The sequence below is a fragment of the Equus caballus genome, chromosome 7 (genome assembly GCF_041296265.1).
Source record: "Equus caballus isolate H_3958 breed thoroughbred chromosome 7, TB-T2T, whole genome shotgun sequence".
Lineage (NCBI taxonomy): Eukaryota > Metazoa > Chordata > Mammalia > Perissodactyla > Equidae > Equus > Equus caballus.
Window position 1 is genome coordinate 23,350,424 of NC_091690.1, and position 60,948 is coordinate 23,411,371.

The 60,948-nt window shown below is 37.4% G+C and overlaps 1 protein-coding gene across 10 annotated transcripts; it reads right to left on the reverse strand.

Annotated features, from left to right (window-relative positions):
* Positions 1 to 24,511: 24,511 nt before the first annotated feature.
* Positions 24,512 to 59,355, reverse strand: NXPE1 (neurexophilin and PC-esterase domain family member 1). 10 transcript variants are annotated; one of them, XM_070273620.1, is made up of 8 exons: positions 59,217 to 59,355; positions 55,030 to 55,100; positions 43,302 to 43,341; positions 41,519 to 41,627; positions 32,703 to 33,436; positions 30,243 to 30,304; positions 25,671 to 25,883; positions 24,512 to 25,295 (listed from the first exon to the last, which is right to left on the reverse strand). In XM_070273620.1, exons 4-8 carry the CDS (start codon positions 41,615 to 41,617, stop codon positions 24,760 to 24,762), a joined length of 1,644 nt encoding a protein of 547 aa, XP_070129721.1. In that variant the 5' UTR covers positions 41,618 to 41,627; positions 43,302 to 43,341; positions 55,030 to 55,100; positions 59,217 to 59,355; the 3' UTR covers positions 24,512 to 24,759. The 10 variants fall into 10 exon arrangements, with proteins under 10 accessions (XP_070129721.1, XP_070129728.1, XP_070129724.1 ...); XM_070273627.1 differs by lacking the exon at positions 41,519 to 41,627; XM_070273623.1 differs by lacking the exons at positions 43,302 to 43,341; positions 55,030 to 55,100; positions 59,217 to 59,355 and adding exons at positions 45,554 to 45,723; positions 53,248 to 53,496.
* Positions 59,356 to 60,948: the final 1,593 nt, after the last annotated feature.

A 60,948-nucleotide genomic window follows, 5' to 3' on the forward strand; every position in this document is an offset into this window, starting at 1 on the left:
TGGTGATTAGTGATGTTGAACATCTTTTCATGTGTTGATTGGCCATCTGTATATCTTCTTTGGAAAAAGGTCTGTTCATGTCTTCTGCCCATTTTTTGATCGGGCTGTTTGTTTTTTTGTTGTTCAGTTGTGTGAGTTCATTATATATTGTGGAGATTAACCCCTTATTGGATATATGATTTACAAAAATTTTCTCCCAGTTGATGGGTTGTGTTTTGGTTTTGATCCTAGTTTCTTTTGCTTTGCAGAAGCTCTTTAGTCTGGTGAAGTCCCACTTGTTTATTTTTTCTTTTGTTTCCCTTGTCTGAAAAGACATGATATTTGAAAAGATCCTTTTAAGTTCCATGTCAAAGAGTGTACTGCCTATATTATCTTCCAGGAATTTTAAGTTTCAGGACTTGTCTTCAAGTCTGATCCATTTTGAGTTTATTATTGTATATGACATGAGATAATGGTCTACTTTCCTTCTTTTGCATGTGGCTGTCCAGTTTTCCTAACACCATTTATTGAAGAAACTGTCTTTTGTCCACTGTATGTTCTTGGACTTTTGTTGAAGATTAGCTGTCTGTGTATGTGTGGTTTTATTTCTGGGCTTTCAGTTCTGTTCCATTGATCTGTGTGGCTGTTTTTGTACCAGTACCATGCTGTTTTGATCACTATAGCTTTGTAGTACATTTTTAAGTCAGGGGTTGTGATGCCTCCAGCTTTGTTCTTTTTTCCCAGTATTGCTTTAGCTATTCTGTGTCTTTGGTTGCTCCATATGAATTTTAGGATTCTGTGCTCTATTTCCATGAAGAATGTCATTGGGATTCTGATTGGGATTGCATTGAATTTGTAGATTGCTTTGGGTAGCATGGACATTTTAACTATGTTTATTCTTCCAATCCATGTACATGGAATCTGTTTATGTCGTTATCTATTTCCTTCAATAATGTCTTATAGTTTTCATTTTATAAGTCCTTCGTCTCCTTAGTTAAATTTATTCCTAGGTACTTTATTCTTTTTTTTTTTTTTGCAGTTGTAAATGGAATTGTATTCTTGAGTTCTCTTTCTGTAAGTTTGTTTTTAGAGTACAGAAATGCAACTGATTTTTGTAAGTTGATTTTGTACCCTGCAACTTTACTGTAGTTGTTAATTATTTCTAATAGTTTTCCAATGGATTCTTTAGGGTTTTCTATATATAAGATCATGTCTTCTGCAAACAGTGAGACTTTCACTTCTTCACTCCCTATTTGGATTCCTTTTATTCCTTTCTCTTGCCTAATTACTCTGGCCAAAACCTCCAGTACTATGTTGAATAAGAGTGGTGATAGTGGGCATCCTTCTCTTGTTCTTGTTCTCAGGGGGATGGCATTCAGTTTTTTCCCATTGAACATGATGTTGGCTGTGGGTTTGTCATATATGGCCTTTATTATATTGAGGTAATTTCCTTCTATCCCCATTTTGTTAAGAGTTTTTATCATAAATGGCTGTTGGATCTTGTCCAATGCTTTCTCTGCATCTGATGATCATGTGGTTTTAATTCCTCATTTTGTTAATGCGGTGTATCACGTTGATTGATTTATGGATGTTGAACCATCTCTGTGTCCCTGGAATAAATCCCACTTGATCATGATGTATGATCTTTTTGATGTATTGCTGTATTTGAGTTGCCAATATTTTGCTGAGGATTTTTGCATCTATGTTCATCAGCGATATTGGCTGCAGTTTTCCTTTTTTGTGTTGTCCTTGTCAGACTTTGGTATCAGAGTGATGTTGGCCTTGTAAAATATGTTAGGTAGCATTCCATCTTCCCTAATTTTTTGGAATAGCTTGAGAAGAATAGGTATTAAATCCGCTCTGGAAGTTTGGTAGAATTCCCCAGGGAAGCTGTCTGGTCCTGGGCTTTTATTCTTTGCGATGCTTTTGATCACTGTATCAATCTCTTTACTTGGGATTGGTCTATTCAGATTCTCCAGTTTCTTCTTGATTCAGCTTTGGAAGATTGTAAGAATCTAAGAGTTTATCCATATCCTCTAGATTGTCCATTTTGTTGGCATATAGTTTTTCATAGTATTCTCTTATAATCTGTGTATTTATGTGGTATCCATCATTATTTTTCCTCTTTCATTTCTAATTTTATTTATCTGAGGTTTGTCTCTTTTTTTCTTTGTAAGTCAGCTAGGGGTTTGTCAATTTTGTTTATCTTTTCAAAGAACCAGCTCTTTGTTTCATTGATCCTTTCTACTGCCATTTTGGTTTCAAGAGGATTTATTTCTGCTCTGATTTTTATTATTTCTCTCCTTCTGCTGACTTTGGGCTTTCTTGGTTCTTTTTCTAATTCAGTTAGGTGTAGTTTGAGTTTGCTTATTTGGGTTTTTTCTTGTTTGTTAAGGTGAGCCTCCCTTGTGATGAATTCCCCTCTTAATACGGCTTTTGCTGTATCCCATATGAGTTGGTATGATATGTTTTCATTTTTGTTTGTCTCTGGATATTTTTTTATTTCTCCTTTAATTTCTTCAATGATCCATTCGTTGTTCAATAGCATGTTGTTTAGTTTCCACATCTTTGTCTTTTTCTCAGCTTTTTCTTGTAATTAATTTCTAGCTTTATAGCATTGTGATAGGAAAAGAACCTTGTTATTATTTCAATCTTCTTAAATTTATTGAGGCTTGCCTTTTTTCCCAACATATGGTCTATCCTTGAGAATGTTACATGTGCACTTGAGAAGAATGTGTATTCTGTTGTTTTTGGATGGAGTGTTCTGTATAATATGTCTATTAAGTGCATCTGGTCTAGCTTTTCGTTTAATTCCACTGTTTCCTTGTTGATTTTCTGTCTGGATGATCTGTCCATTGATGTGAGTGGAGTGTTGAGGCCCCCTACTATTATTGTGTTATTATTCCTATCTTCTTTTAGGTTTGTTAATAGTTGCCTTATGTACTTTGGTGCTCCTGTGTTGGGTGCATAGATATTTATAAGTGTTATTTCTTCTTGATGGAATGTCACTTTGATCATTATATACTGCCTCTCTTTGTCTCTCTTTACCTGTCTTATCTTGAAGTCTACTTTGTCTGATATGAGTATTGCAACACCAGCTTTCTTTTGTTTGCCATTAGCTTGGAGTATCATTTTCCATCCCTTCACTCTGAGCCTGTGTTTGTCATTGGAGCTGAGATGTGTTTCCTGGAGGCAGCGTATTCTTGGGTCTTGTTCTTTAATTCATCTCGCCAATCTGTGTCTTTTTATTGGAGAATTCAATCCACTTACATTTAGTGTGATTATTGATATATGAGGACTTAATGCTGCCATTTTATCACTCGTTTTTCGGTTCTCCAGCATTTCCTTTGTTTCTCTTCCTATTATTTTGGTCTACTAATCAAGTTATGTAGTTTTTTATGTTGTGGTTATTTATTTTATCCTTATTTATTATTTGTGTCTCTGTTCTTTTTTTTTGTTTGTTTAGTGGTTACCCTGAGATTTATATTCAAGATCTCGTGGAAAAGGCAGTCCTTTTTCTGATGGCCTCTAATTTCCTTAGACTAAACCAGTTCTGTCCCTTTTCTCTTCCCCTCCTAAGTGGTTTTTCTCACATCTTATTCCATCTTGTGTTATGGGTTTGTGGTTAAAATGACAAGATTATCTTTGTTTTTGGTGTTTCCCTTCCCTTTGTCTTTAATGCTATACTTGAGCATTTGCTGTCCTGCTCTGATTCTGTCTACCTGTTTAACTCCTTACTCCGTGCTTTGTAACCCCTTTCTCTTTTTTTTCAGGTATGAGGGCCTTCTTGAGGATTTCTTGTGGGGGTGGGGGTCTCGTGGCTATGAACTACCTTAGCTTATGTTTGTCTGGGAAAGTTTTTATTTCTCCCTCATATCTGAAGGATGTTTTCTCTGGATAGAGTATTCTTGGCTGAAAGTCTTTGTCCTTCAATGATTTGAATATGTCATTCCAGTCTCTCCTAGCCTGTAAGGTTTCTGCAGAGAAATCCACTGAAAGCCTGATTCCTTTGTAGGTTCCTTTGTAGGTTATTTTCTTCTGCCTTGTTGCCCTTAGTATTCTTTCTTTTTCATCCAGGTTTGCCAGTTCCACTGCTATATGCCTTGCAGTAGGTCTTTTTACACTCACATATTTGGGAGATCTGGCAGCCTCTTCCACATGGATTTCCTTCCTTAGGTTTGGGAAGTTCTCTACTATTATTTCTTTGAACAAGCTTTCTACTCCATTCTGTTCTCTTCTCCTTCTTGAATACCTATAATTCTTATGTTGCATTTCCTAATTGAGTCAGATATTTTTCGGAGACTTTCTTCATTTCTTTTAGTCTTAGTTCTCTCTCTTCCTCTATCTGGAGCATTTCAACATGTCTGTCTTCGATTATGCTGATACGCTCCTCTATGGTGTCCCCTTGAGCATTCAGGGAATCTATATTTTGTTTTGTTTCTTCCATTGTGTCTTTCATCTCTAATGTTTCTGATTGATTCATCTTTATAGTTTCAATCTCTTTTGTGAAGTAGCTCCTGAACTTGTTGAATTGTTTCTCTACATTCTCTTTTAATTCATTGAGTTTTTTGATGATAGCTGTTTTGAATTCTTTGTCATTTAGATTACATATTTCTGCATCCTCAGGACTGATTTCTGGCTACTTTTCATTTTCTCTCTGGTCTGGAGATCTGACATAGAGTTTGATATTACTAGAGGGAATTCTGTTCTTTTACATCCTGGTGTCATTTGGTTGCAGTTACTGCCTATTGCCACCGTGTGGAGGTCAAGAGCCACATATTCTGAGCTCTCTGCCTTCAGCTGAAATCCCAGGGGCTGTAGCCATGCTGAGCGGGTGCGAGGAGGGGCACTTTCTCCTGCATGCTCTCAAGGTTTTCTCCTGCTCTCTTGGGGTGTTGGCTTGATAACATCACCCCCCATGAAAGCTTTTGCCACAGTGGAGGGATCTCAGTCTTTAAGGGAAGGGAGTGAAGATTTCTCTTACTCCATTCCACCTTCTCCAAGTGGGGGCTCCAGTCTCTCCACTCTCCAACGTATGGCTGCATGGGTCTCTCTGATGTTTTTTGTGTTGTGTTTGGATGTCCTTTGTTGGATTATGGATTTTTGTTGTTGTTGTATATTGGAGGGGAAAGATTTCTGAGAGACCTCACTCTGCCATGATGCTCTAAATACCCTTTTGAAGGTATTGTCCCTTTTAAAAACAAAGAACCAAACCAAGCTTTCAAGTCTTTTCTGTTTCCATGTGCTAGAATTCTGGTTTGAAGATCAAAACTGAGCAATACTTCTTTCTTCCCCCTAAATGATGAATATTGTTAATCAGTCAGGATAACACAACATATGATAAATGAAATTCACATCAGTTTAATATTTCAAAAATATTATCCGTATTATTTCTATTTGTTATAGACGGGGTCATCACAAAGTAGAAAAAAATAATAATTTGTAATCCCATCTCCAAGTAATGATCACCATTAATAACATTTTCTAGCTGGGTGGTAACTGGGTGACTTAGAGCAAGTTACTTTACTGTCTGATCCTCAGTTTCCTCTTCTGTTAAATGGGAATAACTCCTCACCCTCCTCCCTCAGAGAGTTGTTTTGATTCAAGATGGCATTTTTATTATAGAGGGAATGATTATATGTAATTGGTTCTGATTCTATCTATTCCTGTTGCAGTACTCTATCGTCTAATTTATGTCTCTATTATGCATTTTAATATTTTATAAAACAATTATTATATATCTTTTATTATTATCTTATTACACACTTTAAAATAATTTCTGCTAATTCTAACATTTATTCTTTCAAATGAACATTGGAATTATTGTATTAACTTCTTAAACATTTCATTGGTATTTTCATTAAGATTGCCGTAATGTTTATGGTATTAAACATTCTAATAAACAGGTTTTCTTTTCTAGACCTCAGTAAAGTTTGGTAGTTTTCACCATATAAATTGTTTCACCTTTGTTATTAAGATGTTTTGTAGGCATTTTGTATTTCTGGTTGTTGTTTAAAATGGGGATTTTCTTCTGTTAAATTTCTTAACTGATTACTGGTGGTATATAGAAAAATAAATATGTTGACTTTTGTCTCCTGACTGACTTCTACTAGTGAATTTTCGTTTGATTTACTTAGGTTTGCCATTTAGAGAAACATCATCAGAAAACAGAGATTAATTTGTCCCAGCGGTTCTAAAATTTATCAATTAAAAAAATTCTTCTGTCTTTTATTGTGCTAAATAATAAATAATGAAAAAGTGCAAAATAATAATCAGCACACAGCTCTCGTTCCTGAATTTAATAGTTGTGGTCTCTAGTATTTCATCATTAACTATAATATTGGCTATCTATATGCAATAAGTATTCTCTAATGGATTAAGAAGATTTTCTTCTATTATCAGGGAGCTTTTGTATTTATTTTAATTATTTTTTTAATCTTTGCATTTATTAAAATAATTATTTTTTAATCTTCTGAGGTATTGAAGTGACTAATTGACTGGTATATTAAACATGCTACTGTATTAGCGTATTATTTATATTAATAGGGAGATTAGTTTGTGATTTCCTTTTTTGTGCTCTATTTATTGGACTTTGGAATTAGGTATTGCTGGTTTGGGAAAATGAGTTGGGAAGGATGCCAACTTTTTCTGTGCTCTGGAACAGTTTAAATTATATGTGAATTACCTTTCCTTGAAGCTGTGCTAGAACTCACTAGCAAAATTGTCTACACATGGTGTACAGCATTTAGATTTATTCCCCAGGCAAAAATTTCTGTTTTGGACTGGCCCGGTAGTGCAGCAGTTAAGTGCATGGTGCACATTCTGCTTTCGTGGCTGGGGTTCTCTGGTTTGGATCCTGGGTGTGGACATGGCACCGCTTGGCAAACCATGCTGTGGTAGGCGTCCCACATATAAAAAGTAGAGGAAGATGGGCATGGATGTTAGCTCAGGGCCAGTCTTCCTCAGCAAAAAGAGGAGGATTGGTGGCAGATGTTAGCTCAGGGCTAATCTTCCTCAAAAAAAAGAGAAAATTTCTGTTTCTTCCACAGTTATTGGTATCCAGATAGATTGCTTTCTCAAGTCATTTCTGGAAGTTTTTGTGTTTCTAGGAAATCATGTGTTTCATCCTTATTTGAAAATTTGAATTTTTAGTTTACAGTACTGCATTTGAATTTTTTTATACCATTATAAAGTACTTCTATATCTGTGAATAAAGCCTAATTTTCACTTTTAATGATTTGAATGTTTTCTGTTGTTTAAATCTGCAAGAAGTTTGTCCATTTTATTGATATTTTGAAAGAATTAGCTTGATGATTTATTAAATCTTTTTATATTTTCTAATAATTTTACTTTTACATTATGATTAATTTATTTCTCTTTATCTCTTAGGCTCTCTCCTTTTTTGACATTTTTCTCAAGTTTACTTTCACTTTCTAGTTTTAAAAATAAATATATTTAAGGCTTGAGATTTCTTCTGAATATAGTTGTCCTCATATCAATTTATTTTTATTTTTGATTGATTTGTTTTTTATTGTGGTAACGTTAGTTAATAACATTATATAAATTTCAGGTGCACATCATTATATTTTGATTCTTGTGTAGATTATATCATGTTTGCCACCAAAGACTAATTAGAATCCATCACCATGCCCATGTGCCTAATCAGCCCCTTTGCCCTTCTCCCTAACCCCTTCCCTTCTGGTAACCACCAATCCAGTCTCTGTCTCTATGTGTTTGTTTGTCATTGTTTATATCTTCTACTTATGTGTGAGATCATATGGTATTTGACTTTCTCCCTCTGACTTATTTCGCTTAGCATAATACCTTCAAGGTCCATCCAAATTGTCACAAATGGTCGGATTTCATCGTTTCTTATGGCTGAGTAGTATTCCATTGTGTATCTATACCACATCTTCTTTATCTGTTCATCCCTTGATGGGCACCTAGGTCGCTTCCAAGTCTTGGCTATTGTGAATAATGCTGCAATGAACAGGGGTGCATGTAGCTTTACACATTTGTGTTTTCATGTTCTTTGGATAAATACCTAGCACTGGAATAGCTGGATGGTATGGTAGTTCTATTATTAATTTTCTGAGGAATCTCCATACTGTTTTCCATAGTGGCTGCACCAGTTTGCACTCCCACCAGCAGTGTATGGGAGTTCCCTTCTCTCCACATCCTCTCCAACACTTGTTGTTTCCTGTCTTGTTAATTATAGCCATTCTGACAGGGAGTGAGGTATCTCATTGTAGCTTTGATTTGCATTTCCCTGATAGTTAGTGACGTTGAACCTCCATTCATGTGCCTTTTGGCCATCTGTATTTCTTGTTTGGAGAAATGTCTATTCAGATCTTTTGCCTATTTTTTAATTGGGTTGTTAGTTTTTCTGTTGTTGAGATGTGTAAGTTCTTTATATATTTTGGATATTAACCCCTTATCAGATATATGATCGGCAAATATCTTCTACCAATCATTAGTTTGTCTTTTTGTTTTGTTGATGGTTTCCTTTGCTATGTAGAAGCTTTTCAGTTTGATGTAGTCCCATTTGTTTATTTTTTCTATTTTTTCCCTTGCCCAGGCAGACATAGTACTTGAAAATATGCTGCTAAGACTGATGTTGAAGAGCATACTGCCTATGTTTTCTTCTAGAATTTTAATGATTTCAGGTCTTACATTCAAGTCTTTAATCCATTTTGAGTTAATTTTTGTGTACGGTGGTGGAAGATGATTCTTTCATTCTTTGGCATATTGCTGTCTAGTTTTCCCAACACCATTTATTGAAGAGACTTTCCTTTCTCCATTGTGTCTTCTTGGCTCCCTCATCGAAAATTAGCTGTCCATGTATGTATGGGTTTATTTCTGGGCTCTCGATTCTGTTCCATTGATTTGTGTCTGTTTTTGTGCCAGTACCATGCTGTTTTGGTGACTATAGCTTTGTTGTATATTTTAAAATCAGGAAGTGTGATCCCTCTATCTTTGTTCTTTTTTCTCAAGATTCCTTTGGCTATTTGGAGTCTTTTGTCGTTCCATATAAATTTTAGGATTCTTTGCTCTATTTTTGTGAAAACTGTTGTTGGAACTTTGATGGGGATTGCATTGAATCTGTAGATTGCTTTAGGAAGTATGGGCATTTTAGCTATGTTAATTCTTCCAGTCCAAGAGCATGGAGTATCTTTCCATTTGTTTGTATCTTCTTCAATTTCTTTCAACAATGTTGTATAGTTTTCAGTGTTCAGATCTTTCACTCTTTGGTTAAGTTTATTCCCAGGCATTTTATTCTTTTTGTTGCAATTGTAAATGTGATTGTATTCTTGAGTTCTCTTTCTGTTACTTTGTTGTTAGTGTATATAAATGCAGCTGATTTTTGTATGTTGATTTTCTATCCTGCAAGTTTACCATATTCATTTATTATTTCTCAAAGCATTTTAGAGGATTCTTTAGGGTTTTCTATATTTAAAATTATGCCATCTGCTAATAGTAACAGTTTCACTTCTTCCTTTCCAATTTGGATCCTTATTTCTTTTTCTTGACTGATTGCTCTGGTTAAGAATTTCAATACTATGTTAAATAAGAATGGTGAAATGGCATCCATATCTGGTTCCTGTTCTTAGAGGGATAGCTTTCATTTTTCTCCATTGAGAATGATATTAGCTGTGGGTTTGTCATATACGACCTTTGTTATGTTGAGATATTTTCCTTCTATACCCATTTTATTGAGAGTTTTTATGATAAATGGATGCTGTATCTTGTCAAATGCTTTCTCTGCATCTATTGAGATGATCATGTGATTTTTCTTCTTCATTTTGTTAATGTGGTGTATCACGTTGATAGATTTGCGGATGTTGATCCATCCCTGTATCCCTGGAATAAATCTCACTTGATCACGGGTATAATCTTTTTAATGTATTGTGTATTCAATTTGCTAGTATTTTCTTGAAGAGTTTCGCGTCCATGTTCATCAGTGATATTGGCCTGTAATTTTCTTTTTTTGTGTTGTCCTTGTCTGGTTTTGGTATCAGGGTAATGTTGGCTTCGTAGAATGGGTTAGGAAGCCTCCCCTCCTCTTCAATTTTTTGGAAGAGTTTGAGAAGGATAGGTATTAAGTCTTTTTTGAATGTTTGGTAGAATTCACCAGGGAAGTATCTGGTCCTGGACTTTTATTTTTGGGGAGGTTTTCGATACCTGTTTGGATCTCCTTACTGGTGATTGGTCTATTCAAATTCTCCATTTCTTCTTGATTTAGTTTTGGAAGGTTTTATGATTCTAAGAATTTATCCATTTCTTCTAGATTATCCAAGTTGTTGGCATACAGCTTTTTATAGTTTTCTCTTATAGTCTTTTGTATTTCTGAGGCATCCATTGTAATTTCTCCTCTTTCATTTATGATATTATTTATTTGAGCCTTCTCTCTTTTTTTCTTGGTGAGTCTAGCTAAAGGCTTGTTGACTTTGTTTATATTTTCAAATATACAACATGCCTAAGCTTATGGAATACAGCAAAAGTGGTTCTAAGAGGCAAGTTTATAGCAATACAGGCCTACCTCAACAAACAAGAAAAATCTCGAATAAACAATCTAACAGTGCACCTAAAGGAACTGGAAAAAGAAGCACATCCAAAGCCCAAAATCAGTAGAAGGAAGGAAATAATAAAAATCAGAGCAGAAATAAATGAAATAGAGACCATCATATCAATTTTTATATGTGGATTTTGTTGTTTTTATAGATTTAATAGTCTATAACTGCACTTCTTTAGCTTTTATAAAAATTGAGTATAATTTACAAACAGTAAAATGCACTTATCTGAAGTGTACAACTTGATAAGTTTTTTATTGAAGTAAAATTTAGATTTGGTGAAATGCACATATCTTAATTGTACAATTGGATAAGTTTTGACAAATCTGTGTAACCAACACACCAAGCAAGCAACAGAACTTTTCAATTCCCCTGAATGTTCCCTCATGTCCCGTTCCAGTCAACCTCCCCCCACCACCCAGCAACCACTGTCATGATTTCTGTCAGCACAGTTGTTGTGTTGATTCTTGAACTTCATGTAGATGAAATCAAATGGCATGTGCTCTTTTATTTCTGACTTCTTTCCCTCAGATAATGGTTTTTAGATTAATCTACTTTGTTGCTTGTATCAGCAGTTCATCTTTTTTTTTTTTAGATTGCGGAACTTTTAAAATTTCTTTGTATGACCATACCACAATTGTTTATCCTTTCTATGCTGGATGGACTTTTAGGGTATTTCCAGTTTTTGGCTATTATTAATAAAACTACTCTGATATTCCTATAAAAGTCCTTTTGTGGACATATTTTGATTTCTTTTGGGTAAATACTTAGTGGAATTTCTGGTTAAGGGATAGATGTATGCTTAATTTAATAAGAAATTGCCAAATTGTTTTTCCAGTGGTTGTACCATTATATACTCCATCGAGAAATGCACGAGACCCCAGTTGTTCCACATCCTTGCTAGCAATTGGTATTGTCAGTCTTTTTAATTTTAGCTATTTTATTGGGTATAAAATAAGATCTCGTTGTGTTTTTTTTTTTTTTAATTTTTTCCTTTTTCTCCCCAAAGCCCCTCGGTACATAGTTGTGTATTCTTCGTTGTGGGTTCTTCTAGCTGTGGCATGTGGGATGCTGCCTCAGTGTGGTCTGATGAGCAGTGCCATGTCCGCGCCCAGGATTCGAACCAACGAAACACTGGGCCGCCTCCAGCGGAGCGCGTGAACTTAACCACTTGGCCACGGGGCCAGCCCCTCGTTGTGTTTTAATTGGTATTTCTCTGATGACTAATGATATTGAACATCTTTTTGTGTGTTTATCGAAGATTCATATAACTTTTTTGTGAAGTGTGTGTTCAAGCCTTTTGCCTATTTTTTAATTGGGTTGTCTTTCTGTTATTAGAGTTGTTGGAGTTCTTTATATATTCTGGATACTGTGGTCTATCTTTTTTTTACAGTGTCTTCTGAATAATAGATGATTTTAATTTTAATGAAGCCCATTTTTTATAATTTTTTTATTGCTTTTTGTGTTTCATTCAAGAAATCTTTACCTACCTGAATATTGTAAATATAGTCTGTTTTCTTCTAGAAGCTTTACAGTTTTGGCTTTTTGTTTGATCCTATCATCTATCCCGGATTGACTTTTGGGGATTTGAGGGATAAATACTTTTGGGAAGTAGAGGTCAGGGTTCGTTATTTTTCTCCCACTGGATATCCAGTTGTTCCAACACCATTTGTAGAAAAAAGACTATCATTGAGTTGCCTTGGTGCCTTTGTTGGAAATCAGTTGAGTGAATTTTCTAGGTCTATGTCTAGACTTTCTATTCTGTTTCTATAATTACAGTTTTGGTGTTTTCTTTGAGCCATGGATTATTTATGAATACACTGCCATCTTTAACAACAACTCTAACATTTGACCATAAAATCATTTTATTAGGGCCATATCAGGACTGAGGCTGAATGGTTAGAACCCTGAGTAAGAATGTCCATACTCTAAAGTGGTAGTTCTCAAACCTAGCAGTATACATGAGGTGTTAAAAACAAGAACAGGGGCCGGCCCAGTGGCGCAGTGGTTAAGTGCGCACGTTCACTTCTCTGCAGCCTGGGTTTGCCGGTTCCCATACCGGTTGCAGACATGGCACCGCTTGGCACACCATGCTGTGGTAGGCATCCCACATATAAAGTAGAGGAAGATGGGCACGGATGTTAGCTCAGGGCCAGTCTTCCTCAGCAAAAAAGAGGAGGACTGGCAGTAGTTAGCTCAGCTAATCTTCCTCAAAAAAAAAAAAAAAAACCCACAAAAAACAACAACAGATTTTGGAACTCCTTCCAAGAACTAATTTTTAGTGTAAAAACTTGGAAATTTCTGCTTTTTAAAAAGCTCTCCAGGTGATTCTGAGACATCCAGTCAATTTGGGAACCATTGTCCTAAGTACTACCTCTTACAGCAAAGAGCAGACTTATAGTCATGCAGTGGGTTCAATGTGTTTCATTATTTCAATGTACACGCTAGACCTTCAAAAAAGGGAAACAGAAAATTAGCCTATTTTTTCAGGTATTGAAGTGAACATGAATCTCGAGTCATCTTTTGGTGACCTTCTTTTTAATTTGGGAGAATATGCTGCTTATTGTTGTTGTGGTATAGTTAAGATATTTTCACGTTGCAAAACTACTGGAATCTGGATGACTGTTCTGCTGTTCAAATACGGCAACTTAAAATTTCAAGGAGGAATCTTTGGGGCCATGGAGGCAAGCGCCTTATTTATTCCAGGGCTAATGGATCAGGAAAGCTCCAAGCAAGCCAAGAGGGCTGTCAAATAAAGTGCACTGCTGTTCAGGACCCCAGAGGGAAGAACCTAGAGATAATGGCTTTCAGAGGGACTTATGATCTTAATGTATTGGTGATAACATTAAAAAATTTTAGTTTCTCAGTAGATTTTATGTTTAAAAAATTACAGTCTTCTCTTAGGTGAGTGGTTCTCAACTGGGGATGACTTTGTGTTCTGGGAGACATTTGGCAATATCTAGAGATGTTTTTGGTTGTTAAGCTGGGAGGAGTGCTACTGGCATCTAGTGGGTAGAGGCCAGGGATGCTGCTGAACACTCTACAATGCACAGGACAGCCCCACAACAAAGAATTATCCTTCCCAAAATGTCAATTGTGCTGTGATTGGAAAAATGTGTCTTAGCCAATGGAAAAGAAGAATTTTTCTACAAGTGACTATTTGGCAACTACTTTTGATGGCACAAAGAGTTCTCAAATCCATATATCCAAAATCAAATTCATGCCCTTTCTTGCCAAATCTTGGACTTCTTTCAGTGTTCCCTTTCTTGGGAAATGGTACCAGTATTCTTCCTATTGTGCAAACCAGAAATCTAAGACTCACACTTTATATCTCTTTGGTGTTCTATACTAGGTGTGGATTTAGTTTTATTTATGCTGCTTAGGATTCACTGGGCATCTTAATCTGAGGATACGTATCTTTCATTTCTTCTAGAAAATTCTTAGACATTATTTTCAAATTCTTTCCCCCAAAAAACCCCTCATCATGCACTTTCTTATTATATATTTAATCTCTCTCGCTTTCTGTTTCATATTTCCCTTTCCTGTCTTCCATTTCACTAATTCTGTCTTCATCTTTGTCTAATCTGCCACTTAACTCATCCATGGGGTTTTTGGTTTTAATGACTATATTTATATTTTTCATATCTGGAAGTATCATTTAGTTCTTTTTCAAATCTGTGTGATATTTTTGTTAGTATCTTCCTTTTTCATATATTTGATTTTATTTTATGTGCCTTTAATAATTTTAAATGCTTATAGTTTTTAATGGTAACTCATCTGAAATTCTTTTTCTTTTTAGATATTTGTAGCATTCTTTTAAAGATTTTATTTTTCCTTTCTTCTCCCCCAAATCCTCTGGTACATAGTTGTGTATTTTTAGTTGTGGGTCCTTCTAGTTGTGGCATGTGGGACGCCACCTCAGCATGGCTTGATGAGCAGTGCCATGTCCATGCCCAGGATCTGAACCAGCAAAACCCTGAGCCACTGAAGCAGAGCATGCAAACTTAACCACTTGGCCACGGGGCCAGTCTCTCATCTGAAATTCTTAGAGGTCTAATTTCATCATACCTTCTGATTCTTGCTTATGTTACATGGTTTCCTTGTGTTGTTTTGTAATTCTGGATTGTGATTTTATGATTGGTGGGATTTATCTATGGCAATCCTGTGTGGTTTGTTTTGAGTGTGCCAATTCAGAAAGAGTTTTCACTTGTTTCTGTTAAGTTCTCTTAGGGAATTATCCCCAGATTCCTTGCTTATTTATTTAATTAGTTATTGGATTGGTGTTTCCTGAACTGCACAGGTGGTATACATTAGAATTTCAGATCTTTATCAAGGCAGGTTTGTGCTTACTAACTCTCAGGGGGAGAGTTTTGCTTCTTTATCAGAATCTAGGACAAAACAGACAAGCTTCTTTGTCAACTTTCATTATCAATGGGTATATTTTTTTTTACCAGTCCAGCCTTTCTTTGAGAATAGCCCTTTGAAGGTTTAGGCTTATGTAGGGGTTTCAGGCCAAAACCTTGTCTCCTGTTTGATTTAAAGCAAGAAAGCCAGTGAGGCTGGAGGGTAATGAATGAGGGGCAATAGTAGTAGGATAAGAAGCCAGGGAGGTAATGAGAGGCAAGAACACGTAGGGCCTTGTGAGTCATGATGAGATGTTTCACTCATACTCTGGGTGGGGTGAAAAATTATTGGAGGGTTTTGAGCAAAGGTGTGACATGCAAGAATGTGACCTGATTTTTATTTTAAATAAATTTCTCTGGTTCCAGTTGGAAAATAGACTACAGGACCTGAGGATGGAATCAGGGAGAAAAAAAATTGAATACTATTGCAGAATTGTGGATAAGAAATGATGATGACATACACTTGGATGGTTACAATGGAGGTGGTGAGAAGTGGTAAAATTCTGAATATAGTTTGAAGGTGAAGAAAACAGGATTTGATGATGGAATGAATATGTAGTATATGTAACAGTCTTCAAGATTTTTAGGCATGGGCAACTGGTAAGAAATATATTGCTATTTACTGAGATGAGGAAGACTGGATAGAGTGGGTTTGTGGAGGAAAATCAAGAGTTTGGTTTTGGACATTTAGTTTAGTTTTTTTTTTTTTTTGGAGGAAGATTAGCCCTGAGCTAACATCTGCCACCAATCCTCCTCTTTTTGCTGAGGAAGACTGGCCCTGAGCTAACATCCGTGCCCATCTTCCTCCACTTTTTTATATGTGAGACACCTACCACAGCATGGCTTAACAAGCAGTGCATGGGTGCTCACCCGGGATCCGAACTGGCGAACCCCGGGCCGCCAAAGTGGAACGTGTGCACTTAACCACTGTGCCACCAGGCTGGCCCCTACATTGTGATCTTAAGCTTGAGATGCCTGATAAGCCATATAAGTGAAGATGTTGAATGGCAGTTAAATATATGAGTCTGGAAAAGTTCAGAGGAAATGTCCACATTATACCTAACAATTTAGAAATTGTCAGGTTGTATATGGCATGAAATTCCATGGGACTTTATAAGACTACCTATGCATTTAAAAAAGGTGTTTGTTATAAATTATGTAGAATTTCTAGGTATTGTGTAGCAGATATGTTTTTAGATTATATTGGCTACCATATTAGGAGAAATAGAAGTATCTTCTCTTTTTTTCATTGTGGTAAAATACATATAACATGAAATTTACCATCTTAACCATTTTTTTTTATTTTTTAATTTTTTTTAAGATTTTATTTTTTTTTCCTTTTTCTCCCCAAAGCCCCCCAGTACATAGTTGTATATTTCTCGTTGTGGGTTCTTCTAGTTGTGGTATGTGGGACGCTGCCTCAGCGTGGTCTGACGAGCAGTGCCATGTCCGCGCCCAGGATTCGAACCAACGAAACACTGGGCCGCCTGCAGCGGAGTGCGCGAACTTAACCACTCGGCCACGGGGCCAGCCCCACCATTTTAACCATTTTTAAGTGTACAGTTCAGTAGTGGTTAAGTATATTCACATTGTGCAACCAATCTCTAGAACTTTTTCATCTTGTAAAACTAAAATTCTGTATGCATTAAATAACAATGCCCTATTCCTCTGTTCCTCCCAGCCCCTGGCAACCACCATTACACTTTCTTTTTATTGAGTTTGACAACTCCAGATGCCTGATATAAGCGAAATCATACAGTGTTTGTGTTTTTGTGACTGACTTATTTTACTTGGCATAATGTCCTCAATGTTCATCCATGTTGTAGCATGTGCTGGAATTTCTTTCCTTTGAGACTGAATAACATTTCATTGTACATATATTACTACATTTTATCTTTTCATCTGTTGATTGACATTTGGGTTGCTTCCACCTCTTGGCTATTGTGAATAATGCTATTATGACAGGGGGTGTGCAGTTATCTCTTTGAGACCCTGGTTTCAATTCTTTTGGATACATACCTAGAAGTGGTATTGCTAGATCATATGGTATTTCTATTTGTAATTTTTTGAGGAAATGCTATACTGTTTTCCATAGTGGCTACATCATTTTACAGTGCTACCAACAATACATAAAGATTTCATTTTCTACATGTCCTCATGAACACTTATTTTCTGTTTTGCTTTTTTTTATGATAGCAACCAACCTAATGGGTGTGAGATGATATCTTATTGTGGTTTTGATTTACATTTCTCTAGTGATTAAAGACATTGAGCATCTTTTCTATGCTTGTTGGCCATTTGTACATCTTCTTTGGAGAAATGTCGTTTCAAGTCCTTTTCCTGTTTTTTTTCTTAATTTTTTTTGCTTTATTGAGGTCATAATTGTTTATAACATTGTGAAGTTTCAGTTGCACATTACTATTTGTCAGTCACCATATAAACGTGCCCCTTTACCCCTCTGCCCACCCCCAAACTCCCCTCTCCTCTGGTAACCACTACTCTGTTCTCTTTGTCCATGTGTTAGTTTATCTTCTACATATCAGTGAAATCATGTCATGTTTGTCTTTCTCTATCTGGCTTATTTCACTTAACATAATACCCTCAAGGTCCATCCATGTTGTAGCGAGTGGGATGATTTTGTCTTTATTTATGGCTGAGTAGTATTCCTTTGTATATGTAGACCACATCTTCTTTATCCACTCATCAGTCAGTGGGCACTTGGGTTGCTCCCACATCTTGGCTATTGTGAATAATGCTGCAATGAACATAGGGGTGCATAAGTCTCTTTGAATTGTTATTTCAAGTTCTTTGGATAAATACCCAGTAGTGGAATAGCTGGGTCTTATGGTATTTCTATTTTTAATTTTTTGAGAAATCTCCTTACTGTTTTCCATAGTGGCTGCACCAGTTTGCATTTCCACCAGCAGTTTATGGGAGTTCCCTTCTCTCCACATCCTCTCCAACATTTGCTATTTTTTGTCTTGGTGATTCTTGCAATTCTAATGGGTGTAAGGTGATATCTCATTATAGTTTTGATTTGCATTTCCCTGATGATTAATGATGTTGAGCATCTTTGCATGTGCCTATTGGCCATCTGTATATCTTCTTTGGAGAAATCTGTTCAGATCCTCTGCCCATTTTTGGATTGGGTTGTTTGGTTTTTTGTTCTTGAATTGCATAAGTTCTTTACATGTTTTGGAGAATAACTGCTTGTCGGATATATGATTTGCAAATATTTTCTCCCAGTTGGTGGGTTGTCTTTTCATTTTGTTCCTGGCTTCTTTTGCATCGCAGAAGCTCTTTAGTCTGATATAATCCTATTTCTTTGTTTGTTCTTTTGTTTCCCATGCCTGAATAGACATGGTATTTGAAAAGATCCTTCTAAGGCCAGTGTCAAAGAGTGTACTGCCTATATTCTCTTCTAGGAGTTTTACGGTTTCACATCTTTCCTTCAAGTCTTCAATCCATTTTGAGTTAATTTTTGTGTATGGTGTGAGACAATGGTCTACTTTCATTCTTTTGCATGTGGCTGTCCAGTTTTCCCAACACCGTTTATTGAAGAAACTTTCCTTTCTCCATTGTATATTCTTCACTCCTTTGTTGAAGATTAGCTGTCTGTAGATGTGTGGTTTTATTTCTGGGCTTTCAGTTCTGTTCCATTGATCTGTGTGTCTGTTTTTGTGCCAGCACCATGCTGTTTTGATTCCTATAGCTTTGTAGTATATTTTGAAGTCAGGGATTTTGATGCTTCCAGCTTTGTTCTTTTTTCTCAGGATTGCTTTGGCTATTTGGGGTCTTTTGTTGTTCCATATACATTTTAGGATTCTTTGTTCAATTTCCATGAAGAATGTCATTGGGATTCTGATTGGGATTGCACTGAATCTGTAGGTTGCTTTAGGTAATATGGACATTTTAGCTATGTTTATTCTTCCAATCCATGTGCATGGAATATCTTTCCATTTCTTTATGTCATCTTCGATTTCTTTCAGTAATGTCTTACAGTTTTCATTGTATAGGTCTTTCACCTCCTTAGTTAAATTTATTCCTAGATATTTTATTATTTTTGTTGAAATTGTAAATAGAATTGTATTCTTGAGTTCTCTTTCTACTAGTTTGTTATTGCAATATAGAAATGCCACTGATTTTTGTAAGTTGATTTTGTACCCTGTAACTTTGCTGTAGTTGCTATTTCTAAAAGTTTTCTGATGGATTCTGTAGGGTTTTCATATTTGTAGAATCATGTCGTCTGCAAACAGCAAAGAGTTTCACTTCTTTCCAATTTGGATGCCTTTTATTTCTTTTTCTTGCCTAATTGCTCTGGCCAGAACCTCCAATACTATGTTGAATAGGAGTGGTGAGAGTGGGCACCCTTGTCTTGTTCCTGTTCTCACAGGGATGGCTTTCAGTTTTTCCCCATTGAGAATGATGCTGGATGTGGGTTTGTCATATATGGCCTTTTTCATGTTGAGGTACTTTCCTTCTATACCCATTTTATTGAGGGTTTTGATCATAAATGGATGTTGGCTCTTGTCAAATGCCTTTTCTGCATCTGTTGAGATGATCATGTGTTTTTTATTCCTCATTTTATTAATGTGGTATATCACATCGATTGATTTGCAGATGTTGAACCATTCCTGCATCCCTGGTATAAATCCCACTTGGTCATGGTGTATGATCCTTTTAGTGTATTGCTGTATTCTGTTTGCCAATATTTTGTTGAGGATTTTTGTGTCTATGTTCATCAGCAATATTGGCCTTGATTTTCCTTCTTTGTGTTGTCCTTGTCTGGTCTTTGTATCAGGGTGATGTTGGCCTCATAGAATGAGTTAGGAAGCATTCTGTCTTCAATTTTTTGTAATCATTTGAGAAGCATAGATATTAAATCTTTGAATGTTTGGTAGAGTTTTCCAGAGAAGCCATCTGGTCCTACACTTTTATTTTTGGGAGGTTTTTGATTACTGTTTCAATCTCTTTACTTGCGATTGGTCTATTCAAATTCTCTATTTCTTGTTGATTCAGTTTTGGGATGTTGTACAAGTCTAAGAATTTATCCGTTTCTTCTAGGCTGTCCAATTTGTTGTGTGCCTTGCTTTTTTAAGAAGGATATCTTTTGAATATGTTTTCATTTCAGTATATATTGAGCTGTCTCAGTCATCCATTAGGATGGACACACATTATTGCATAGTATGGATGTCATTCTTTAACCTCCCTGTCAGTGGACATACAGATTTTTCTAGTCTTCTGCTAATACAGGGTTGAATTTAGTAATCTTGTACAGATACCCTGGAAATGGAGTTAGTGGGTTGAAATTTAACAGCATTTGATTGTCTGTGTTCTAAAAAGTGAAAACGTTTGTGTTTTTGTTCTAGCAATTGTCTTCATGTAACGTATAAGTTTATATCTACAATAAATTTATATAAAATATTTCATCTTCTCTTTCTTCAGCAATATCTATTGACTCTCTACTATAAGCAGAGACCAAAATTATGTATCTTTGTGTTTACCCTTATTTCCTTAAATATGTGTTTTAATAAACAAGTTATATATGTCATATATAGTCGTATATATCACTATATATAGTATATATAGTATATTATATGTTGTATATACTGCATATATGTTATTATACGTACTATATATAATGTAGTATATGCTAAATATTATAGCACATAGTATATACTATATTATATAAATATATACAATAAATATAATATAAATAATAAATATATATAATATATAATAGTATATATTGTTATATATAACTTGTTTATTAAAAGATGTATTTTTAATATATGTGTATATATTCATGCATATGTATATTACTTATTAGCTTTAAAAAGTATCTTTTAATACCAGGCTAAAAATGATAAGGAATTTCTCCACCTGTCCTCCTCCAACTTTTCTTATTTACAACATTTCTACATTGTCACAGTTTATAATATTTACATTCTGTTTTCCAACCCTAATCTCGGTAGTTTTATCATGTTTTTGGCTAGTACCATGGTTAAGTGGATTCAGTAATTGTCATCATTCTGTTTGTAGGAGGTTTTACCATTTATCTCTTGTTTAGCTGAAGTTGGTCTTCTACATTTTTTTAAAAAAAGAGGTTTATAGGGACCATATCCCCTGAGTTTGTTGTAACAGTTGGATTTTTAAAAAAAGGCTGAATCTATAAATAATCTGAGATTTATTTGATATGAGGTTTGATGTGAGAATACAAATTAACTTGTATCCTACAGTAATGTCTGATAACTAGTGAAACTATTTTGCTTATTGCTTCCTTAACCTTCAGAAAGATGAAACTGTCCAAGGACAAATTTAGAATTAATAGATGCTTTCCTTCAAGGAAACGGAGACCCAAACAGAAAAACATGTGTTCAGTGAATTTGAGGGTTTAGGGGAGAAAATAGTTCAAGTAATGAATACAGAACCTACTTTGAGAAGAAAAGGAAATTGGACTAGAAGAGGTCTTATAAGGTGAAAGAAAATGGAAGAATCATGGAAACATGCCTGGGACAGAAGAGGCATTCAGTATATTTTTGTTTACTGAATCAGTGAGTGAATTCAACATTTCTGGGAGGTGTAATGAGAGTGAGAGTATAAGAAATATAGAAGATTAGGAGTTGGTGGTTAGAAAGTGTGAGATGTTAGTTGGGTGATAGCAAGGTTCAAGGTGTGGCCCTCAAAATGGGTTGTCAAAATACGTTAGATGTGAAGGTTACTGGTACTTGGAATGAAAACTCACCAGGAGGCTCGAGGCTTGAATTGGTTTGGATGTGGGATCTAAATTCTTTCAGGGCAGTGGAAGGAGTTTCGGGAGAGGATGAAGACTTAGCCAGCTACCTACTTATTCAGTGAATATGGGGAAACAATTAACTCTGTGAGGTAGGTCCTATCTTATATTCATTTTATAGATTAGAAAATGAAGCAGGAAGATGTTAAGTAATTTGCATATGGCCATAAAATTAATAACTGCCAGTGTCAAGATTCATATCCAGGCAATCTGACTCTCAAGTCTATGATCTAACTTTTCCATACCCACCTTCAAATTTGTGTGAATGTATGTGTGTCTGTGTGGTGGTGGTGGTGGGGCAGGTGTTGTTACTGTATGTGAGTACGACCCTAGGGGATGGTGCAGAGGCTGAGCACCATGAAACTCCTAGATTTTGTCCCATCAGCCAGAGTTGTCCTATGGGGCAGCTCAGGGAGCTCTTGAGTCTACTTTGTGTATACAGTGGTCCCCCCTTATCCACAGTTTCACTTTCCGAGGTTTCAGTTGTTCACAGTCAACCAATTGCAGCCATCCTCTGCTGCTGACATCCAACCATCAACATCCTAATGGCTCGATGATCCTCCTTCTGAAGGTCAATAGTAACCTAATGCTATGTCACAATGGCTACGTCATTCACTCACTTCATCTCATCACATAGGCATTGTATCATCTCACATCATCACAAGGAAGGGTGAGTACAGTACAGTAAGATATTTTGAGAGAGAGAGACACCATATTCATGTAACTTTTTTATAGTATATTGTTATAATTGTTCCATTTTATTATTTTGCTGTGAATAATTTGTAAATTAAACTTTATCATAGGTATGTACGTATAGGAAAAACATAGTATCTATAGAGTTCAGGACTATCTGTGGTTTCAGGCATCCTCTGGGGGTCTTGGACCATATCCCCCATGGATGAGGGGAGACTACTGTATAGTTTGGAAGGAGACTTTTCCATTCCATAGTCACCCTATCCTCCAAGACCCAGCTGGTCACAAGGGATGGAGACTGACATTTAAAAAAAAAAAAACCCTTAAGCATTTAAGAAACCATGATATTTCTTCAAAATGTACTGAACAATGTATCCACTTGTTTGACAAACATTTTAGGACCTGTCTTGCGCTGGGCATAGTAAGAGGCATTCAAGGCAAGATCCCTACTCAAGAGTAATTTAAAATTTAGTTGGAGACACAAATTAAGACAAAATAGGTTTAACTCTATCTCATTTACTTTGCTCTCTCAGGTTATAAAGTTATGGGTAAACTGAGGGAATATTAAATCTTTCCCAATTAAAAAACTACTTGGGGGCTGGCCCCGTGGCATATTAGTTAAGTTTGTGCTCTGCTTTGGTGGTCTGGATTCGTGGGTTTGGATCCTGGGCGTGGACCTACCCCACTCATCAGCCATGCTGTGAAGGCAACCCACACACAAAATAGAGGAAGACCGACACAGATGTTAGCTCAGGGATAATATTCCTCAAGCAAAAAAAAAAAAAAAAAGAGGACGTTTGCCAATGGATGTTAGCTCAGGGCAAACCTTCCTCACTAAAAAAAAATTAATAATAGTAAAAAAATAAAAAGTGGCTCTTTACCACAGATAGTGTGAGATGTACTGTTTGAGAAGCTTTATCGCCTTGCTTTTCACATTTAAGTCTATGATCTCCCTGAACAGTTTGTGTGTGTGTGAATAGTGTAATGTAGAGGTCCAATTTTATTTTTTTCCACATGGATATCCTGTTTTCCCAGAGGGGAAACTATTAATTTTTGTATGTTGAACTTGTTGTAGGTCATCTTCTAAATTCTTATATTTAGCCTCAGCTTGTTTTTTTTTCCTGAGGAACATTTGCCCTGAGCTAACATCTGTTGCCAATCTATCTTCCTCTTTTTTTGCTTAAGGAAGATTGGCCTTGAGCTAACATCTGTGCCGGTCTTCCTCTATTTTGTATGTGGGCTGCTGCCACAGCATGGCTAATGAGTGATGTAGGTCCACACCTGGGATCTGAACCTGTGAACCTTAGCCACCAAAATGGAGAGCACTGAACTTACCCAGTACACCATATGGGGCTGACTCCTAGCCTCTTAGTTTTTTCCTAGAAGAATGATGAAATAAGCATGGACAGTCAACTTCTGTTCCTTTCTCACATGTACTGCCAGTACATTATTGAATAGAAGTAGTGATAGGCATTCATGTTTTCTTCCTGAAATGTTTATGTTTCATTCATTAAGTGATATTTGTTGTAGTTTTCTGGTAGATAACCTTTCTCAAGTTACGGGAGTTTTCTTCTATTTCTAGTTTGTTACTAGTTTTTCCCTCAGCTTCCAAGGGATCTGTGTTCAATTTTATCAAGTTTTTTCTTTTAAACTGGGGGTTGGCAAACTATGGTCTAGAGGTCAAATATGATCCACAATGTTTTTTTTAGGGCCCATGATCTAAGAATGGTTTTTACATTTTTTCAAAGTTGGGTAGAAATTAAAAGAAGAACAGTGTTTCCTGACGTGAAAATTATATGAAATTCAAATTTCAATGTCCACATTTTATTGGAATATAGCCATCCTTATTTGTTTACATGTTGTCTATGGCAGCTTTCTTGCTACAATGGCAGAGTTGAACAGTTGTGACAAATGACTTGCAAAGCCTAAAACATTTACTGTCTAGCCCTTTACAGAAAAACTTAGATGACCTCTGTTTAGACCATCATGGCAATCACAAGTTTACTGTCTTTTACCTTACTAAATTATCAGGTACAACTTCAGCCACAAGTAACAGAAATCATGACCCAAACTTGCTTAAAGAATAAGAACATTTATTATCATACATAGACAAGCTCCAAGCTTGGTGTAATCGTTCTTCATGTCTTTTTCTTTTGGCTTTGCATCCTATGCCAGTTGTCTTTGTTTTTAAGCATCCTCCCTGCCCAGACAGATTATCTTAAATTTGATTTTCTTAGTCCCTAAAATAAATTAACTTCTTGGACAAAACAAGCAGGGTTATTTGCAGAGATTGGGCCACAGAGATTTTGTTGTTTGTGCTTTAGCAGATGTAGTTTAAGAACATGTTAATCTGATTTCCAATCACATGGTCAGGTGGGTGGACATTATTGGTGCCATATGCAATAGTCATGTCCCAGGCATCAATGACACCCACGTTGAGATCTTTGAAAATGTCCTTCATGGTAAGATATTGAATGTAACCATGGAAATCTCCAAAGCTTTCTGTGTTTGAATGCATCTCCCTGATGTTTTCTGTCTTAAGGATCACTTTGGTGGCTGGGCTTCTCAGGAACAGTCGTTCAATAGCCTTGCGGACATTGATGGCCCTGCGAATGAAAATGTCAATGGGGAAGAGTCTGAAGTGCTGGCCAAGTGTGATGCTGATGGCTGTGTTTTTGTCACCTGGTATCCGGTCAATTTCCCGAGGAATATAACCCTCTTCTATCACAGAGTAGAGTTGCATTGTGACAAAAGGATAACTATGTTTTTTCCATTGAATCTGAGTGTGTCTTTCTGCATCCAGGAGCAAATGTTTCTTAAAAAGTCCAGTTCCATGAAGATCAAAAAATTTTAGTGCTGATAAAAAAAAATAAATCTTTTAACTAGAAGGCAATGATTAATATTTTTTAAAGGGATATCCTATCCTTTAAAGTAGTCACCTACCTAGATTATTTTTGACTGTAGCATTTCTACCCTCTAGGGCAGAGTACCTGTTCATACATGTGAAATGTCAATCAAAATGTAAAGTTCTCACTGGAGTTTATAAAGAGGAACATTTCTTGTGAAAGAGGGAATACAATATACTACACAATATATTTTAAATTAAAAGGCTCAAATATAGAAAGCTAAATGAAGTAAAAAACAAGACAGCCAAATGAAAGAACAGAGATCGCCTTGAAAGTATTTTAAAATCAGCCTGAACTTCTAAAAGATTTAAAAATAATTACATACTTTTTACAACTTTGGGTAAGTAGTAGATCCACTGACGCAGCGTAGAGTCTCCCAGGAGGTAAATGAGTTTTCCTTTCAAACAGTCTTTTATCTTAATTGTATTAAACTGAGTCTGGTTGCAAAACGTTGTAATCCACCTTCCTTCGAAAGTGTAACCACCAGGGACAGGAACCTTCATTCCAATTTGGCATTTCTCTTTTATGTTTTCTCTCTCTGGTAACAGAGATACTTGTGGTAAGTGATTTTATTGGCATAAGTTAAATATCCAGCCTTCTTTCTTTCTTTTGAGGAAGATTAGCCCTGGGCTAACGTCCACAGCCAATCCTCCTCTTTTTGCTGAGGAAGACTGGCCCTGAGCTAACATCCGTGCCCATCTTCCCCTACTTTGTATGTGGGATGCCTGCCACAGCATGGCGTGCCAAGCGGTGCCATGTCCGCACCCAGGATCCAAACCAGCGAACCCCAGGCCACCAAGAAGCAGAGCGTGTGCACTTAACCGCTGCGCCACCAGGCCGGTCCCTGTCCTTCCCTTTCTTGATCTCTTTCTCTCGTCCTCTAACTCCGATTTCCTAATTCCTTACCTTCCTAGTACATTCTTTGATCACCAGCTTTGCTTTAGGCAGTTCTACGCATTCTTTTGAGAGACTTTGAGTATCTTGACTCTTCCCTGTTCATTTTCTCCCAAATCTGGTCATTAGCTAAGTCCTGATGTTCTGTCATTTCTTTGCCATCCCTCCTGATTCTGTGGTGACTTAGGCCTTTGTCTCTAACCTAAATACTCGTGGTCTTCAAGTTGGTGTCCTTGCATCAAATCACTTACCTTTTGTTCCAGGAATGAAGCAATAATCTTATTTTTTCTATTAATTTTTTTATAGGAATATTTTTAATTTTTCAAAAAAGGCTTAAATATGTGATACTATGTCCACATTTCAAAAACCTCAAACAGTGTAAAATACCTAGCTTGAATTAATATTTTTTAATAGGATTTTGCTAAAGGTGCCATACAGCAGCCAACACAAACGAATATTTTGAGATTTTCCATCAAGTTCCTTTAGAATTACAGGCTCTGTGGCACATGGTCTGCCTTCTAACGCATCACAGGTACCAAATGTTTTGCTGTGGCATAACAAGATGATCAGATTTCTCACCTGTGTGTTTCCTTGTCACTTATTATGCCACGCCCCCTGCGGCCCCCAGCCCCAGCCAATGCCTGTATTGCAGGTTTTGTTACATCAGCACTTCTGTGCCGATATCTCATTCTGTATTAGATAGGAAGCAAATAATAGTGATTTAAAAATATAAATTTGCTTATCCTTCATGTAACAGTCCTAGAGTGAGCAGACCAGGGCTAATATGATATTCATGATATCAGGGACTCCAGTTCCTTCTGTCTTGTTGTTCTGCCATTTTTTGGGGGGAAAGGGGGTAATAATCTTAACTTTATTATTTTTTCCCACAGCTTTATTGAGGTATAATTGGTATACAAAAAACTGCACACAATTAATGCATACAGTTTGATGAGTTTGAATATATGCATACATCCATGATACCATCACCACAATCAAGGTGCTGTTTTTAACCTATGACTTCAGTCTCATGGCCGACCATGGCTTTTTCATCTCTCCCCGTTATGTGTACAATTCAGCCAGTAGGAAGGGGAGAAATGAAAGGGTCGGCCAAGTTGTTTTACTTTTAAAGGCATGACTTAGAAGTTTCCCACATCACTTCCACTCACAATTCTGCCAAAAATCTAGTCACGGCCATAACTAGCTGCAGACAATGCTGTGACGTTTAGCTTGGTGACCATGGGTCCAGCTAAAATTAGGGGGTTCTATTGTTAAAGAGGGAGGAAGAAATGGATATTGGGAGAACACCCACAGTCTCTGCTTCACTCTCTGTGCTTAGCTCCCAAAGGCCTTGCAGTCTCTGCCTATGTCCACTGTGTTTGTAACCTGTGGACAAAGTGGCAAAATGGTGCTGGTGGCAGAATTGGAAAATTCTGGAATAGCTCTTATCTGGAATTACTTGGAATAGCTATTAAGTCCTGGTGATTTGACTTGCTAAAGAGAGTTTTCATCATCCTCTAATTATTTTGGCATTTCAGTGTGATAGGGCTTCTTTGAGGCTTGTCAGCATTGCACCCTGGATGGTTGAATACCATAACCCTGGAAACTTACGGTCCATACTTATTAAATATTCCCCATCCTAAGAATGTACTGGTATATTTGGTGAGAAGATAGCCTTTGAGCTTATTATTGTAAACCATATCTTGTATAATTTATGGGTCAAAGCATTCATTTTGCCAAGTGTCAAACGAAGCGCTCTGCAGGGCTATTTGAAATATATAAGAAATTCTGTTATGATTAGTCTTACATATTTATTTACTTAATAATTTTAGAATAGGCTTGAGTATTTTTAACACTATGTTGGTAATAGTGTTAAGATTCCATTATATTTGTGGATTAGTTTAGAGACTGTGGTGGGCAGGCTAAAGCCCTCCCACCCCCGACCCAAAGACAGCCAGTCCTAATCGCTGGGCTCTGTGAATATGTTACCCTCCCTGGCAAAAGGGACTCTCCACATGTGATTTAGGGTATGGATTTGAGATGGGAGATTATCCTGTATTATCCGGTGGGAACAATTTAAATCTCATCAGTCCTCAAAAGTACCAGAGGGAGGTGGAGGAACGGGTCAGAAAGATGTGATGTGAGTACTTGACCCACTGTTGCAGCTTTGAAAAATGGAGAAAGGGGGCTGTGAGGAATGTGGTGAGCCAGAAAAGGCCTGGAACACAGTCTATGCGGGAGCCTCCAGAAAGGAATGTGGCTTCTACACTTTGATTTTAGCTCAGTGAGACGTTTGACTACTGAACTACAGAACTGCAAGATGATGCATTTTGGTTGTTTTAAGCCACTCAATAAGAAAATGATACAGAGATGTCTGACATCTTTTCAATAGCAAGTCATTCCATTCAGAAATAATATTTTTCTTCTATTTACCTAGATTTTATCTTATATCCTTCAGCAACATTTTAAATTGTCTTTCTATAGATCATGTACTCTTTAAAAATTGTGAATTAGTTTGTGTGTGTGTGTGTGTGAGGAAGATTGGCCTTGAGCTGACATCTGTCATTAATCCTCCTCTTTTTGCTGAGGAAGATTGGCCCTGAGCTAACATCTGTGCCCATCTTCCTCTATTTTGTATGTGGGATGCCGCCACAGCATGGCTTGATGAGCTGTGCCTCAGTCCACACCTGAGATTTGAACCTGCGAACCCTGGGCCGCCAAAGCTGAGCACACAAACTTAACCACTACACCACCAGGCTGGCCCTGTGAATTTGTGTTTTTTAAAGCACAAAGTGGATCATATCACTCTCTTCCTTAATTGATTTTTGTAGCTTTCAAAAGCCTTCTGAATAAACCCTAAAATCCTCAGCATGGTACTTGAGAACCTCTATGATTTAGTTTCTTCCTCTCCTTTTAGCCTCATCCTTTGCTACATTCCATCAAATGCTCTCACTCCATTGGCCTGTTGAACGAAGTTCACGATAATTTTGCTCATGACTACAGTTATCAGATTAAAAATACAGGATACCAAATTGGAATTATTTCTAACAAGGAATAATTTTTGTGTATTTCTCCTGCAATATTTTCCCTTTATCTCATGTAACATGCATAAGCAATTAGAAATTACTCAAATTTAACTGATACCCTGTATTATTATTTGCTAAACCTGGCAACGCTACTCATGGTCTTTATGAGTTTTCCCTTTACTTAATTATCTGTCTATAGGTATTCTTCAGGGCTAAGTCAAATACCAACTTCAGCATAAGCCCTTTTGCCTTTTTTACTGTCTTCATAGAATTAGTAGGTTGAATGTCTTTCAGATGGCAGCCTTGCTAAACATTTATTTTTCTCCATTTGTCCGTAATGCCTCATATCTATTAGAACCTCAACAAACATTGGCTGAGTAAATGAATAAATTTAGGCAAGAAATCATTCGTTGAAGCAAATCTCCAAATGAATGTTATTGGTAAACTCAGGTAGGCTTTAAAGAAGGTTAAGGTAGTATAAACATTATTCTTCATCGGTAACATAGCTTGTGTTTGCCACTAAAACATGTTTAATGAAATGGAGTCTCTATATAAAATTGCTAAGTCCCTCCACTAAAGGTTAAGATGTTATTCCAACAGAGAATTAGGATAACCAAACCCAAATGTTCCTACTCTGAAGCTGTGGGTGTCCATCAGAGACGTTTGCACAGTGCCCTAGACAGAATCGCTGACTTAGGAGACGCACTCCCAGGTTTAAATATGAATGTAGGATATGAATACTTCCTCCTTTTGGGTAAATTAAGATGAAATCTGTTATAAAAACAGTTTGAAATAATTTCTGTGAATTGGTTTCTCTCTTTAAAATCCAAAGCAATTGACACCATAGACACCTGCTAAGAATTATGCTCCAGGAAAACCATGATTACTAGGATTGATACTGACAAACTTTCCTCTTCATAATACTGTCTCTCAGAAGATGCATGCCAAGCACCATCTACCACAGGACAGAGCAGACTTACGGTAACATTGGGAGACGTGAATGTGTTCAAGATGTTTCATCATTTCAACTCCGACATTGGACCTTCAAGAAATAAAACAGTAAATTAACCTAATGTCTGTCCACAGGATACAAGTAATAGAAGTCACCTGCTTGTGAGTGAAGGATAATTTAAAATTTTCTCCAGTTGGAAAGTAGTATTCTTTTAAATTTTGTACGCATTGGGCATTGCATATGAATTGGGATTTTGGAAAACTGTCTAACTTTCTGAGAGCACCTAAAATCCAGGGTAGCTCTACTCATCTGCCACATGCAATCAGTGTGTCCTGGAATTTTAGATTCAACGTATTTATCTAATCGGCAAGTTCTCTTCTCTTTTGCTGCTTCCACATCACTTATGCGAGTTCATACAGTATTTTCCTTGGATTATTGTGAGCCTCTAATTGGCCAGGCTCTCTCAGTTTTAGCCCACCTATTTTCTTCAACATAACTGCAAGAACACCATTTCTAATTGCAAATACAATTGCATTCCTGCTTAAAATCCTTTATTTAAAATTCCCATCACTTACCTAAGGTGTTCAGGCTCCTTAGCTTGGCATGAAGACCCCTTATCACAGGGTTCCTACTTCCCTCTTTATCCATGTTTTCTGCTGTGTTTACCTTCCATTTGCCCTAGAAACTTGCTTTCTGAAGATTGTAAGGAAGATATGCATGAAGGAAGATAATGCATTTGCCTAGTCCACTGCTGTCTCCCTACTATCTATCAAAGTGGCTGGCAGAAAGTCGTGTTCAGTCTGATGCATGAATTAATATACATTGCATTTCTGTCCTCCAGTTAACGAAAGACTACCTCACTCTCCCTGCTTTGAAGCTCTTACCTTCTCTTTGACTCGCTCTTTGTTTCAAACCTGTGTACATGTGTCTGTAAGTGGTGGCAGGCAGAAAGGGGCTACAAGGGGAATGGGGACCCACGTACCAGGTACAACAGATATAAGTGGTACCCAATTCTCTGCTATGGATGTCTCTTGAGGTTCACTTTGGAGAAGGGAAGGGAGCAGCACATTTTCATCCTTATTTTGCCGGGACTTAGTTCTAAAGATGGTTAGTGGGTAGGAGGAGATTTGGTGAGCTGCACCATCAGAGATCAAACGGAAAAAACAGAAAGCCAATGTGCTTTTACTTATTTCAGAAGGGAGTCAGGGACTATATATCAGGAGCCAACACTTGGACAACTATGTGAGATGTGGAATGCATGTTATTTTTCCATGGTTGTTATCCATACTTTCTCTTGGCATATTTTTTGAAAGCTTAAGGAAGAAAGACTAAGCTTGACTTTGAAAACTGCTAAGAAAGGGGTTGTGAGAACCTAGCATTCCACTTTGTCACTAGGGAAATTGAATCCCCAGGAAAAAAAAATGGATAGTTGCAGAATGGAAGGGAAAAAGAGATGGACTGAGCCTGAGACTTACAGAAAGTTAGCAAAGAAGCAAGAGAGTCTGAAATGGATAGGTCATCCCAGGGCTTAGCCCACAGGTTCTGGGATTTGTGGTGGCACATAGCTACCCTTTGCAGATTCTCAAAGTGGCTTAGGACGAGACCCTGATAGTTCATTCTAAGCAATGAAGTGTTTTCCAGCTTGGTGGAGAACTGGGAGACCAGGAAGTGAGCATCTGTTTATGAGCAAGGGGAGAAAGGCATGGCATTGATGCAGCCATAATTGATAGGAGAAACGTGCTTGCTCCCCAGTTTGTGGAGTCCTGTTCAACCAGGGGCTTCCAAGAATCACTGGATCACGATTTGGGGAGTTTGAAGGACTCCTGCAACCTGAGCAGCACATACTGAGGAATATCTGATCTTGAGATCAACTGGAGATGACCAGTAGGAATTGTCTTTTTGGAAATATTACTCAGGCTGCAGTGTGGACAGTGGTTTAGAGAGGGTAGGATTGGTGGGAGGGAAGCTATGACAAATAGTCTAGATGATAAGATGAGGATCTGAACTCAAATAGCAGCACTAGGCATGGAGAGAAATGGATGAGTACAAAAGATATTTAAAGGCAGAATCTACAGAATATGATATGGGGGATGAAGGAGCATGGAGGTTATCACACACTTATCAAGGAATCCTTTTTTGCTGTAACATCTATTAACACATAGCAGAATACTTTTACACTGAACATGTTTTATAAAACCTAGGTCTACAGTAAAAGACATGACTGAACCTGAGAATACTGGTCATCATGGAGAAGTACAGGCATGTATAATAGATTTCCACCTTGGGTAGCCCTCTTTTATTGAACATTTCAGTGAGAATGCCAACCTTGGCAGTGAGAGTCATGGACAGGGGGCTCATGAAGACACCACATGTCTCAGCAGACTTTGAGTAGAAGAGGCATCCGAGAGGGTCATGCTCAATGTTAACTGAGATGGGCAATGTAGCTCTGCCTGTAGGCACCTCTCAGTGTACCTAAAAGTATGCTTACCTGTTAAAAAGGCTTTTTTCCTTGACAGTAAGATAAGAAATTTCTCGATTCTTGGTGGTCATGTGAGTCAGGGCCTCACAGGGCATGTGTTGAGGTCTCACGCAGTAGAAGGCTTCTTGGTCTCGAGTCTCCAGGTACTCGCACAGTTCAGCACTTGATATTGGGGTCAGGCCACATTCAGTGAAGACTTGGCTGGTGCCATTAACAAATTTACCTTTGAAAATCACTCTGTCATAGCCTTGGTTCCTTGCCCTCCAGAGAGCTGACACCCCTTCACTGGGGTGGATGAGCAGGAGAGACAGAGAGACCTGGCCCTCCCAGAACAGAGTGAAGCTGACAAGGTAGGTGCCATTGTTAAAGTCTGTCACCTTTCCTGAAGCGCCTGCCTTCAGGGCCGGAGAGGACATCCTGGCCCTCAGGAAATCCCCGCCATATTCCTTCCTGCGTCCCAGGTGGTCCCTCACCTCCACCAGGATGTCTAGTTGATCACCCCTGCAGTATGTGTCTTGAGGGTTGAGGATGGTGACTCTGCTGTGTGCTGCACTGGTGGTGGTGTTCACATGGGTGAAAGGTCTGGGTGGGATCAGCTGGTCTAGTTTCTCCTTGATTCTCTTTATTTTCAGCTCAGTCTCTGTTGGTGACTTTAACGGGCTCAGTGTTGTTTTAGGTTCTGAAGACACTGTGAAGTTGTTCCAATGATAGAGGGAGATGGGTAGGTTTAGAGCAGACCAAAACTGGAATGACAAGGAATGTGACATACTGTGAAATGAGCCTGTCCAAGTCATTTTTACTTATTATGAATTTAAATATCTATTTACATATTATCATCAGTATTATGTAAATGCTCTGACAATTTTGAATAAAATGTAAACATTTATCTTTTAACCTCAATATTTTTAGAGAATTCCTGAACAGTTGTAGATAAATATGTTGAATCCAAAATATAGAGCTCAGGGAATTCATATGAGTTAAATTGATTCTGGTGCATTTGCTTTTCCTTTCCTTATACATCTTATATCCAGTCATCACTTACTTCTGTTAGTTCTACTTCTGTGTATATTTTACCTACGACTAATGGTCTTTTCCTCCCCAGCTGTGCTGTAGTTCAGGCCACCATCATTTGTTGCATGGGTTATAGTAGTCATCCCAAGGGTGCAGATCGTCTTCAGTCCTGCTTTCTCTCCAGTTAATTTTCTCCATTGTATCTAAATCAGTTCTTCTGAAAACTCCATTCACGTCTCCTCCATGCTTAAAACCCCTTCAATGGCTTCTCATTACTCTTGGGGTAAAGTTCGATCTTCATATGGCTTTATGCTGTGGCCTCTTTTTAACTCTCTCGTTCCTGCCACTCTTTCTCTTGCACTCTATGTTTTAGTAAGACTAACCTTTTATTTTCAGGAGCTGACCTTCCTTTCTTTCAGCTCTTGCTCTTTACTAATACATTTTCCTCTTCCTGGATTGCTCACCACCTCCACATTTTCCCCAAAACCACCTAAATATCTGTTGACTTCTAACTTAGAAGTCGTTAGAACCTTAGAGGTCCCGTCTTATCCTTTTAGCATTAGACCTTGTTTTATAGGTACTCAAATTCAGTGATTTCCAATCTTGTTGATAGTCAGAAGGTTCACAGCAAAATTGAAAGGAAGGTATAGATATTTCTCATATACTCCCTGCCCCCACACATTCACAGCCTCCCCCTTTATCAACATCCTCCGCCAGAGTGGTACATTTGTTACAATTGATGAACCTACATTAACTCAATATAATCACCCAATGTCCATAGTTTACATTACACTTCACTCTTGCTGTACACTCTATGGAGTTGGACAAATATATAATGACACGTATCCATCACTATAGTGTCATACACAGTATTTTCACTGCCCTAAAAATCCTAAGCATAGGAAATTTTTTTATGGCCCTAAAATTATTCTGTATGGTACTGTAGTGGTGGATGCATGACACAATGCAAAAATCCGTACAATGAAGCTTAATCTATGCAAAATTTGAAAAAATCAATTAGGAGGTTGGGAGACACAAGGATGAAATGTAGACCGACAAAATCTAACTGTATTATAAATATATGACATAACCCTCCTGAAGGGGATGGGGTCTTAGGGGTCGGTGACCTAAGTAACTTTGGAAATGAATGGTGGAGACTGTAAGACTAAAGACTAAACACAAAAGAAATTGCATATAAGGACTGTACTCTTCGTTAACAGTTCAGAAACTATCAATTATGTATAATGGGATTGAACAAATAAGCAAATGGATGACAGCTGATGGGAGTCAGATTTCTCATTGTTAGAGTGGGAGGTTACAGACAAGCAAGAGAGGAAGGCTTGAGTGAGCTGTATGATAATGGATGAGAGAAATATCAGGATGTACTCATGTTTAGCTTAATATGGATTCAGATTTTATATATTTATAAATGTACACACAAATTATAGATATATGTGTATTACTGGTTAGTAGCACACATGTTTCTGAGCTCTGTCTTCTGAGAGGGTCTAGAAGCAAAACACCCCAATAGTAACAAACACGCTCAGTGTCCAGATCTTGGTTTCTGATACCATTCTCCTGTAAAAGGAACCAGGGCTCCTTGGGTAAGTGGCTGATTCTAGGACTAGGGCAAGGGACATACAAGATAAGCCTGAAGTATCTTGTAGTTCCAGAAAGGAAGGAAGTACTCAAAAACAAACAAACACAGGAGCCAACTGAAAGAGTTCTCAATGGCCAAAGCTGGAACAATTTGAACAAGAAAAGAATGTTGTGTTGGATTATAACCCAAAGGATGAAACAAATATTCATGAGTCCACACTGATGTAAATAAAGGACTGAATAAATAAGTGTATGGGGAACAACAGACAAATCTCCTGTAAAAAGGAATTCCAAATAATTTATGTGGATACTCCCCATTCAAAGAGGTGGAACAGAACTGCCCAGTCCTCAAGTGTGGGATTGATCTGGTAACCTCACTCTTAAAGAGCACAATATGGAGAAGAGTGGGTGAGGAGGAAGAGGAATCTTATCATGGAGAAACCTGAAAAACACTACATCAGCCAGATGATCAAATTTAACATCATCAGTAATGAGTCATGTTGGTAGCATGTGTCCTTGATATGATGTGACGAGAATGGCACTTTACCACTATGGTCTTCCTTCTACACACCCAAAATCTGTTTAACCATGAGAAAAACATCAGACAAGCTAGACTGGAAGGACATGCTATAAAATACCTGACCTTTGTTCCTCAAAACTGTCAATGCTGTCACAAACAAGAAAAGTCTGAGAAACTGTCACAGTCTTGAGAAGCCTAAGGAGATGTGACGACTAAATGTAATGGAGCATCCTAGATGGGATCCTGCAACAGAGAAAGGTAAAAACTAAGGAAATCTGAAGAAAGTGTGGACTTCAAATGATAATAATGTGTCAGCATGAGTTCATTAGTTGTGACAAATATGCTATATAATGTGAAAAATAGGGGAAATTGGGTGCAAAGTACAGAGGAATAATTCTCTGTGATATTCTTGTAATTTTTCTGTAAATCTGAAGCTATTCTAAAATAAAAAGTTCATTAAATCTTAATAAAATTAGAAATTGGACAGGAATACAGCAGGTAAAAGCAAAAGCAAAAAAAAAAAAAAAAAAGGAAAGTAAGCAGGTATTTGATAAGGGTAACATTCACACCAAAAAGTATTGAGACAAAAGACGACACTTTAGGGGCTGGCCCTGTGGCCGAGTGGTTACATTCACGTGCTCCGCTGTGATGGCCCAGGGTTTTGCTGGTTTGGATCCTGGGTGCGGACATGACACTGCTCATCAGGCCACACTGAGGCGGCATCCCACACGCCACAGCTAGCAGGACCCACAACTAAAATATACAACTATGTACTGGGGGGATTTGGGGAGAAAAAGCAGAAAGAAAAAAAAAGAAAAAAGAAGATTGGCAACAGTTAGCTCAGGTGCCAATCTTTAGGAAAAAAAAGGACACTTTATATGCTAAAGGATAATTAATCCACAAATGATTAATATTTATGTACACAGTACAGCAATACATTTACAAGGCGGAAAATATCGGAGGTTCAAGGAGACATACAGAAATTCACATGAATGATTGGTGCCTTTAATACATGACATATCTAAGACATATCAAATGGACCCAAAATTCTCAAGGTTCTAAAAGACCTAAATAATACGGCCAGTACAGCAGATCTTATAGATATATACTGATCTGTGAATTCCAGTAATAGAGAATATACCTTCTTTTCAAGGACATATGAAACCTTTAAAAATATTGTCTGTATCTTAGGTCACAAAGAAAATCTAAATAAATACTAACTAATAGAAATAATAAAAGAACATTCTTTGATTATATGCACATATTTAAGAAAAATTCATTAAAAAACCCCCAAATACTATTCCACCTGAAAGTTAAAAAATTAGTTTCTTTCTTTCTTTTTTATTGCGGTTACGTTGTTTTATAACATTATATAAATTTTAGGTGGACGTTGTTATATATTTCGATTTCTGTGTGGATTACATCATCTTCACCACCCAAAGACTAATGACAATCCATCACCACACATGCGCCTAATCAACCCTTGAGTCAAAGAAAAATGCAAAATAATATTATAGAGTTTTGTTAAAATAAACATAGTTAACACATTATATCAGAATCTATGAGATACAGCTAAAACAATTATTAGATGAAAATTTATAGTATTGTCTCTCTGTGTATACATGTAGACTATATCGTCTCTCTATGGTATCTATTGAGTCTATGTATATAGACATTGTCTCTATGTTTTTCTTTTTTCTCCATATATATATGAATTAAACACCCATCTAAAAAGTCAGAAAAAGGGAAAACAAAGTAAATGAAAAGGAAGCAAAGGGAAGAAGTTAGTCAGAAGGGAAAAGCAAAATTAATGCATTAAAAACTGCAAAATAATAGAACAAACAAAAAGCTTTTTTTATTAAAAAGAATCAGCAAAATAGACAAGCTTCAGCTAATCTAGTCAATGCAAAGGGAAGAAAACACAAATATGAGAAATTAGAATGCTTATGAGGAAGACCTCTAAAGAGGGAAAATTTTTAAAAGTTACGAGAGACTTTTTTGCAATTTTAAGCGAATCCACATGAAACTCTAGGTAAAATGGATAATTAAGGGAATACAACTTACTAAAATTGACCCTAGTGGAGACAGAGTCTAAACAGATAAATTAATCATAGAAAAAAGTACAAGAGTACTCCCACAGCCAGATTGGAGGAATTCTGCCACACTTTAAACATCAGCCAGTCTCCATACTACTTAAACAACGTCAGCACGCCGGCAAAACAAACAAACAAGAGAACACTTCCAGATTCATTTTATGAAGTATGTATATTTCCCCAAACCTGATAAAAATGTACCAAAGAAAACTGTATATATAAATATTTATGTAGAAATCTTAAATAGAATATTAACCAACTGAATCCAAATGAATATTAGAAAAAATAATATATCATGACCCGAGAGTTTTATTCCAGGAATATAAATTTGGATCAGTTTTAGCAAATCCTTTAATATAATCCATCATGTTAATACAGCTAATGAGAGAAATTATGCAGTTATCTCCATAGATGAAAAAAAGGACTTTGACAAAATTAGCGTTGATTCATGTTAAAAACACTAAACAAAAGAAATTTATGGATCATATGGTAGATCTATCCTTAATTTTCTGAGGATACTCCAAACTGCTTTCCATAGTGGCTGCACCAGTTTGCACTGCCACCAGCAGTGAACAAGGGTTCCCTTCTCTCCACACCCTCTCCAACATTTGTTGTTTCCTGTCTTGTTAATTATAGCCATTCTGACTGGAGTGAGGTGATACCCTTGTTCACTGCTGGTGGCAGTGCAAACTGGTGCAGCCACTCTGGAAAGCAGTTTGGAGTATCCTCAGAAAATTAAGGATAGATCTACCATATGATCCAGCTATTCCACTGCTGGGTATTTATCCAAAGAACTTGAAAACACAAAGGCATAAAGATACTTGCACCCCTATGTTCATTGCGGCATTATACACAATAGCCAAGACTTGGAAGCAACCTAGGTGCCCATCAAGGGACGAATGGATAAAGAAGATGTGGTATCTATACACGATGGACTACTACTCAGCCATAAGAAATGACGAAATCCAGCCATTTGTGACAACATGGATGGACCTTGAGGGTATTATGCTGAGTGAAATAAGCCAGAGGGAGAAAGTCAAATACCATATAATCTCACTCATAAATAGAAGATAAAAACGACAAAAAAACCCAAAACCACACAGCATTGGAGATTGGACTGGTGGTTACCACAGGGGAAGGGGGAAGGGGGAGGGCAAAAGGGGTGATTAGGGTCACATGTGAGGGGATGCACTATTATTAGTGTTCAGGTGGTGAACATGATGTAATGTATCCAGAATTTGAAATTTGATGTACATCCGAAAAAAATAAAAATTAAAAAAAACTTTCTGTTAAATAAACATTTTTAATTTAATTAAAATTGTAAGCAAATGGCTCCAAATTTTTGTCATTATCAACAATACTGTGATAAATTTCTTGGTACATAAAAAAAAAAAGAAATTTATGGATCTTATCCGCATGTAAGAAATATACTTTAGCCCAAAAGCTAGCATCTTACTTAAGGGAAAACACTAGTGGCTTTGCCACCAAAATCAGGAAGAAGAGAAGGATGCCCACTACTCCAAGATTATTTAACATTGGGTTGGAGGTATAGCTAATGCACTTAGACAAGAGAAGGCAATTAGAGACTTTAGAGTTGGAAAGGAATAGTTAAATAGTTTTTATTGTCAGATGCAGTGATTATTTATCTGCAAAACTCCAAAGTATCAATGGAAAAATGATTGCAAACAAAAGAATTTAGTAAAATAGCAGGTCATAAAATTAATGTATAAAAACTAATAGCACTTGAAAACATTTCCGCAAAAAAGCTGCACATGGATGTTGATAGGAGCTTTATTAATAATTGCCAGAACCTGGAACCAACCAAGATGTTCTTTAGTAGGTGAATGGTTAAACCATGGTACATCCGGACAATGGAATATTATTCAGCACTAAAAAGAAATGAGCTATCAAGCCACGAAAAGACATGGAATGAACTTAAATGCATGTTACTAAGTGAAAGAAGCTAATCTGAAGAGGCTACCTACCCTATGATTCTAATTATATGACATTCTGGAAAAGGCAAAACTACAGAAATAGTAAAAAGGTCAGTGGTTGCCAGAGCTGAGGAGGGATGAGCAGGCAGAACACAGAGCATTTTTAGGGCAGTAAAAATACTCTGTATGATATTATAATGATGGACACATGTTATTATACATTTGTCTAAATCCATAGAATGTACAACACCAAGAGTGAACCCTAATGTAGACTATAGACTTTGGGTGGTTATGATGTGTCAATGTAGGTTTCTTCCTGGTAACACATGTACCACTCTGGTGAGGGCCGTTGATAATGGGAGAGTCTATGCATGTGTTGGGGGCAGGGGGTATTTGGGAAATCTCTGTACTTCCCTCTCAGTTTTTCTGTGAACCTAAAATTGCTATAAAAAAATAAAGCTTTAAAAAATAAACACAAAAACTCCATATCTTTAATATATACAGACAAAAAACCAGAGAGAAGATAAAGTGGAAGAGATGATCTGACATGATAGCAACATGACAGTAAAATAGTTATAAACTTAACATGAATGTCTAAGACTTACTTGAGGAAAACTCATGAAATACTATTGAAGGAAGCAAAATTGACTTGAGCAAATGGAAAGGAAACCATGTGCTTGGATAGAAAAACTTAACATCATAAATATACTATTTCTTTTAAAGTTAATTTATACGCTTAATGAAATCACAAAAAAATCAGTAATTTTTTCTGGAGCTAGACAAGTTAATTAGAGAATTCACTTGAAGGGCAAATAGGAAAGAATAGCCCCATAAATATATGGAGGGTAAAAAAAAAGCAGGGGTGGTAGGTGTGGGTAGGATTAGCTCTACTAGATATTAAAATCTACTCATAAAGTCTCTATAATTAAAATAGGGTGTTTGGTGCATGAATGAAAAGACAATGGAACAGAACTGAAAATCAGAAAAAGACCTCGTTATAAATACAAATTTAGTATACTATAGAGGCAGCACTCAAAATCGGTGGGGGTACAAAATGGAATTTTAAACAAGGCGATTAGGATAACTGAACAGCCAATATGGAAAAAGGTGAAGTGAGATCAATACCTCATGCCATTCAACAGGATAAATTCCAAGTGGATTGGATATTTAAACATAAAAAATGGAACTAAGTAAAAAAATAAGAAAACTTGGGTGGATTCCTGTACAACCTTAGAGTGGGAAGAACTTTTCTGTGACTCAATATACAGAAACAATGAAGGAAACTGGATTACTTTAAAAATAACTTTTGCGTGGAAAAAGAAATCATAGACAAAAAAAAAAATAAGACAAAATGAAAACCTGGATTTACATCGTCAAGTAATATATTCACCTGGATTTAGTAACAAGAAAGTCATCAATGGTCTTAACAAGGGCCATTTTGGGGGCATGTTGGAGATGGAATCCTGATTAGAATGGATTGAAAATGAATGGGAAGTAAGGAAATGGAAATAGTATCCACAATCCCTCTGAGAAATTAGGTAGAGAAGGGGAGAAGGAAGAGCAGAGTTGGATAGGGAAAGGAGGGGAAGGGTTTGGCTGGTGGGGACTGACTTGAGACAGGTCACACTGCTGGAAGCTTCAGGTCAAACTGGAGAAAAATCTTCCTACCTTTCTGGAGTTTTGAGAAATCATGAAAATCATCCAGGCAACTACTAAAAGAGACATCAACATCAGCAATATTTTTTGAAACAGTATATTTGAGGACATGATGAGTGCCCTAGGAGAGAAGACACAAGAGAGGGAATGGAGTAAGGAGTGAATCTCTCTGTGCTCATTGTTCTATTTTTAACTTGTAATAGGTCTCTGAGACTTTGTTCCTCCTTTGTGAACCACTTTCTTCTTTCTCTCTCATAACCAACAACTCATACCCCCAAACTTATCACCCTCCTATTGGCTACCTATCCAGGTTTTAGTGAAGATTATTGCTTCCTCCTTCCAGGACCCTGAAATGGGAGTCAGATGACCCTCATGTGTTCTCTCACTGTGCTCTACTTTCTCAGTTATAGCACTTGCCGCAATTACAATGAGAAGCATAAAAATCGATTCTTCAGCCTGTCTTTTAGAAGCAGACTTAGGATAGCTGAAGGGTTATATAAGAATATGCTTATGTTACGAACATAATCTGTAAAATGCCCTTAAGAAATATTGGTTATGTTAGCTGGGTGGGGCGGTGGGGCTGGTAGCTTTTGTTTTGCTGAGCACCAAGTACAAAATTTCGAAGCAGGAACTCCTTCAGGACTTCATTACTCTGCATAATAGAGGAGAGATGACCCAACAAGGCTAGGTACCACATGAGGAAAGGAGATGGGAAGAGGTGGTGAAGGGGAGAAGGGGTGAGGGAGAGAAAGGGAGAGTGGGAGAGAAGCCCGTCCCCACATGTCCATGTTAGCGTGGTCATGGAGAACAGAAATCAAATTACATGCATTTTAAACAACTTATTTTGGGGTGCAAGATGTAAAGTCTTTCCTTTCCTTTCCGCTGTCCCTCCCCAAATTCTCAGGGAAATCTAGCTTGTGTGAAAAGTTTTTGTGTGAATGGGACTCATTTGGTGGAATCGAAAGAGGTTCCATGTTTGAATCTGGTTGGTGCAGAGCAAAAACAGGGACTGCACACGCAAAACAGAAAGTAGACAAACGGTCAGTTTATATCTGGCTAACCTTGGGGGAGTCCAGGATGAAACTGTTTGAAACAAGTTGCAGTACACAGCCACAACTCTTATTAAATCACTATCTGAACGATGACTTCTTTCCAGTTGTTGGAGCCTGGTGTGGGAGAACCTGTGGAGGTGCTGAGTTCCGAGTCCAGATTGGTATGGGGACACAAATGAATGAATGCAGGAGAGAGGACAAAGTGACAGCTCTAATCTGTGTCACATACTACATTGCAGTAGTTTTCTTACCTTCTGATTGCCAAAAGACTGTCAAATTATTAAGGAATTGGAATAATATCTATCTCAGGATTGTGTGTCCAGGGCCTAGCACAGTGTCCCACAAACACATTAGTTGAATGAATAATTTAAAACCAAATCCTGCTTTTCAGACCAACTTCAACGTCTATCCCCTGAAATTCTGTATTTTCTCAGAATGTACAAACAGCATATTTAACAGGGCAAAAAAATCATAGTCAAGGGGCAACTCTGAGTCCCTTCTCCCCACCATTCTAGAGATTGACCCAGGTCTTCTCACTTTTAAGTGAATTTTGTAGCGTGTGAGTTACAATGTACGGTCTAATTCTTTCTCCTTATCTAGGAAGTAGTGGGTGTAATTAACTTTCAGCAATCTTTAAAAAAAAAGATTAAAATTGCACTTAGGAATCAGACTTTCAACCTCCCTTTCAGAGATCTTAAAGCTATTCTGTTTACTTATTTATTTAAAAAATATCGAATACTTACCAAATAAGTGCCAGGTACCATGGAATGTATTGAAGATAAACCGACAATAAAATAAACATTTGTGTAGGATTAGAATACAGCAGTAGAAATACCAAGTTCTTGTTGGTCTCCGAATAAGCCTTGTTCTTCCATGCTTGCGAGTCTTTGCATCACCTCTTCCCTTACTGTACGCTGATAGCCCCTAATCCCCACCACGCTCCCTGGTAAACTTGCAAAATTCCTATTCATCATTTGACCTTGAGCTTGAGTACTAATTATTCCTTCCTCAGTAGTTTTAGTTAATCATTTATTCCTCTGTGCTCCCATAGTCCATTATGCATACCTTTGTTATTGAAGGGTAGCAAAATATGCCACCCCAAAATATGCCTCTTTGGCATAAATATTTTGGGCTGATTATTTTGAGAAACTGCAGAGATAGAAGAAGCTCTGAAATCAGAGGAGAAGTTTCCCCTTTGTAAGGGCAATTTTACATTAGAAAGGGGGCCTGTCCCAGGAACAGAGCTACTACTAGAGATCATTTGTTTATCTGAGAGACACAACTGCATGAAAGGGCAAACATTATTTACGATCCATGTCCTCTTCTCAGCTTCCTGTGAATTGCCTTCCTACCTTTTGAAGCTCCAGGCCGCTATCCCTTTACTGAGCTCGGGATAGTATATAAACCTTAGTGCCTGGCTGCCTTTTGAGTCTCATATCGTTATGGGTCTCCTGTACATATGTAATTAAAATAGTTTTTTTCCCCTCCTGTTAATGTGTCTTTTTATTATAGGGAGGTCTCAGTCAAGAACCTAGAAGGATAGAGGGAAAATTCTTTTTCCTCCCCTACAATTTGATGACCATTACGAGACCTGCTGAGATATCCTGCTTGCTCTGGAGCCTGCAGATGAGATCTTGAAAAACTGGCAGAAGCTAGCACAGGGTAAGAATTCTTACCAAAGCCAGCTCTCCTGGATCTGTGTCTAGTTGAGAGAGAAAGGTAAAACTTTCATGTTGTACCTTCCTTTCCAAATTCAGATTAGAAGGAGAAAAACATTTGTTAGAATTTGCTGTTTGGATTGTGACTCTGGTTAATATTTGGTTTTGGGTACCCATTGGTTATTGATCCTGTTCCTCCCAGGGACAGCTATTATTTTCCTTTTTATCTTGTTGTATGATCTGAGAACTTGGCTTGGCTTTCTGCCTGCCCAAGGCATGCAAGTTATTGGTTCTACATGTGTAGGCAGCTCAACTGTCAGATTAGGGGCCCTGAAAATATGGCCAGACAAATGTGGGTTGCACCCCATTTGTGGTTTGTCCTACCAACTGCTGCCAGCTCTCAGGTGAATTGTCTAAGTCTTTCTTTCTTTTGGCTGTCTTTGGGAATAGCTTTCGATCTTGGGAGGACTGTATCTTTTGCACTGTCTTTGGGGACACCTCTTGAGTCAATGATTAAGTCATAAAAGGCTCATTGGTTTTGGTTGAGTCACTTGAGGTTTACCTTTAGTTAAAAAAAAAAATGGGGAAAAAAGGAGTTCAAGACTACCAGGAGTAATTACTGTTTGTCCTGGCTGAAACTCGATAAGATATTTGAAAGGATTTTTTTTAAGTAGCTCTATAGTCAGAAGTTGGCCAAATTGGAGGCTGATATTTGGAGCCTGATAGGAACATTTTTTTAAGGCCTTCTCTCCTAAGCCAAAACAAAACTATGTACTCAAAGGAGAAGAAAACATCCTGAAGACTTTGTGGAAAAATTTTAAGACATTCCAAAGACACATAGCTCTAAATCTAGAACATAGGAATCTTTTAATTTCCATAACAGTTGGAAATCTTCTCCCTGATATAAAGGAGCAAATAGAAAAGAAATGTATTTAGATGGGTGGGTCAGCCCCTTGATATCATTCAGGCTGCAACCCAATTCTTTGAGGAATTAAAAGCAACTGTCCATATCTTACAAATTGAGTCTTTACAAAGCCATAAATGTGGCTCTAGAAGCAATTCAGAGTTTTCTCAATCTTACCAATCACCAAACCTCCTCTATTCATCTCAGAATGTTGTAAATATTGTAAAAGATCAGGATATTGGAGACAGAAATGCCCTGCACTTAAGAAAAAGAAGGAGAAATTTAAATAGTGATTACCCTAGACTTCTGAAAATAGACAAATATACTACAAAGACTCTAGGAGAAAACTTACATTCTTTCTTGGCCCCTGAAAATGTAAATCTTAACGATGTATTTGAAATATAAACACTCAAGGAGATAACTGAAACACTACCTGCAGTTTCCTGAGACTGAAGAAAAAAAAAGGGAAAAGAGGCATTTAAAAATATAAACAGCTGGGCCTGCTTGGTGGCATAGTGGTTGAGTTTGTGTGCTTCAACTCGGCGGCCTGGGGTTTGCTACTTCAGATCCCAAGCATGGACCTATGCACCACTTATCCCCATGCTGTGGCAGGCATCCCACATACAAAATAGAGGAATATGGGCATGGATGTTAGCTCAGAGCCAATCTTCCTCAGCAAAAAGAGGAGAATTAGCAGCAGATGTTAGCTCAGGGCTAATCTTCCTCAAAAAAAAAAAAAAAATATATATATATATACATAAATTGTTGTAAAAGCTCCCTTGCCCAAAATCTAGTCCACAGCCTCCATAACATTACCTGTCAAGGATGAATAGAAATCTTAAAAGTCTTCTACATAAATGTTAGTTAAAAAAAGCTTTAGTCATCTGAGTTGATAAACTTATTCCATCTGTTAGAAACACAATTTTGATTCAAGCATTATTTATAAACTAGTGAGTTTTGTATTATCGTATGTGATTTATGGCTAACATTTTAGAATTAAAACTATAAGGTCTCTGCATCTGTCTGTCTGTTTATATGTTTATAGATCTACATTATGTATATGTGATACTTTTGTGACTCCCGATGGTATGGCCAAAATTAATTTGAAAAAGAGCTCTATTTAATAGGCTTAAAGAAAAGTAAGCACTTATATAAATTAACTATTCCCCAAACTCTCAGAAATATAGAAACTAACCCAAATCTTTGTCAGGTTCACATGATCTGGGATAATATTCGGTAAATAAGAGCTAGTTTAAATTTGTTGGTTTAATTAAAGTAGGCTTGTCTTCAGAGTTATCAGCATTAAATATAATGCAGACAGATAACTTTTATTCTAACTGGGTTTACTAACTAAATAAACTCATGTTGTCTCTGTTGCAAAATTTATCAGCAAGAAAAATAACTTAGGTTGCTGGCTAACTTAGTGCAATGTCTCATGAAATTTTCATGAGTAATCTAAACATAATTGTTAAGAGCAAGTGAATTAAATAAGTGTAAGTAAGATAAAAGTTTATAAATGAACTTTTCAACAATAAGATATGTCTAATTAAATACTTTCCCAAATCTCTTTGGTAACTTACACCCTTAGAGTTTTGCTAAGATGAGTTACATGATGGAAATTCATTGAATATCTACATCATTTCTAAATAACATCAAATACTGAAACATTAATTACTGAACATAAGTTGACCCACTTTGGGCTTTCTATTATGGAGGAGCTAAAGATATTTGGGTCTGTTAGTAATATATTTTGTGCCACATTGAAAAAATATACTATGAGGTTGCGTATACTTCCAGAAATTATGAAATGTGTTTATAAATTTGCCAATCTAAGGAATGCTGGTGTAACAGGCAGTTCATAATTGCTCACTTAGTTTTCAGTAGAAATTAAGGTTTCTAAGAGTAAAGAATTCTATTAATGTGTGTAATTAAAACTAATATAAAATAATAAGAGAAACAATTCTCTATGCAAGGAAGGTAGAATGTGTTTTTGGCTAAGAAAATATATCAGGTATGGAGATGTGTTTTTGTTAAAGGAAAAAGAGGAATTTTGTCCTGAGGTTGAATAACTGGCTGTTTCAGAATGAGAAAGAGGAGAATAAAGGACAAACTAAATGGATGTAGAAAGTTTGGAGGAGAGAGAGAGGAAGAGAGAGAACCTTTGTGTAGTCAAGCTGGCTAAAATTGAATGAATTTATCATAAGGGGTTTAATAATAAGCTTTAATATCATTAGTGTACTTATGTAAAACTAAAATTTAATTTTCTTTCATCTGCTAAAAGGACCAAGTTTTCTTGGACTATTGGTCTGTTCTTGATAAGAGACTGTGAAGGTTTTTTTCTGTACTTTTAAAGTAATCTATCTAGAAAGCAAAGGTTTTGTATCTTACTAACATAATTTCCTGTGCGTCTTGTTGTCTTTATCAGCGTTTTGTTACTTAAAAACAAAGATCTTCTCAACATTAAAAGAGCTAAGTTTTGCTCGCAACTATGTAACCTTCTGTATCTGCTTGTAAATTGTTTATTGGTAACTTTGGTTAAATAGATAATTAAGTATTGTTTCATGATGATCTGTGATCCTATTTAGCCAAGTGTACAAAACTTTTTGATATTTTTGACAAACTTCTAAAAATAAAATTCATTTTGTTTTGAATTCTGAACTAACTTTGGGATTCTCCAGAGGGCTCCTGGAACATCTTAAAAGATTTAGTTTGTCTCTTTATTTTAAAAAAAAGATGTAACACTAATTAGGCTTATTCGATATGTTAAATTACATGGGAAGCATTGTCAAACAAGCAGTGATGTTAAACCTTCCTTAGGTTATATTCTTATAGATGTATGTTATTAATATAAGTGTTCCAGAAATTATATGAAATTCCTAGAAATCTGATGTGCCGTGGTATAGTGTTATCTGTTATAATTCTAGTTATCTTAAAATGTATGTCATGGAAGTAACCAAATTCTCTTGTCAATTGCATTATAATGAACTCTCATCAGATCTTTCAACATGGCCGTTTTGAAGTCTTTTGTCATTTACAGATAGTTATTATTTTACTCTAATGCTTTTGTAAAAGTGCTTTATCTTCCAGGACATTCACGGAAAGGACTCTGATAAGTACAGATTTCTGATAACTTTCAGATCATACCACTGAATTGGGTAAGAATTTATAGAACTGTAATGGAAAAACTGATGGCTTTAGAAAACTGAAAGCAAAAGATAAAAATCAACAAAAATTAATTCCATGGGACTGAATAAACTGATGAGAATGACTATAATTTTTTATGACTTTTTCTTTGAAACATTGCTGTTTCTTAATGTTTTGTTTTTCCAGATTTAAGGAAATATTTTTCTCTTAACCTATCTATGATTTACAGTGATTTGCTAAATTATACCTTTGTGAACAAAGATAAAACAATTACTTTTTCTCCCTACCTGATCCCTCCAGAATTCAGAAACTCTTAGCAAGTATTCTTATTTTTATGGCAATATAAATATTTGTGGAAATTCAGTAAGAATATATTCTCCTTGTAACAGGACACATTTGGAAACATTGGTTATATTACCAAGGCTTTGACTGGAATGTCATATTTGATAATGATGTGCATAGAATCAGATATGACTAGACAGTTTTAGGGAACTAAGATTGACTTTACGAAGCCAAGAAAACCCCTTGGAGAAACAGCCTGGTACATTGTTTACAGAGTTCTTAACAGCCTTACCAGTTGAGTAAGGGGGGTCATTTCCTGGCAGCCTCAGATATTTCAAGATATTTTGGGGACCTTGAGAAGAGAGGAATTAACCGAAATTTATAGGTATTGCAGACGAAGTCTGAAGGCAAGTCCTTGGCTTGGCTTCCTAGGCTTGAGAGGCTTTTAAGAGTCCAATCTGAGATTTCTTATGAAAGGTTCCAGGAAGCAAACATTAAAAAAATCTATATGGTCGATCACTATTCTTGCTGCACTTAGTAAATAATCAGGCCAAGTATAACGAGACAATTTACTTTGCAAACATTAGTTTTACTCTGATTATCTCTGATAGAAGTGGGGGTGACTGTAGAGAGAAAAATTATATGTCATTGGAAAACTCTAGTGCACCTGTGTGGATGTGAGATTATAGACTTGTTCATTGTCTTTAGGATTTTGTTATCTCCCAGTAAACTGGACTGGATCCTGAATTCTTCGAGTTTCCTCAAATATCTGGCTACAACTCTCCAAACTAACACTTGCAATTTTTTTCCACCCTTCTGTCTTGAAGTCACTAAAAACAAAGGCTGCCCTTTTCCCTGCAAACTGAAGCTTGACAACTTGATATAAAGGTCACGGAAATCAACACAACAGCTCATGTGAGGGCAATCTTTGTGCCTGCTGCTGTGTGGGCCACTCAGAAAGATCACCAGAGACATTCAAATTTGCAAACCAGGAAAATCTATCAGATTGCCATTGTCTGCTCTCACTCTTGTCTGAAAATGCTTCCAGCCCAACATCTAGAAATCTTCTTGAATACCTGCCCTCAGGATTCAGACTGGGTTTATAGTCTGCTCCAACCATTAATCAATGTTTTTCTTTTGTTTTCATTGAAATCCTCTTATTGAATACTGATTGCTGGCCCCATATAGGCCTAACTATGGGAGTCCATTTGCATCACTACCTCCTGATGAGACACAACCTTTTAACTAATTTGACCTATTCTCAGGACTAAGAGACTGGTTCTTTGAGATATGGAACAATCGACCAACTCAGCTTCTGGACTGTGAAACTTCTTAGAAGTTTCAAAGGTGGAAATGAAGGTAACAGAATATGCCACCCCAAAATATATTTCTTTGGCGTAAGCCCCAGACCTCTATCCTTTTCCTTAGCCAAGAAGTGTGAATCAAAGTGCAGCAAGTGGTGTTGGCCGTAGCACAAACACCTCCTTGCTCAGCTAAAAGATAACCAAGAACAACTTCGGCCAGAGAGTCTAAGAGTTTTGTTGGGTAGCTGTGGCTTTAGCAGCAGATTCTGCAATATCTTCAAGAGTTAAGGAGAGGTTCCTGATCATAGCCTCATTTGTGCTTACTCCTAGCCAGGGTAGCAGGGATCTGCCAAAGGAAGCAAATTTTGAATTGTGAATGCCTCCCAGTAATTCCCACTTGAGTCTGTGGCTCAGGACTAGAAAGGTGACAGCCATTGAGGCAAGTAAAATTTAAGGAACTGTAGACTGTGTAGGCAGTTTTATTCTGGTTACCCTTGCCAGCCTAGATGCAAGGTTCCCAGGTTTGGGATTGTTATCAGAGACAAGGAAATGGACCCCCAGGGTTAGGAACTCTGACATGATAGAAAGGGGGCTGAGTTTGTTCCAGAGAAACTGAGGCATTGGAAACCAGGGAGAAGTTTGTGATGGGCAGAGCTAAAGGATCACTATATCGTGGCCAATCCAACAGTTATTTGGAGATTGGATTACCTCCCTTGCAATGGCTGAGAGTATGTGAACAATGGCATTATCTATCCCGGCCAGAGCAAGGCAAAATGTGGAAAAAAGAATCATAAAGACCTCATGGTATAAGATTAGGAAAAGGATGGTCAGAGAGGGAAGGAGGTATGGAAAGAAACGTTACTGATCCAATGTCTTGGGAGGCAGTATTCTATCTCAATGTTGGCTACTTCTCTTCCTTGTCAATTTGATTGTCAGGTCTCCAGCATTTGCACGGGAGCAGATATTAGGTGGAGCCTTCTTCAACTGTGAAATATGTACCCAAGATTTGACACCTTGTAATTTGGCAGTGATGTCACTGGTCAAGAATACTTGGTAGGGTCCTTTCCATGAAAGTCACCTTTGTAAAAGCATCAGAGTAAAGCAAAAACTGTCTGTAAATGACAAAAGACTTAAAAATGCTTATGGTTAAAGATCTGATGAGAGCTCATTATAATTGAATTGACAGGGAAATTTGGTTATTTCTGTGACATACAGCATTTAAAGATAACTGGAATTATGACTGATAACATTATACCAGGGCATATCAGATTTCTAGGAATTTCATACAATTTCTAGAACACTTATATTAGTAATATGCATCCATACAAATAAAACCTAAGAAAGTTTATCATCACTTATTTGACAATGCTTCCCTTGTCATTTGACATACCAAATAAACCTAATTAGTTTAATATCTCTCTTTTACAAGGTGACAGACAAATCTTTTGAGATATCTCAGGGACCCTTTGAGAAATCTCAAAGTTACTCAGAAGGGTCAGAAAGACTCCGTTTAGAATTTGATTAGGGGAAGTTGTCAGAATGTCAAAAGATTTGAACATTTGACTAGACAGGATCAAAGATCATTATGAAATAATACTTAATTATCTATTTAACAAAAGTGACAAGATTTTAAAGGCAAATACAGAATGTTGCATAGTTGTGAACAAAACTTAGCTCTTTTAGTGTTGAGAAGATTGGGTTTTCTTAAGTAATCAATGACCTGATAAAGATAACATGAAACACAGTAAATTATTTTGGTAAGACAAAATCTTTGCTTTCCAGGTAGATTACCCAAAAGATTAAAAACCCCAAACTTTTCACAATCTCTCATCAAGAGCAGATCAATAGTTCAAGAAAACTTTGTCCTTTTAACAGAGAGAAAACCAAATTCTAGTTTTGCAGCAGTATACTTTTGATATTAAAACTCATTTTTGTGTGTGTGCGTGTGTGAGGAAGATTGTTGCTGAGCTAACATCTGTGCCACTCATCCTCTATTTTATGTGGGATGCAGCCACAGCATGCCTTGACAAGTGGTGCTAGGTCAGCGCCCAGGATACGAACCTGCAAACCCTGGGTCGCCAAAGTGGACTGCATGAACTTAACTGCTGTGCCCCCAGCCAGCCCCTTAAAACTCATTTTGAAAAAAATTAAATAAATCCATTCCAATCTTAGCCAGCTTGATCACACATAAAATTCATTTCCCAAGATTCCTTTCCCACAAACCTCCTACAGCTTTTTCATATTCATTCATATTTTGTCCTATGTTTTTCATTTTTTCCTTTTTCTCATTCTAGAACAATCAGTTGTTTCACTTTCCCTACCTACTTTTCACAAACAGCTGTTTCCTTTCACCCTTAATATTTCTAAGTAGTTTTAGTTACATATGTTGACTAGAATTCTTAGCCCTTCGAACTCTTAATTCCTAGTGAAAACTAAGTAAGATGTAAGCAAGTGTAGACTGTTACGTTAGCAGTCTGTGGGTTGGCAAATTTATAAGTACATTTCACGATTTCTAGAAGTATATTCTTCCTAATAGCAAATTTTCAATGTGGCACAAAACATGTTTACTAATAGACCCAAATGTCTTTAGCTCCTCTGGCAAAGGCAGTTAAACGCAGACAAACCTATGTTCTGAATTAACATTTCAGTATTTTGTCTTATTTGGAAGTGATCTAGATATTTAATGAGTATCTATCATTTAACTTATCTCAGTATAACTTTAAGGTTTCAAATTACTAAAAAGGTTTGGAAACTATTTTTAAATAGACGTACCATAAAGCATAATTATTGTTGAAAAGTTCATTTATAAGTTTACTTACTTACATCTATTTAATTCACTTGTTCTTAACAATTATTTTTAGATTACTCATGAAAGTTTCATGAGACATTAACCATCATCTTAAGCTATCTTTCTTGCTGACAAATTCTGTAATAGAGATAATGTGAGCTTATTTAACTTTTAGTAAACCTAGGTAGAATAAAAGTGTGTCTGCATTATATTTAACACTGCTAACTCTAAAGATATGACTGTTTTAATTAAATCAATAAACTTTAACTGGCCCTTATTTACTGAAGATTATGCTAGATCACGTTAACTTGAAAAACATTTGGGTAGTTTCTGCATTCCTGAAAGTCCGCTTAATTTAAGCCAGTCAAATCGAGCTCTTTACAAATTCATTTGACAATACCATCCGGAGGTAGAAAAATGTCACTCACCTATAACATACGTACATAGACATATGTAAACATACAGTCAGACGCAAACAAGATCTCATAGCTTTTGTTTTAAAATTTTAGCCATGAGACAGGTAAGATAATCCAAAACTTACTAGTTTATAAAAGAACAGTTGGATACATATTGTGTTTCTGGCAGACGGGGTAAGTTCCAGTTACTTACTCAGACAGCTTAAACTTCTCGCTAATGCTTGTGGTGAGGATTTTCATTTGCAGAGTTTCCGAATAACCTCTCTTTTTTCCTCTTCTGACAAGAGTTACCTCCTGAAATTTGCGTTTCAAAGAGATGGCCCTCAGTTCCTAGAGAAGACAGGGTAGAACTTTTTTTTTTTTTTTTTTGAGGAAGATTAGCCCTGAGCGAACATCTGCTGCCAATCCTCCGCTCTTTGCTGAGGAAGCCCGGCCCTGAGCTAAAATCCGTGCCCGTCTTCCTCTACTTTATATGTGGGATGCCTGCCACAGCATGGCGTGCCAAGCGGTGCCATGTCTGCACCTGGGATCTGAACCGGCGAACCCCGGGCCGCTGAAGCAGAACGTGGGAACTTAACCACTGTGCGACAGGGCCAGCGCTGGGGTAGAACATTTTTATCTAAGTTGCACGGAGAAAGAATGCAAGTTTCTCCAAGAAGCACTTTTGTTTCCTAAAGCCAGAATCTTTTCAATACCTACGCACCTTTCGAAAGGAACAGGGGAGATTTTGAGATGGTGAAAAAGACACATGGGCGTTTTCTGTTCTTGTAAAGACTCAACTTGTAAGACAAGTTGTACAAGTTGTCTTCAATTTGTAGAACAGTTGTTTTTAATTCCTTGAAGAACTGGGATGCAACCTGAATTATATCCAGGTGCTGACCCACCCATCCAGCTATATTATCTTCAATTTATTTCTTTACATCAGGGAGAAGTTCTTCAACTAAGATGGAAATCAAAAGATTCCTGTGTTCTAGATTTAGAGCTGTTTGTAAATGTTAGAGCTGTTTCAGTAAATCCTTCCACACAGCCTGCTCCCAAGAGCCAAAGATAACCAAAATAAATGAAGACAATTCCCCTGAGAGCTGGCAACAGTCGGTAGGACCCTAGCTGCGATGGAGTGCAGCCCAAATTTCTATGCAGTCATATCTAGCTATGAGTGGGGTGCGACCCACATTTCTGTCTGGCTATATTTTTGGGGACCCCAACCTGACAGTTGCCAAGCCAAGTTCTCAGGACACAAAGAAGACAAACAAGAAGGCATTAGCTGCCCCTGGGAGAGAAAGGACAGACCGCAAATGAGTACATGAAAGCAAATTCAAGAGTCACAAGTCAAAGATCTAATTCTTACAAATGTTTTTTGCCTGCCAATCTGAATTTGGAAAGGAAGGGACAATGTGAAAATTTACCTTCCTCTTTGGACCAGGCTGCACAGATGCAGATCTGGGAGAGCTGACTGTGTAAGAACTCTCACCCTTGGCCGGCTCCTACCAATTGTCCCAGAATCTTGTCTGCAGGCTCTGGAGTGAGGGGGGTGTTCCAGTGGGTCTCATCCTGGTCACCAGAAACTGTAGGCCAGAAAAAGTAATTTTCCCTCTACCCTTTATGGTGAGTGCTTGTTTTTCTCTAGCACATCTTGTAAATGCATGAGTTTGTCTAGGTTAAAAGTTCTCCACTGTGGCCGCTGTAATTCAACATGAACTTTGGTAAGGTTAACCTGCTTGTTCAGCCTTAAAACAAAATTTTATTCACCTGAGGACTCACACTGGCCCCAGTCCAACTCCAGATCCAGTCTACTTTTTCAAGTTGGACGCAGTCTGACTCTGGCCGGTTTCCAGACCAAGTCTGGAAAAAGAAATGCTCAAATCAAGTCTGAAAGCTGCTAACACAAAAGCTGTGGAGCTAGCTTCCGGGAGGGACGCGCCCACCACCTCCAGAGGCAGCGAGGAAGCAGAGAGCTCAAGGGGCTCCATGGTACCTTCGCCTGGTTGCTCGTTGCTCCCTGGGGCCACTGGGGGTCTCGTTTGGTTCTGTCTTGTGACACTAGAGCTGTTAAAAGATAAATTGAGGCATATTAAAAATTTCATGAGTTTATTTGAGCAGAAATTGATTCAAATCAAGCAGCATCCAATCTAGTAGATAGAATGGGGTTCCGAGGAGCTGTAAAAAATTAGGCTTTTATAGGAGGAAGGGAGCAGGAGCAAGGAAGTTAATACCAGGCCAAAGAAAGCAGGTTGGCTATTGCGAGGTTCTTTCCTTTAGGGGATGGCAGGAGTCTGTCAGGCAGATTGTCTAACTAGTGCTGATCAGGAGATTCCTGATTGGTTTGAGATTCCATTTCTGGGAGAGCAGAAACTAATTAAGTCTTGGTTTGGTGACATGGGGCTTTGGGCCTGTTGTCCTTTTCTTTTTTTTTTAAACAGAATCCTATGGCCAGAAAATCTTACTGATTTCCAAATCAATGTCTCACCTAGATTCTACTCCTAAACTTGAACTCTCCATATGCAAATGTCTTCAGGATGTCTCCACTTACAAATTCTCAGCCTGCGCGGCCCAGCAGAGGTGTGCTGGCTCAGACTAGCTTATGAGAGCCTGTTGTGCTCATCTCTTCCCAACTCCTTATGCCATGACATCATCTTGGGAGCTTGAAAGTGGCCGTGATGGGTAGATTTACTTCATGGAAATCTGCAATTGCTGCAAACAGGTTTTTCTGCCCCTCCCCACTTCCCCAGGCCCCAAACCCACCACCCGAGAGCAGGGTTACGAGTACCTTACTGCTCACAGAAAGCTCAGAGTCAACTTGTCCAAGTGGAATGTTCTCTATTCTTCTGCTTCTTCCTCTCTCTCTCTTCGTGAATGGCATCACTAATCAGAATCCCGGCTGCTGTCTTTGACTTATTTAGCTCCCTTACGCTTATATCCAGTCATCTTCAGACACAATTGAGTCAACGTGCAGAGATTACTAGTTGCCTCTTTCACCACTAGTAATAGAAATATAGCTGGGCACGTGGAATAATGGTTCTTAGAGTTGTATGCCCAGTGCCTAACACAGTGCCTGTGAAGGAAACCAGAATGTCACCCCCAAATATGCCTCTTTGACGTAAAAATTATTTTGAGCGAAGGCAATTACGAAACTGTAAATGCAGGAAGACCTCCTTTTATTGGAGATAGACTCTTATCAGCCCAGAGATGGCACCAGAGGAAAATGCAAACAACTGTGGTTAACCCATCTTCCTTAAGCAGGGTGATAAGGACTACCTAACCCTAGTTAGACTAGCCCTAGTGAAAACCTCTTTGTCTTGTCGATCCTCCACAAATTTATTGTATCTTTGTCTGAAAGGTATAAAAGCTTCCTGCTCTGGTCACTTCTCTGGATCTTCATTCTCTTGTGAAGGCTCTCATGTACATGTAAAAATTCAATAAAATTTGTTTGCTTTTCTCTTATTCATCTTAGTTTAATTTTTATTCCCAGCCAGGGACCCAAAGAGGGTTGAAGAAAACTGTTTCATCCCTGACACCTGACAAGCACAATATTTGTGTTTCCCAGACTGCACTGAGTTCTAAGTGGAATGTAGACAGAGGTGATGTGTGCCGTATCCTGGCCTTTCCCTTAAGGCCGTGATCTAACTCCTCGTGCTCTCTTTGCTCTTCCTACTTGATGCAAACTGGATGGGGCAGCAGCCCAGCTTTGACCACGGGGTTGATGGCAACAGCCTAACACAGGGGATTCTTACAACGTCTTCGTAACATGGGCCCCTTTGGCAGCCTGACGAAATCCTTGGACCTCTTCTCCAAATAATGTTTTTAAATACACAAAATATACAGAATTATAACAAAAATAATTATGTGACAGTACAGTCATCAACATTTTAAATAACCTAATTTGTTATATAGTCGTAGAGCAATTCTTTATTAACTCACTAAATAGCAAGATTTAGCAGCCAGGTCTAATATTTTATAATAATTTTAAAGTGATGTTAAGTGTGAGTGCTATTTCCAGATTCTATAATAACTGCTTTTTGGTAGGAAAATATTGGCGACTTCAGTTGGGGACTAAGCCACAGGTACTGTGAACGCTGCTGTGATTTGTTGCCACCGTTCACAATGGAGGAGATTACTAAACCTCCTTTAGAAGCTGGAGAACATAAAGATGTAAGTTTTTTCCCACTCAAGTTCACAGACTTCCTAAATTCTGCCCATCAGCCCTTTCGAATCTCCATCAACCTCAGGTTGAGACCACTGGCAGAGGATGACGGGGCTTCCATGATGGACGCCCAGCTTCCTGGATGACCTCAAGGAGCAGAACCCCTGAAATAAACCCCAACCTTTTTGAATCATTGCATTTTTGGAGGTTTTTCTTTTAACAGCAGTTCAGCCTGCCTACATCTACTATTAAGTATCTCTTCAATTTGTAGTCTTTTTCCATCATCACTATTGCTGCCGGGTACAGGTATTGCCGAGGTATTGCTTAGGAATTGTAATAGATGTTTTTTTAAACATTACTGAGGTATAATTTGTATACAGTAAGAATTCATGCATTTAAATCCACAGTTTTATGAGCATTAACAAATGTATATACCTGTGTAGCATCAGTATATAGAATTTCCCCCCCAAATTCCTGTTTACCACTTTTGTCAATTCTGTCCCCATCTCTGCCCCCAGCTACTGTGCTGTATTATTTTTATAGTGTTTTTGTATCAGCACACATCCAGAACAAAGATGATGAGAAGTGGCCGTATTGGGCAGCTTTGACATGTTCCCACTATTAATTTCAATATTTCACCATGTTTGATTAAATGTGTGATGTTTGACTTATGATATTTGCTGGTTTCTTTACTGTCTTCTATTAAAATAAGAAAGTTATTTTCTACGAAACCAGTTTGCTAAGTGTTTTTATCATTAATAGAAGTTGATATATTGTTAAAGGCTTTTTCTGATTTATTGAGGTGGTTATATGATTTTTCCCCTATATCTTTAAATGTTTTCCAAAGCTATTTTGCTGGCTTAAACCTAACTGGGTCATAATATATATTGCATTTTTATACATAACTCTTGTACTATTGGTGAGAACACAAATGAATACAATCATTTTGGAAAACAATATGGCGGTAGTTTTTTTTTTAATTGTGTATGCCTATGTCCTAAGTCCAAGCAATCTAATCTGGGTATATCACAGAGGACTTCTCAGTCCACAAAGAATTGCATACAAAATTTTATTTCAGTTGCTTCTATATCTGTGTATGTAGTTGTACGGAATTCGATAGACTTTCATATATATTGCTATGAAATGGTTAAGACATATATATAGTGGATGTGTAATGTGGGACACTAAACAGCAGGTAGGAGCAAATTACTAGATTTACATACAACACAGCAGCTCTTAAAAACAGTGCAAAGTGAAGAAAGTAAAAAATATTAAAAATCTGTATCACAAAATTATATGTAAGTTAAAAACATACACACGAAATGCAATATAAGGATACACGGATATTCAAAGACACAGATAAAAAAATCTTCCTCCTTTTCTGACTTTGTTTGTGACACATCCTGCTGCCCTCCTGGGATGGCTTGCCCCTGTGCCCATCTAAACTCTATAGTCAGTCAGCCCCCAACCTAGGACCCATCTCTACAGAAACTTTTCCAGAATAACTCTAGACCACATGGGTCTCTCCCATGTTCTGAATTCCTGTGGCTTATTTATACATTTTTCCACCCAGACAACGTCACATGTGAAACAAGACAAAAAAATGTTATCAGCTGTGAGCAGGTATTATTGACATACTTCTTTCTTTCTCCAGTTGGATGTTAGGTTGGGTGACTATATATATTCTTGCTCCCCATGGAGCACTGGGTACTTTAGCTGGTTGGTTATTAGAAAAATATTTTATCTTCCTGCCATGTCGTTCAAAACCAGCCTGTCTTTGTCAGGAAGAGAGGCTCTCATGATCATATTTTGTTTGTTTACCACATTTTTCTTCCGAACTTTCCCCCTTTTCTTCCTTTCTCTTACTTGAGAGAACGTTTTGGCAGAGAGACAGTCTTTCTAATTCCTTTTGCTTTGCTTTTTCCCCTCCCTCACTGACCACAGTCAAGACCAGAGAGAGAGAGAGAGAGAGAGAGAGAAAGAGAGAGAATGGCAGAGTCTCCATAATTTTACTTACTCACCTGTTTTAATGACTTCCCCACCTGGATAGTAGGAAGAGAACCTGTGAGTTCTCAACTGGCTCTTGTTGCTGCAGAAAACTCACTTTTTTCTTGTCTATGAAGATATTTATTTTCATCTACGTGTATTCGCTCTCTTGGTTTTTTATTGCCTCAGCATGTAGATATGGAGAGTCAATAAGGAATAAAGTAACTAGACGGTGGTGTAATTCTACAGGCTCTGCTAACTGGGCGTTTCCCAGAAACTCTTTGAGATTCCTGTTTCTCTCCCCATATGTCACCAGACCTTTGGGAATGGAAATCTCTTAGTTGTAAGACAGCTAAGGACCTGTGGTCATAGTGTGGGAATATCCCAGTGGCTCTACTGTACGGGTAGACTTTCCTCTGAAAACCTGGGGTCTCAAAATGACTCCTACTAGGAGGATGTATTGTCAGTGGACACCATACGGAGAACCGGCGAGTGGCTGAGATATTTCAACCAGTTTGGAAAGGATCTAATAAGTGGGGAAAGATTATTTGCTCTGTGGGATATGTGTCTGTCTGTGGAACACTCTTTGAGAAGCACCGCTGTAGAGAAGAGGCTATGTAAGAAAAGAGAGTGGTAGAAATACACTCCAGGACAGGAGGTCAGAGTGCAAAGGTCTTCAGTAGGGAGTGTGAGAATCTAGGGCAGGGCTTATCTGGGCATTCTGATATGCCCTTGGCATCTGTAGGCTTTTGGGATAGAGAGAGTATAGCAATATTTACTGTATCGATGAATATGATAATGTGTATGACAATGAAGAATTAAATCATTACACTGCATGATGTGCATACACTAATTCACTCCTTTATTCACCCAGCGTTTACTGAGTACCTATGATGTTTTAGGTGCTAGTAACTCAAACATAAATAATAAAATATTATCTTTGCTCTTAAGAATCTCATAGTCCAGTGATCCCAAGGTTGTAATCTTTAGGGCATTAACAAACTTGGTCCTAGGTTATCCCATCGTACCCAGAGCTTCACCTGCCTCCCACGTACCATATTCCTGTGTCGAGACATTCCCTGAGGACGATATACCCTTATGGGGACTCATCCTTCAGGTGCTGGATGAGGAATGGAGGCGTGATAGTTTGGGTTCTTGATCCAGGAATATGATCTGAGTAGAAGAAGCTGTTAGAAGATGGAAAAATTAATTAGTCATTTTGCTCTCCCAACATTTCTTTGTTTTGTGTTAAAATCGATACTCCTGCATCCCCTTTGTTTATTTTTACTATTTTCCCACTCCTTGGCTTTCAACCTTTTTGTGTCACTATGTTTTAGATGTGTCTTTTGAACAAGTTAAGGAGGGATTTTAGTTCTTTACTTCTAATTTTTAATCATTGACATTTAACAGGACAATTTGGTTTACTTAAAGTTATTGTGATTACTTGCATGTTTGAAGTTATTTCTATCATCTTTTTTTTTTGGCTTCATATTTACCATGCTGTTTTTTTTCTTCTTTCCTGTCCTCCTAGTGGAATGATTATTTTTTAAAAAAATAGACTATTGTTTAGAGCAGTTTTAGATTCATGAAACTGAGCAGAAAGCACAGAGATTTCTTATATGCCCCATGGCCCCACACACGCACAGCCTTCCCTACTATCAATTCACACACCTAAATGGTGCATTTGTTACAGCTGTTGAACCTACGTTGACCCATCACCACCCAAAGTCCATAGTTTATGTTAGGTTTCGTTCTGGGTGTTGTACA

Excerpts from the sequence above, each read along its gene's own strand:
- NXPE1 (XM_001500547.5), bottom strand. The coding sequence starts at position 43,360 with ATGTTTATTTTATTGTCGGTTTATCTTCAATACATTCCATGGTACCTG. Across the intron at positions 25,884-30,242 it reads TCACGTCTCCCAATGTTACC|AGAGAGAAAACATAAAAGAG; the intron begins GTAAGTCTGCTC and ends CTCTGTTACCAG. Across the intron at positions 25,296-25,670 it reads CTTACCCAAAGTTGTAAAAA|CACTAAAATTTTTTGATCTT; the intron begins GTATGTAATTAT and ends TTTTTTTATCAG.